General features: G+C 35.9%; 1 pseudogene; it reads left to right on the top strand.

The window, feature by feature from the left end:
* The first annotated feature begins 36,146 nt into the window (after nt 1-36,146).
* On the top strand, nt 36,147-37,033 carry LOC149220849 (protein DAMAGED DNA-BINDING 2 pseudogene; annotated as a pseudogene).
* Nucleotides 37,034-72,089: the final 35,056 nt, after the last annotated feature.

The raw sequence follows: 72,089 nt of genomic DNA, 5'->3' as shown, positions 1-72,089 counted from the left end.
ATCCTTGATATCTCCGCTTCAGCTGTTATAAGTAGGGGTAGCACTGCTAGCCCGAGGGGGGAGACTGTTAATTTTTATGTAACTTTGCTCTGTATTTGAAACTTTTATCATCGACTCTCATTGAGAAGTGATCCATTGTAACTTTGTTTTAATGCTTTAATATAAATTTGGTTGTTGTTCCATCTTTGATCCTGGAATAATTTCAAGCGGTGTGTCCCTAGAGGCTAAAGGCTCGGCCCTGGTGGAACACTTGCTCCTATATCATTATCTTTAGTTCATGTGTGGTTTTCATTATCAATTTTGATTGGTAATCTGGTGTGTTTTTTAATTTTATATCACAACTTTGTTGTATTTATAATATCGTTTTCTGCAACAGGAAAGTCGTATTGTTCATTATGACCTTATAACGTATTGTTGTTCCTTTAGGTCATTAATGTAACATTACTGCTCTTTATAGAATGTTATTGCTATTCAATTGCAAAGTAACCGAGCTGTAATATTCTTAAGTTGGTATTACTGTATTCGTCTATGGTTTATACTTCATACGGTTGTTGTTCCATTATGAATTGCGATCGTTATCCTTTCTAACTGAGATCAATATTTGTGGTATCAGACTCAGATTACTGTTTTTCTTAATATCTCTATGTGTTGTGTGTGTTATTTATTTCGTTACCTATATTCACAATTGGCTCTAAGCGTTGTTCTATATTCCATTGATAATTGGTTGCCGTTCCATTTCTATTTGCTGTTCGATTCATCCTTTAAGTAAAGATTGCCATCTGATTTCTATAGGACAAGATTGCTGCACTTATTCCTATAGATTAAGGTGTTGTTGTTCATCAGACTTAGTTGTTGTTACATTTTCTAGTTGCTATTCCATTTCTTAATTGTTGTTCCATTTCCTGTTATTTGCGTTATTGTTGCTTTGGTGTGCAGAACGATCTGAAACTGTAGAGGGAATTGGCATTTGTTGTCTAGCCCCTAGATTGATGATCTGTTCCTTGATTACCTTTATTTACATCAGTTTCCAAAGGGATGAGTTATTGTTACTGGACCCTTGACTGATAAATTGCTTAGTTTTCCAAGTACATGATTTAGTTTTTAGAGTATTTTTCTCTAAGTAGATCTTGTTTCAAGCATCCGTTTACTCTTGTATTTTCTTGAGCTATACTACTAGCATTACTCTGACAAATGACCGCCTCAAACTGAGTACACTCTTTGAGATAACAAATCATTCCTAGATTGACAAGTTAATGTGAGGTAATTAGAGGTGAAAAAGACCCTTTTTACAGCTCGACAATCCTTCTCATTATTGGATGGTTGCGACCATACCTTGGTTTCATTATGATCCTCTTTGACGGATGGTTATGCCCATGCCTGGATCCATTCACATGAGCATTCTCTATATGGTTGCGTCCATACCATGATTCATGTATCGTTTGGCAGATTTTTCAGTTATGTATATGTATCTGTACTTGCTTGCCGGTTTTTCGATGGTAGACTACGATTCCCCACTCTAATTCAGAAAGTGTTTCATCCCTCACTCTAATTCGGCCTTCACGCTTTAGGGGGCATTTGTTACACAGAATTTTGTCACTGTCCCTATACTCCTTGTTCCTTGATCCTGGAGGACCTCTACAGTGAACCCTACATGCTTTCCCTTCATGAAGAAACCCCTATTGTGTCCATCTTCATGAGCAGATCAATTCCCTTTTGCACCATTTCCCATGAAACTTCTATTTTGCCGAGTTTACAAGACCGACGCTAATGGCCCTTGTCTTCCTCGTGCCGATGTGCAGAGATTAGCACTATCCCTAGCACCGATCGGAGCGACTAAGCTGTGTTCTAGTCGCGTAGGTCCTGTTATGGAATGTTTTTTAAATTACAAGCTGAAGCTTCTAGATCTAGAAGCTTCATAACAAAAGTTTGGTAAATGGTTTGGCCAGATGGGGTCGAGGATGTAAGTTTGGGATCCTTTGCCCTATAATTATGGAACTAACTCAAGGGATAATACCTTCACCCATTAGAGAGGATCCATCTCCCATCCATTCATCCTATATAAACCTCCATTTTTCCCAAGAACAAGCTAGTGTTAATGTTGGTGTGCTAGTGCTATTTTGGTTTGGAGTAAACAACAAGCTATTACTAGTTGTAGCTATCTAGTTATGTGAGGGAGAAGTGTGATTTGGTTTTGATTGAAGCCTAAAGGGAAGAGTCTTAAAACTAGCAGAAGTGTGTGGGAACCTCGTCTTGTCAGAGTAGGACTGTAATGTGAAGACAATGGAAGCGAGAGATAGCTAGAGCAAGCAAGGAAGGACATCATCAAACGGTATAAGCAGATTAAGAGCTAGGCCCTCCTAATTGGTTCTAACCTAAGGAAATATTCCATAGAATGTATCTGTTGTGGCTAGACCCATTATTAGGCTAGAAGAATTTGTTTATGTCCGCACTTATAATTTTACTTTTCACCATAGTTTCCTACAAGTATTCCTGCTGAAGCTCCCTGATCCTACTTTCCTTCCTTTATCCTTTCTTTCCTTCCTTCCCCTTTGTTTGTTTTTCCTTGCTTGATCGAAAGCTAGAGTTCTCGAAAAAAACTCTAAGTGACCAAGAGAGAGTGATAGAGAGAGAGAGAGAGAGAATAATGAGAGAGCTCCAAACTTGAACTAACCAAAATATTAACATTGACTGAGCTTCATCCAAGATCTTACACTGACTAAGAGCTTTCCAATTGATCCTCAGAAGCCTTTTTATCAATGAGGCCTCTATTTTCTTCATTTTTCCATTATTTTCCTTCAATTCCCCACTCACATGCAACCTGTGACCTTTTACCTTCCTTTTCTCCTATTTTCCTTTATTTTTCATAAATAAATGTGCCAAAAAATCATTTTTTCCTTTTAATTCCTTTGCCTTAGCCTTTGCCAATATTCTTTAGCCAAAAACACACATCTAGTAATGCCCACTAGGATATCTTTGTAGAACATTGAGCTTGGAATATGCATCCCTTACCCATGGTCTTATTTTTTCCTTTATTAACTTTTATTACATGAACTTTTCACTAGAGTTGTTACATAAACTATAGATTGTAATATTATAAAAATTTTTACTTGAATCTACTCTACTCGTCAACAGAAACAATAAAAGATCAATGAAATCACGAAGAATAAAAGAGAAAGAATTGAATCACACATAACAAAATAATCTTCTGGGGAGAGACACAACTAAAAACCCCTATTATCTATATATTTCATTAATCAGAAGATATGAGAAGATTATAATTCTTTGCTCAGCCCAAGAAACCTTTGCACTATCTCTATCGATCTCACTTCTTCACAAGCAAGCTCAAGCCAACACTTAGCCAATTATGCTAACTACCATTTCCTTGTGCATTTTCCTTAGGAATTAGCCCATATTTAATTGGGAAATTCCACAAATATGAATTGTGAAATCCTCATAGGCCTTCCTATGATTGCATGCACCACCTGCATAATTCAGATGATTATACAACTAATAGTACATTGTCCATAAGCTCTAATATCAACTAGGTATTTCTCTGATCTGTCATGCATGAGTTAATTATGAGGGCATCTTCAGTTTACTGGTTGATCAGTGTTGGTTACAACCCACTAGTTCATGTTACACCCCACTACTAGATCTCCCACTAATTCCTCCATCAGTTGGAACTAATTTAATTGAATTTAGCTCAGTTAAACTGAATTAAATAATTACACCTCAAAATAAACTAAACTAGGGGTCCTAAAAAGTAGGAGACACTCTACATGACTCTTGTTAGACTCTCAACTCTAATTAAATGAGCCAACTAAGTCAAATTAACTTATTTAACTATTACACTACAAGAAAAAATGTCATTGGTGAGGGTCATGCTTGTGACGGACCTTAAACCAATGTCGCATATGGTGACGGTCTTTAAGAAAGAATTGTTGTAAGCGTATATAGTGATGATACTTTATGATTTGTCACCAAATCCATTTTCAACGACACTTTTGGTGAGGGTCGTTAAAGGCCCATCACTAATTCACTCTTTGGTGACACTTTTGGTGAGGGTCGTTAAAGGCCCATCACTAATTCTCTCTTTGGTGACACTTCTAGTGATGATCCTTTACTGACCGTTAGCAATGATCTTTTTGGTTACTTTTGGTGACGGTCAATAAATGTTCGTCATCATTTATCATTCCAATGAGTTTTTGATGACGCTTCATGCCTATGACGGACCTTTAAGGTCCATCACCAATGTCACATATGGTGACGGTCTTTAAAAATTCGTTATTGTAAGTGTATATGGTGATGGTCCTTTAAATTTTGTCACCAAAGCCATTTTCAATGACACTTTTGGTGAGGGTTGTTAATTTCCCATTACTAGTTCTCTCTTTGGTGACACTTTTGGTGAGGGTTGTTAAAGGCTCATCACTAATTATCTCTTTGGTGACACTTCGAGTGACGATCTTTTATTGACCCTCACCAATGCTCTTTTTGGTTACTTTTGGTGACGGTTAAAAAAGTTCGTCATCATTGATCATTCCAATGCATTTTTGATGACGCTATGTACCTGTTACTATATTTTTTGTCAAAATACAATGATTTAAGACCATTGTTGTGGAGTCTTTTTCATTTTGTGTCCAAGGTCATAGTGGTTATAATAGTCAGTCAATTTGTTAAGAAGTAATTAGTGTGTATCATTTCCCTCAAGTCATAAGAATATAGTCTTCCTATGGGTCAACACATGATTCATCTCTATTAGGTTTATTATCTAGCAAATTTCCTTTAAATAAAGTTCCACTAGTGTGTGTAGGAACTATATTATTTAATACATAATCAAGCTCTGTCAATTCTATTAGTGAGAGAGACCTAGCACTCCTCAACACTCATGGCACAACTTAACATGCTTTGGAACAATACACTAACATTCCTTGGCACCTCGCATGTCTTGGAACATCTTTGTACCTAGAACATCTTGCCATGAGTAGGACACCAAAGCACATGTTGGCATGCCATAAAATAGCATAGCACTCCCCTATCATGTGTTGGCATTCCCTGTAGTCCCTAACATGCCCTAGAACTCCTTGGCATAATATTGTATTGACAAAAATTAGCACTTGGCACACATTGGCACTTGGCATATATTGGAACATATTATTAGTGTACCTAGCATGCCCCTTTTGAAAAAGATAAAGCCCTGACTTATTAACCCTCTTATGTGTTCATTTCCTTTCATTTTAGCTTGGTTATTCCTTTTGTTGCCTTGAAACTCCTTGACGCATATTAGCATACTCTAGCACCCTGCACATTCTAGCATGTCTTAGCAACTGGAATGCCTTGGCACTATTTGGCATATGTTAGCACACCCCGGAACTACCTAGCACACTCTAGCACTTCTTGACATTCTCTGATATTCCCTGGCATGCCTTATCTGTTCTTAGCATACCTTGTCACTCCCTCCTTTGCATGATAGCTAGCATTGATTGAAACTCCCCAACACACCATCATATTCATTCACTTCCATGCATTTTGACCTAGTGCTCCCTTGTGTTGTCATAGTACTCCCTAACACTCCTCAGCATGCATTGGCACTCTCTAGCACACCTTAGCACTCATAAGAATGAAACTTGTAACCAATGTTACTAGACTCGGAATAGACAATAAATCGGTGAGGCAAAAGAGCTAAGAGTTTTAATCAGATTGGGGAAAAAACGGAAAAAAAATTGGGAAAATATCAGGAAAAAATCAGCGAATTCAATAAATAAAAATATACACATATATTGAATTAAAAAATCATTTTTCATTGATATTCAGTAATCCATGTCCAAACAATTCATAACATTAATAGATGTCCAAAATATCATGAATAAATAAGCATCTCATATATGTATGAGTCCAAACATGATCCAAAGTACTGAGTCATGACTTCTAACTAGTGACTACATAGAACTAGAAGCAACCGCTTCTAAAAGTTTACAAACAACTGCATACGAATTAGAAAAAATCAGTAACTAAGAGTGTAAGACTCTTAAGAGTGATAACTAGAAGCGATTCCTCCCACTCCTCCGCTTGCTTGACTCTTAAAGTTCTTCGAGTCATGGAGGCTTACAAGAGAAGCCTCCTCTAATTGGACCCAATCTGTTGCATTTGTAGTTTTCAAATCTATCTCTTCAAGGTCTATTGGTGAATGATCCAAACCTATCATTATAATGAGACATTGAAATGTGAATTTAAGTTTGAATTTGAAATATAAAGTTTAAACTTTAAAATCCAAATCAGATTAAAAAACCTTCAAATTCAAGTTCTCACCTAGTATTTTCTCGTTGTGAAGTTGTAGATTGTAATAAAAAAATACAAGGTCGTTTAAGCGTTTTTGTGTCAATCAGTTGTGCTTCTTAGAATGTATTTTCTCAAACATGCTCCAGTTTCACTCACAACCTAAAGCACTGCATGCTTGGTTTAAGATTCGAATGGTAAATCTCTTCAAATCTAGTGTATCACTAAAAAAGTTTTGCCACCAAAGACCTAGCAAGTGGAAAGGGTTCATGACTAGACGTACTAAATACTAAATAGTAAAAACTTAAAAAGACAACAAAATTTAATAAAACATTTAAGATACAGAATAAAATTTAAACAAATTTAATGAACTGATAAAGCCTTCAAGCCTCAAAGGGTACCTGGCAACACCTTAAACCTTTCTCGTATAACACTGGTATAGGAAAATAATTTAGGTGGTGCTCTACAGTCCTATAGTTGGGAAAAGACACGACTTTGAAATTCTAGATCAGGGAAGCACCTTTCCATGCATGTCATAAGTCCTCTGTGAACCTCCCATCCTCAGTAAATTTTCTCTTATCATAAAAATACTTATGGGTTTAAGAAGTACCTAGCAACATGTAAGTGGGAATGCAATCTCCTATCCCAATATGCATCAATAATGTCCCAAAGAGGCATATACTTTGCCTCCTCATCCCCATATATTCTTTTGATGGCCTCCTTTGCAAGATCCATCACCTCATAAATGTAACCCATATCGATTTTGTCACCAACAACCATCCTGAAAGTTCAAACTTTCAAATTTAAATTAAGATGAAACATTGAAAATAAAAATAAGATTGAAATGAAATTTAAAACATGAAAAAGTTAGAAGACTTGAAGTACCTGAGAACTCTAACAAGGGACTCCATCACAACAATAATCTCTTCGACATATTTCCAGAAACCGTCATTAAACACAAGTGCAACAACTTCAATGCCTTCAAGGGTATTGGAATGTTTAGATGCCATCCACTCAAGTCCCAAGGACATCCTCTTCAGATTTATCTTTTGCTCAGCCACAAATTGCAAAGATATGAAATTTGTTGCAAATCTAGTCACTGCAAGTCAAACAATTTCTTTACCTTCAATGTATTTTCTTATGGTGTTTAGGACAATAATGTGGTTGTATAGATATTTCGTTATGGATTTTTCCTTCTCCACAACCTCATGTATCCAATGAAGATTACCAATGTCCTCAAGCATTAAATCTATACAATGGGCAACACAATAGGTCCAAAAAATAGTGGGGTGCCTAATCTCAAAAGTGTGCCAGCAACCATATAATTAGTTGCATTGTCGGTGACAATTTATATAACATGTTCTTCTCCCACTTCTTTAACGACTTCCTCCATCATTTCACAAATAAGTTGTGCAGTCTTAACCTTGTCTAAGGCATCCACTAATTTGAGAAACATTCTACCTACTGGACAAGTTACAAGGAGATTTATTAAAGTTTTATTCCTTTGATCTATCCATCCATCACTCATTATCGTGCATCCTGTCTCTACCCATGATGAACAAAACTCAGCTAGCACAAGCATGGCATCTTCAACACTTTCTAATAGAAAATTTGTCCTAATTCTCTCTAATGAAGGAGCTCTGAACCTTGGACTTGCAACAAAAATTGTATCAATCATAGCTTGCCAATAAGGACTTATGGCATAGTGGAAAGGTATGTCAGAATAGTACCAAAAGTTAGCAATGAACTTCCTTGCCTGAATATGTATATTTTTTTTCCAACCAGTGGTATCCAAGGTAGGTTGGGAACCAGGTTTTGTGCAGGGAGAAAAAAGGTGTTTATGTTTCCACCTCCAATGTTGAATGCCGGAGGATTCATTTGGCCTTGAGTTTGACTTGGACTTGGAGGCATGTGTGGGAAACTTGGGAACTGCATTGAGGATTCAACAGAGGGAGATGACAATGGGGTAGTGGAAAAGAAATTATCAACTTCAAGAGTTCCTATTTATTTTTTTTTCTTTTCTTTCTTTACATTATGCTAACTCAACATATCAATGGCTAAGGTTGCTTGGTGTTGGACATTTTTGTCAACAGTTTTTCAAAGACCTATATCATGGCTAGGTATTTTTGCAAGGTGGTACTTGAATCTATAAATGCCTCCACTACATTTCACTTTGCAAAATGTACAAAGGAGCTTAGGGTCTCCAAGAATCTTGTCACAATAAGCCCAAGAAAATTCCTTCTCCCTCGGCGTTGTTGTTGTTTTGGACTTGTGTTAAAATTGCGGCTTCTGTTTAGATTTGGAGTTGTGCCTTCTATTTTATTTTTCCTCCTGTAAAATACAATAAAAAATTAAAAGTAAAAACTCCATATATAACTTCACAAAAAAGAGGGTTGGTTTTAAAGGATATGAGGTTTTGTTAAGGATCAAAGAGGAGTCTGTCTAGCAACACAAGCACATTTTTACCTAATATGTCATTATGACCTTGAAACACAATTAGGTATATATGAGGAAATGCTACCTAAAGGAAATATTATCAACACATATTGCATTGTAATATTGAATTTGCAAGTTCGTTTAGCATAAGACAACTGAACCAATACATCAATAACATATTTTGGAAGAACAAAAATACCCAAAGTTGTGAATGCATGGTTAAAGCCTTTGAAGTCGGCAAGAAATCAACCAAGGAAGGAATGCTTGATGACTTGGTTGATGGTTGGTATGAAACCATTTCTTAGTGCATTTTTAAAATCTATTTAAGCCCCATTTATAGGGTTGAAAATTCATAACCAAAGGAATACGTCGAACATTCGATTGTTGAACAGTGAAACTTGGAACTTGCCATTGAAAACGACAATGAAACTTCAATATAGTAATATACCTATTATTTAAGCCAAGTGCCAATGTACCTCGATTGTTGAATAGTGAAGCGACTAAGCATAAAGGTAACACAAGCTGAAGGTGATGCATGACTGCCCGAGGGTCGATATGGAATATGGATAGAGCACACATTGGTGACTGCCTGATATGGAGTCTGGACTTAGGCTCACCTTGGCGGTTCCCCGATATTGAGTATGGACTGTGTAATAGTGAGTAGTGATTGATTATTGAAGGTCTCAACATATGATTTTTGGGCCTAAGAAATGAGAAATAAATTTTGGAACGACTGATGTTTAGTTTTTAGCAATGCGGCATACCTAAACTTGAAAGACTCGTGCTCATTGAGTCAAGGATGAAAATCGAATAAATTGGAATCAATCATAGGAATCTGCTTTAATCAGCAAGTCTCAAGTCAAACTTGCATTTACCATGAGTTAAACTTGGTCAACATGAGTTTGACTCGCAAATATTTAGATCGGATCATTTAGAGAGCAAGCAGATTCCAACTCGTGATTAATCGTGATTGATCGACGAGTCCTGTTTCACTACTTGTAACTAAAATCTAAACTGAAAATAGTAGATCTTACAATTGAAACTAATCGTGAATTTTCTAAACTAAAATTGGCCCATTGACATCGTTTCTATTTGTGGTTGGGCCCATCAACGGAAGAGATTCATTTTAAATTAGGTTCATGGAGAAAATATTTTATCACAGATGTTTCTTTCATGTCGAGGAAGGCATAGTAATATTTTTTATTAAATTTGAATAACAATAGTAACTACTTTTTATCTCCCATATATCATTATTTTTATCTCCTATAACTCATACAGAAAGTGGGGTAATAGTGGACATGTAGCATCAAGCTCCACTCCTTTTAGTCCAAATTTCTGCATGCAAACCTTTGTGTCACTTGTGCCACAAAGCCTTCGTTGTAGAGTGTGGAGTTAACACCTACCTCTGCATGACAAATGCTACACATACCTTTTGACTTGGTTTTTTCACCTTTTGTCCATTCTTTGTTTGGAGTCTGGTACAACAAGCTCCACATACTTTTTTCCATACCTCTATGTGAGTGCAACTTCGCACATTTTCTTTGCTTCAACCAATATCAAAAGCATTTGTGAGCTTCTTTCAAGGCATGAATACATGCTTCAATCATGGAAATTAGCAAAGTTTTTAAAGAAAAAAATAACCATGGAGTTATCCTTTTCCATTTCAAATATGTTGGGATTCTATTGAGAGTTTTTTAGAGATAATTATTAACTGGCCCTCTACTTTTCACTTTTCCTTAATATAAACTACATCTCTTATTACATTTCTAATCAAGAGATTTACATCAAATACTGTATTAAAGGGCCAAGGACTTTCATAAATGCTTCCTTGTCCAGTAGAAGAATAAATGGTCAACATGTCAGCTTGGCTCCAATTTCTTGGGAATTAATAATTGTTTTGAAAAATGACGACCCTTGTTTGAATCTAGAACTATGTTTAAGCTTTGAAAATGGATTTTCCTCGAAATTGATCTTGGAAGGGTCCTTATTAAAGGCATCTCTATATCTCCTCCACTAGAATGAATGGCTTGTATGTTGAAAAGTATAGCAGAGCTCCCTTCTGAAAAGCCTGATCATCCCATTGTCACCAAGAGCTCCTCCTTTTCCCCAAATTGGACCTAAAACAACATTGAGTACTTAATTATGGTCCAACCTGAGAAATTTTGATTGACATTGCAACTCAAGAGCTATTAAATTTAAAGTGCGCTAATATGATTCATCATTCTTTCCTTGAATAAGTATATTGTTTTTGAATTTGCCATTTGTGCTTATAGTATGTGGTACTGACCTTGTTTAACCTAAAAGGGTTTTTAATTCTTGGACTATGACAATGCTAGTAAGATTTAGGCTTTTGGTAGTATTTGTACCCCATGATCATTTTTGCAAGATGTATGTCCTATGTGGAAAGAAATAAGCATTTAGTTATTACCTCCTAAACTAAAGAACTATTTCTTTTATTAGGTGCCATGTAATGTCCTCTACAAATTTAGGACGAATCAGACATAATATCCTATCCATCCCCGTAGACTATATTCCTCCATAAAGGGGAAAAACCCCAAAATACCCATTCTTGGGCAATTTTTGGGGAAAATGGGTTTAAAAAAACCAAATTTGGGGTTTGGAGTAAGGTTTACTCAATCACTTAAGAATATGAAACCCCTCTGGAAAATCTATAAATAAAGAAGGATTGAATCCATTTTGGATCACCAAGTGTGGATTAATTCATTTGTTCTTGAGCATTAGGTCTGATAGTTTTTGACCCTTTCTATCTCTTGTCAATTTCGGTGGTGAAATATTCGACCCTAGTGAAATTCCCTTATTATCTCACTGTTTGAGCACAAGGGTCTCTCGCTGGTCAGCAAATTTTGTTGGATATTGGTCTCTTGTCTTTTTCTAGGCACAAGATTTCTGTTAAAGGTGAATGAATTTGGAGGATAGTGCATGATAGCTTAGTTCTGTTTGGCATACACCTCTCTTGAAGGAAGCAACAAAGTTTTTGAGTCCTTAATATCTTGTTTTGGGCAAAGCACTTACCTTAGGCAGTGGATTCATTTCTAGCAACTGGAGTAGCGAAACTCTTTGCTTTATTTAGTTATTGCATGCACTGTTAAAATGAGAAATTCCCTAGTTATTAATTCTCAGCCTTAGCTAAGTGTTGGGCCTCCAAAATGTCTTTAAAATGACATCCACTTTCACCTTTATCACCACCATTTCACTCACATGTCGCAACTTCATAACCATATAATCTTTCATTAGCCACCATTTTCATAAATATATGGGTTATGATCCTTATTTACCAAAGTTGTTTATTTTATGTGTTTAAAGTGAATTTATGATTAAAAACTAGGAAATTAACATGGTTTCATGTATCTATATATGTGGCTTGAGTTTCATGACATGTGTAGGTCATTTGGAAGCTTCCAAGGCACCCTTATGTGGCCTCCAGAGCTCAAATTCGAATTCCCTTCAAAGGATATTTGGATAAAGGTCAAAGAAGGATATGTGTCCTATTTGGATTGTAACTCTATGAGGTGTCTCATTATTTCTTATTTGGATTAGAACTCTATGAGACACTTAGGGGATATGTGTCTCATTATGAGCTATTTGGTTGTAACTATATGAGATTTTAGTGGATCTTCATTAAATAGGGTAGCTTCTTATGTTTTTGTATAAATAAGAGAGCCTTCTCCTTTGTAAGGCATGTGTAAAGTTGTAGAAATGCTCATGTTTTTAATAGAGAATTTGGAGCTTATACTTGGAGATTTGAAGATTTAGTTTTTCTTGCATATAGAGCTTCTTCACTTGCCATCCTCATACACCATTGGAATGGCCATCTAATGATTGTGAGATTTAATTTCTTTTATAGATTAAAGTTCATTTTCTTTCTTAGTATTAGTTTTAGAATGACTGTGTAATCTTTGCTTTTCTAAAAATATTTCAACATGGAAGATTTATGTATTTTCTAGTTGAATTAAGTTTGAGGCAAGGGCTCATAGTTATTTAGTTTCCTTTCATGTTCTGTTATTTACTTTCTTAGATCAAACCATCAATTCATTGTATAATTGAATAAAGGATTAGGCCAAGAAGGTGACTTCAAATTGGGTGATTGAATGTTCAACCTATGCAATCATTGAGCTTTAATTTTTCATGCTTTTATATTTTCCTTTAAGATCCTCATTTAATTGCATTAACTGATATTCCTAAAGATCATTCTAAGAAATTGATTTAATCATATTTCGAGATTGAATGGTTGAATATTTGATACATGCAATTACTGAGTTATTTTCTGCACACTTTACTTGCTTTTCTAGGACATTAGAATTTAAAGTATAAATAGTTGCTTACACATCATCTCAAGAAGGTAACACTTCATAATTTAATGCTGGAGTAACTATGCATACATTAGTTGCTTTTGATTTCACAGGTTAGTTGAATTTCAATTTCATTATTTGATTTCATAGATTAGATGAATTGGTTTTCGTTATTTTGTAGTTAGGTTGATCTAAACTGAAAGACAAGTTCTAGCACATGCGATGCATGCATGCTTCACAAGTTTACGAAACCCCCGGGTTGACAAATTAAATGATAGGCAATCACTTTGCCCCAACATTTTGGCACAGTTGCTGGGGAAGTGTGCATAGGAACTAACTTCCAGTTTAGAGTGTATTTTATTTGTTTTACTTTTTACTAACAATTATGGACAAAGGATCTAAAATGCAACCCAAAGACTACATTGAGAAATGGTATCAAGAAGCAGTTATGCCACAATATTCATCAATTCTAAAAGAGATCCTTGCGGCAAATCTAAAGGTTAAAACAATTTCTCATGTCCTCGTGCACAATTAGATACATTTTGCAAATTTGGGTATGAACATTTTAGAAAGTTTAATCTATAAATGGCTCCATTGGAAACATTCATATACTTAAAAATAGGAATAAAAATATTTCAAATAGGATAAAATAGGAAAAATAAAATCAAGCTTGATTACATTTTTTTTTTTTAATTTCTTGATTGCACTTTTTTTTTTACGTTTTTAGACTTTAAAATCTTTAGATTTTTACTTATTTTCTTGCATTTTCACTAACCTTACAAAAATATTTTCAATAACAAAAAAAAATCAAGTTAGATTTCAATTAAAAAAAATAACATAAAAAAATTCTTCATAGTGTTCATCTTTTTCTTGACAAGAAAAAGATGAACACTGTGGATTATCCGAATTCAATCTCTCAAATACCACTCCACAGAAACCTGAAATCCAAAATTCTTCATGTTTTTGAATAAGGAAAATGTAGATTTTTAAATAAAAAATATATATATCAATTCTTTTTTCCAAAAAGGATTGACAGATTTTACTTACTCGTTCCTACAGAGTTCATCACTTCGTTTTCAATTTGGAATATCATAGTAGCGTGTGTATGTCTAATTAGTATATCACAGTTTTCGTAAGACATTGACATTAGTTGTACTATGTATATCATTCGATCCATTTCAAGATGCAACCTGTAAAGAATGCCACTGCTGCAGCCAAGGAGAAGATGAGCAACATGGCAGCAAGTACCAAGGAGAAAGTGGACAAAGCCAAGGCATCTGCCGAGGAGAAGGTCCATAAAAGCACTGCCCACACGAAGGGAGAAAAGGAAATAGTACACCAGGGAGGCGAGGATAGGTCCAGGATACTGATCAACACTGTAGAAAAGGAAGTTATTTATTTGAGATAGAGGTCCTGGATGGACTATTCTTGACAGAAACCAACAACAAACCTACAAATAAAAAATTCAACCACAGCAGTTACCTGAGCAGAGGAAATGCGTAACAAACTTAAAATTGTCAATTTTTAAACATGATTTCTGGCCAAATGAAAATGAATTTCGGAAACTGAGACATGTGTTTGTTTTAAAATAGGTCGAATTAAATAACCCAGAAATGGTTTCCTCAATTTTGTAACCGTTTGAGAGAAATCTGAGATTCTTCGGGACACTGTTTCACTGACTGCGTGAGGAAAAACGATTTCTAATTAATACACAGTGAACTATTTGAACACGGCACAGGTGTTCAAAATGTGCACACATTTCCTCCTCTCTCTTGAGCCTTAGAAAATCTTTTTCGTTGGCTTTACATTCACTCTTGCTTGCTTGTCCCAAGGAGGACTTCCTAACGATTTTCTCTTCATTCAAATATGCCGATCAAGAAACTCTTTACCAACTTTATTTGCAGATGATAGCTTCCATACATGGGAATATACAGGATGAATTTGAATCTGTCTGCAAAGAGACTCAGGTGATGACTGCACTGGGCACTATAGAGCAGCTGATTGAAAATCAGAACTTGGATGTTTTGCACGAAGAGAAGGGCACTGAAGCATACAAAACTTCAGTAAATGATTTCAAACAAGTATTGACAAAGATGAATGTTTAAATTGAGTGAATTGTAGTCAGTTTTAATGCTCAAAACTTCCAATCTTGGAACAGATGGGCAAATTTCTCATCGATTATTAAACTGAAGGTTTGTTTCATACTTCTTCATTTTTTCTATTTGCAAAAAAAAAAAAAATTGCTATTTTTTTTGAAAGAGGCATTGCAATTATCACTATATTTTGGCTCCAGTAAACCACAACATTGTTTCTTGCTCTTTGAATTCATTTTTGGTTATTTACTAACTTGGTTTGTTTTTTCAGGATTTTAGCTATAGACACTGTGCACATTCTACAACTGAACAACGATTCTGCAGCTAATTGACAATTCTGCAACTGGAAAACAATTCTACAGCTATGCATTTAACTCGATGATTTATTTTCCAAACAATGCATTCTAACCAGAAATTCATGATCAACATGCCATTTCATCTACTTACATCATCTTTCACTATAGCATCATGTTCCCATGCCACATTTTACATGACAATTTTCAATGTTTCATAAAAATTGCAAAACAGTCTAACTTTCTCATACGACATCAGAATTCAATGATTCAAGCATCACTAGAAAGATCTTGATGAGATCTGAAAAATGAGGAAGCTATTATTATATTTTGAAACAGTAAAGAATAAATAAATTTCTGAAAAGAAACAAGAAGTAACTTGAGGCACTACTTTCAGCACAAGTATAAACTCTTTTGGTTTTCTTTCATGAACTTGTTTGATAGTACCAATTCTTATTTTTTTATGTAAATGTAATTAATAGAGAAATTGATCACCTATCTATTTTGATAACCTTGCAATCCATTAGAGAAGAAGTGCTATTTTTGCCAGGTTCCAGAAGGAAAAATAGATGACCATAAGCAAATAGTGTCTCTCAAAGACCACATTTATTTCACAAGAAAATGATCAGAGCAGCAACAGAGGTGAAACATCAATGCATGAGCACAAGCTAATGCATATCAGATCCAACAATTGCAAGCCTTTCAGATGCCAGTGTTCCCATTGCATCCATACTCCTTCAGTCAATAAAACCTTCATCTTGTTTCCTTTGTAGTCGCATTGCATTTCACTTAGTCAATCAATAAAAATTCTCATCTCATTTTCCTTCGCTGCTCATTTTTATTCATAGAGACTATATTTTCCTACCTTGCTTTCACTAACTCATAACCCATTTTCATAAAGACATTCAGCTCGCTTACATGCTGATTTTTCCTTTTACTTTCCATTCACTTGTCATTTTCCTTTCCATTAAATAAACCTTGATCCACTGCAAAATTTTCCATTCATAGTCCTTCAAAATCATTGTTTCATGCTCGCGTTAAATGATGGAGGATTCCTTAAAGCCTTCTTCTAACAATCCTTGGCCTATCAACATCGACATATTTTCTAGTTCCAAGGCTAGAGTCCTCATTAGTACCTTAAGGCTTGTATGCCTTAATGATAGGCTCTCTCACCAATAATCATGGGAATACATCAATGTCCCTTGATTGTTGGATCTTGCAAGTGGCTTGACATCGGCTCTTTTATTCTCTCTTCACAAGATGTACTTAGGTACCTTGGCGCTCGTTGACATTAATGGTGAGTTTGCCTCGCATTGGTTAACGACATTAATCAATGGTCGGTAATCCAATGACCTCTCTTCATGCTCGACACTGACACATTTATTCGCATGAATATAGTTGTAACATCAGTTTTATAGTGATTGAAGTCTATGTCATTTCAGCATTTTGCAGCAGATACAACAGATTTAGCAGTAGAAATAAAGAATCCACTTCACAACCTCATCCACCATTTATGCAACGAAGAAGCGAATGAATTCTACATTTCATTCCATGATCCAGAAGCAACCACACTCTTCAATTTCCATAACTCATGCACATTAACAGTAAGTGAAGGTATGTGGTTTTCTAAATTTTAGGCATGCAATTCCTTAAAATACTAAAATTGTAACTTTGGGAAATTCCTCACTTCCTCTTTCACATTGTCATATCTTTAGTTGGGGGAAAGGGACATCATTTCATATTCGTATATCATACACCATCACACATTTTCATTTCATCCTAACATACTTGTCCTAATCAACTATGATTGCATTATGGTTCAAAAAGTTATATGATTTGCAAATAATGCCTAAATTATGAGCACACTATATGGCTGATTTTAAAGATGCATTCTTAAATATGTTCAATGAATCTTGCTACAACAAAAAGAAATGAGGTATTGAAACACAAGAACCAATACCAACTACAATTTGGTTGAAACACAAGAACCAACCAAACATGTTGCAATTGAGTGTATGACAAGGAATACTTTGCAAAAATAAAAAATAAAAAAATCTCAAATGCAAAGTTTAAGGACATATGATATAAGCCAAGCTCATTCAAAAGCAAAGATGTTGCGAGCAAATCAAATGAATTAATGCAATATTTGCATGAAGACATGCAATTACTCTATTTGGGGTTATAACAATGTAAACTTTGAAACAGGAATTATAAACTTAAAACCTGAACTCTGGCCAAAAACCCCCAAAAACATCAAAAACAGTGCTAAAAACAAAAAGTGTTGATGCTAGAATAACACCTTTTTTTTTCTTAGTGTTATCGGGAAATCTAGTGTCTATGCAGAGCTGCTAGTCCCACTAAGGCTGGTAGCTACCTTAGAAACAAACAAACTAAAACCACTTTCGTTTTCCTTCATGAGAAGTAGATAAGAGGGGAAAGAAGGAGACAAACCCCTGTCTTGCGCTTGGCTCCTTGCTTGATTGTTTTCCCTTCTGATAGATCTTTGCCACTCGCTTCCTCATCTATCCAGCTTCAAAGAGCACCTATAGAATCAAAGCAGCATAACACTATCCAAGAACATAGATCTACCATCATAAACAATATAAGACCAGATATATATTGACCACACAAATGCATATATCATCAATCATACAAGAATGTGGAGGAAAACTTGAATAGCTTTATTAATAATCAAGAATAGCAAACAGGATTAAAGCCAATTGTTCTAACCCAACGTCATTCTCTCAGCAAGAACGCCCTTCTTCACCTCATGAAAAGCTTAGATCACCCAACACTATGATGTTACACCAAGAAACCAACAACACTTCTTTACAAGATACAAAGTTCCAGCCTCTGGATCTATGGGATGAGGGATCCATATATAGATGTTTGCAAGGGGGGTGAGTCAGCTTTTGAGATTCGATTAGTGTCCTCTCTCTAATATTTCTTGATTCCACTTGGAGATTGATGATCTCTTACTCATCCCTGGGTGGATGCAGAGAGGCAAGTGTCACAGGAGAAGTTTCTGGAAGATTCCATGATCTTCCACCTCATAGATTGACCCTGCCATTTGTCCACTCTCGCCCATCGCACCCCATAGAAGGGCTTTTCAGTATGCATTGCACCTCCCTTGTGCATTTAGGTGGGATGCAGTGCACTTTGACCATGGAGTAGGTGAGATGGTCCAGTTTTGACCAGTTCTGAGTAGTTTTTCATGGAGAACTTCTGGGAGATGATGTAATCAATTGCCCTTGTTCTTTGAGGGGTTTGAACAACACTTTTAGAGACTTAAGAGCCCTTGGTTTATAGACATTTATGATTGGGGTTGCAGTGCCCAAAAATGTCTATAACAGTTGCCCCCTAAAGCATGAGGTCGTTAATCTTTTGATGTCGGGTGAAATGCTTTATCATGAGGATCCGAAGCTTTTTCAAGCTGGAAGCCGACCTGTAATAAGATACAATACAATACATTATCTTCATAATATTTTCATGATCTAGCTGAGGCGGGAATTTCCATGCTCAGCTTTATAAATTCATTTTCATGTACATAAGACAGACAATCGTCTGAGTGCAGACTGATGATTCTGGTAGAGCCATCATCCCTTGGATTGGATGATTATCTGTGCAATAATGATGTACATTTGATGTCTTTATTTTCCTGAATATATATCGCAGCCCAGATGGATGAAAATAGATCCGGGGTCTTCAATCTCGTTCGATCTTCACTCAAAGTACAAGTCGATCCATGTGAGAGATGTTCTGGAGTCGAACATGGAAAGACATCGCCTGATTACCAGCCAATGATGTAAGCTGTTAACAGGAGCGAGAGGAATCACCGATAATGATGATGACCCTCAAGGTACTACAGTACAATTCACGTGGTGTGAATAAGGGACTTGGCGTCGAACACCACGCAAAATCTTTCGGTCGAAGGCCATTGATGTAAACGTATCGCCGGAAGTGAGAAACTTTCCATTGAGGCATGCAAGCTTCAAAGTACTGAAAGGGTTGTTCCTAGATTGACTTCCTGGATAATGAGCTGATGTCGACAAGAAGCGATCCGTCATAGGATGGCCTTAGTGAATCCCACATCAATGACACGGAACGGAGCAAATGATTTTAATGGAGGTGAAAATGATCTGTCGACATAAGGTTCAGGGTGGCGGTCATGAAAGGATGGAGCGTAAATGTATTGCAGTGGATGAGACATAGGTGAATTCTCTGAGCGACTTCTCTTGAACATATCGGCGACACTGACATGATGATTGGTAGCGTTAACCCCAAATATGGATGGCGTGATGGACCCATGGTGATATGACCAGTGAACAGAACAACCCAACCCAACTCGGATGCGGAGTGAAAGTGTCATGTTCAAGAGCGACTTGCTACCAATAAAGTTTCTTCAAGTTTTCTTCCCAATTTTTCCCCAATCATTGCTGACCAGTACCTCTTTATTTTTGTCAAGCTTTAGGAGGATAACATATGCGTGTTCTATAATTTGCCCTTCGGGCAAACCCATCGCTATTTTTTAACGAGCCTAGCGATAGTGAAACTCGTTCTTGTCTGTATGGACAAGTTTGTCGCTATTCGGTTTTAACGAGTTTAACGACAAAGATAACTCGGTCCTTTTCAATTTTAGAGAGTCTGAAAAGGGATGTAAAGAAAACTCCAATAATCCTTTTTCATCATATAATCCCTTGAGTCCGAAAAAGTATAAAACAATACGAAAGGGATGAATTTTCGGTACTTTTAACGAGCCGAACAAAACAAGCGCTCGATCTTTTTGTGTAATAATCCCTCAAGTCCAAAAAGATTAAAATCTAAAGGAGGGATAGCACTTCCGGTCACTTTAACAAGCGGGAGAGGCCAATTACTCGGCAATCTTTTCATATTTTACGAGTCAATTGAAAAGAGCTTAAAGGAGACTCGTTTTTTTTAGGAACGAGTGATAAATTTGGGTAGCAGCTAATTCTAGGTAAGGTTTGGAATTTTCCAATCATGGCAGTGTCACAAGGATGGCTAACAGGATCACTCTTCATAGTGGTTCCTCAAAAAGGATAAACAATCAAATGGAGGTGAATGATCGGCCAATACAGAGTGGAGGTGATGATGAGAACACGACCAAGGCTTAAAAGGCTGATGATAATGCATTCATGATGGTTATTTACCGGAAATTGGTTCATTTTTTAATGAGCTTAAACTCTGGGGGAACATTTGCTCATTGCTTATGTTTATTTTTTAACGAGCTTGAATTCCACGTTAAAACTGCTCGATATAATGGTCATTGATTATCTTGATTTTACCATTGACAACTTTTGTTCCTTCAAAGGTTGTACTACCTCTTTAATTGCTTCATCAAACTAGTTAAAAATGAATAATATATGCTTGAAAAATGAGTCAAAACACTAATATTTTACTTGAATTACGTGAAAAGTAATTTAAAAGTGGTTTTTTACCTCTCATTTTACCATTTCATTTGAACTTTGGTTTGTTGGAGCTTTGGAGGTGTTTTCCCCCTTGATTTTCACTAGCTGATTCCGGGAGATTCTGTGGACGATTCTCGGCACCGTCTGGACCAGGTAGGAGCCAAACCTGAGCTCTTCAGTTTCATCCTTTCCTTTTTGAATTCTGAGAATGTTTTCTGTTTTTTCTGAGCCTCTAGGGTTTGAAAAACTCACCCTGGCTCCATCGCACCTCTTCTATATCGAAAGGTGCGATGCATGCTGGCTTGACTTCAGGCTCCGTCTGTAAGTTTATAAAGCAAACAAATATAGACAAACAAACAATCTATTCACTCCCCAGCAGAGTCGCCATTTTGTTATCGGGAAATCTAGTGTCTATGTAGAGCTGCTATTCCCACTAAGGCTGGTAGCTACCTTAGAAACAAACAAACTAAAACCAATTTTGTTTTCCTTTATGAGAAGTAGATAAGAGGGGAAAGAAGGAGACCAACCTCTGTCTTGCGCTTGGATCCTTGCTTGATTCCTCTCCCTTCTGATAGATCTTTGCCACTCACTTCCTCGTCTATCCAGCTTCAAAGAGCACATGTAGAATCAAAGTAGCATAACACTGTCCAAGAACATAGATCTACCATCATAAACAATATAGGACCAGATATATATTGACCACACAAATGCATATATCATCAATCATACAAGAATGTGGAAGAAAACTGGAATAGCTTTATTAATAATCAAGAATAGCAAAGAGGATTACAACCAATTTTTCTGACCCAGCGTCATCCTCTCCGCAAGAAAGCCCTTCTTCACCTCATGAAAAGCTTAGATCACCCAACACTATGATGTTACACCAAGAAACCAGCAACACTTCTTTACAAGATACAAAATTCCAGCCTCTGGATCTCTGGGATGAGAGATCCATATATAGATGTTTGCAAGGGGGGTGAGTCAGCTTTTGAGATTTGATTAGTGTCCTCTCTCTGATAGTTCTTGATTCAACTTGGAGATTGATGATCTCTTACTCATCCCTGGGCGAATGCAGAGAGGCAAGTGTCACAGGAGAAGTTTCTGGAAGATTCCATGATCCTCCACCTCACAGATTGACCCTGCCATTTGTCCACTCTCGCCTATCGCACCCCATAGAAGGGATTTTCAGTATGCATTGCACCTCCCTTGTGCATTTAGGTGGGATGCAGTGCACTTTGACCATGGAGCAGGTGAGATGGTCCAGTTTTCACCAATTCTGAGTAGTTTTTTATGCAGAACTTCTGGGAGATGATGTAATCAGCTGCCCTTGTTCTTTTATGGGTTGGAACAACACTTTTATGGACTTAAGAGCCCTTGGTTTATGGACATTTATGATTGGGGTTGCAGTGCCCAAAAATGTCTATAACACTTAGGTAAATTTTCAACATGTTTTAAAAATGGCGGTGAAAACCAATTTTTTGCGCAAAAATTATCCAAAAAACACCCTAAAAACGAAAAGTGTTAACGCTGGGAGAACACTTTTTTTTTCAAAAGTAAAATTTCAACATTTTGAAATAATGGCGTAAAATATTTTATCATGACCTCGAAAAACATTAAATTTAAAAAAAAATAATGAAAACATAAAATAAAATAAAAAAATTTAAAACAATGAAAAAACACTAAACAAAAAAAAAAATTAAAAAAAATAACAAAACATAAATTAAAATATATACTAACAAAAAAAAAATCAATCATAAAAATGTAAAAAAAAAACAAAATTATTGATAAGAATTAAAAAACTTTAAACAAAAGAAAAATTACAAACAAATAAATAGTAAAATATATATATATATATATATATATATATATATATCTTGTAAACCATAAAAAAAAAAAAAATTGGCAAAAGAAAAAAAAACCAAAAATATGGAAAAGAAAAAAAAAACATTTAAAATAAACTAGAAATTAAGTAGGTAAAAATAGAAAAATTAAAAAAAAATTAACAAAAAACAAAAAAAAATAAAATTAAAATTAAAAACAAACTAGATTTAAAAAAAAAAAAAAGAGATAAAAAACTACTAAAATTAAGATTAAAATGTTGATTACTTAAAAAACAAATATAAAAATATATATAAAAGACAAATAAAAAATAGAAAATGTTAAAAAAAAATTTATCTCATAAACCATAAAAAAATTTGGAAAGAAAAACAAAATTATATATATATATATATATATATATATATATATATATATATATATATATAAGTAAAAATAGAGAAATTAAAAAAAAAATAGCAAAAACTGGGGAAAAAAATTAAAAACAAACTAGTTAAAAAAATAAATAAATAAATAACGAAAAAAATTAAAAAACTAGTAAAATTGAAAAAAAAAAATGTGTATTTTTTATTTAAAAAGATGTAATTAATTTTTATTAAACCTACACTTTTTATTTAAAAATACAAATCCTTAAAAAAATAATTTTTTTTTTACAGATTTAATTTTTTTAATTTGAAATTTAAAAAGTTATTTAAAAAAAATTTAAAAATTTATATTAATTTTTTTAACGTTTTTTCTTTTTTACTATTAAAAATAAATAAATAAATTTCGCGTGGCCCTCCTCTCCCCGGCCACCCGTGGTGGCTCGGCCGTGGGCGAGGGGGTCTACACGCAAGCCCTCTGCCCATGGCTACACCACCATGGGCGGTCGGGGAGTGGAGGGCCACACAATTATTTTTTTTTTTTTAATTAAAAAAAAAAACGTTAAAAAACCAATATAAATATTTAAATTTATTTTTTTAATCTTCTTCCTTTTTTTTAAACTAGTTTGTTTTAATTTTTTTTTCCTAGTTTTTGCTAATGTTTTTTTTTTTTTTTGAATTTCTCTATTTTTACTTACTTAATTATATATATATATATAATTTTGTTTTTTTCCAAATTCTTTTATGTTTATGAGATAATTATTTTTTTAAGATTTTTTTATTTTTTATTTTTGTCTTTTTTATATTTATTTTTATATATATATTTTTAGAGACAATTATTTCATGTGGATTGAAAATTTAATTAACGATGTATAAATATGTAGAATATCGAAAATGCAAAATATCGACCTTCTTTAAATATGCAAAACAATAAAAACCTTACTACAAAAAAAATAAAAATAAAAATAAAAACAAGAAAATATGAGAAAAAAGACCACTTCCAAAATTATTAAATTTACAAAATAATTATTTACATTTCATACATTAGAAAATTTAAAGTCAAAAAATAGGTCTTTTAAAAAAAGGGTCTGATGCAGAATTACCACTTTTTTAAATCAGCATGAAAATCACTACCATTCTAAAACGCAATGTACATAAAAAAATTAAAGTGCCAAAAATTATGCTCGAAAAAAGATGTGTGTTCTACATCATCTATTTTCAAAATCAGATCACTTTTTTGCTATCTCTACAGAATGGGTAATAATATCAGTTCTCGTTTCGAAGTTTACATTGTTGTATGTTGGGCCTTCAAAATGTCTTTAAAATGACATCCACTTTCACCTTTATCACCACCATTGCACTCACATGTCGCAACTCCATAACCATATAATCTTTCATTAGCCACCATTTTCATAAATATATGGGTTAGGATCCTTATTTACCAAAGTTATTTATTTTATGTGCTTAAAGTGAATTTATCATTAAAAACTAGGAGATTAACATGGTTTCATGTATCTATATATGTGGCTTGATTTTCATGACATTTCTATGTCATTTGGAAGCTTCCAAGGCACTCTTATGTGGCCTCCAATGCTCAAATTCGAATTCCCTTCAAAGGAGATTTAGATAAAGGTCAAAGAAGGATATGTGTCATATTTGGATTGTAACTCTATGAGGTGGCTCATCATTTCTTATTTGGATTAGAACTCTATGATACACTTAGGGGATATGTGTCTCATTATGATATATTTGGTTATAACTATATGAGATTTTAGTGGATCTTCATTAAATAGGGTAGCTTCTTATGTTTTTGTATAAATATGAGAGCCATTTCCTTTGAAAGGCATGTGTAAAGTTGGAAAAATGCTCATTCTTTTAATAGAGAATTTGGAGCTTATAATTGGATATTTGAAGATTTAGTTTTGATTGCATATGGAGCTTCTTCACTTGCCATCCTCACACACCATTGGAATGGCCATCTAATGATTGTGAGATTTAATTACTTTTATAGATTAAAGTTCATTTTCTTTCTTAGTATTAGTTTTAGAATGACCGTGTAATAGTTGCTTTTTCCAAAACATTTCAACAGGGAAGATTTATGTATTTTCTAATTGGATTAAGTTTGAGGCAATGGCTCATAGTTATTTAGTTTCCTTTTATGTTCTATTATTTACTTTCTTAGATCAAACCATCAATTCATTGTATAATTGAATAAAGGATTAAGCCAAGAAGGTGACTTCAAATTAGGTGATTAAATGTTCAACCTATGCAATCATTGAGCTTTATTTTTTCATGCTTTTATATTTGCTTTTAAGATCCTCATTTAATTGCATTAATTGATATTCCTAAAGATCATTCTAATAAATTAATTTAATCATATTTCAAGATTGAATGGTTGAATATTTGATACATGCAATTACTGAGTTATTTTCTGCACACTTTACTTGCTTTTCTAGGACATTAGAAGTTAAAGTATAAATAGTTTCTTACACATCATCTCCAGAAGGTAACACTTCTTAATTGAATGCTGGAGTAACTAAGAATACATTAGTTGTTTTTGATTTCACAGGTTAGTTGAATTTCATTTTCATTATTTGATTTCATAAATTAGATGAATTGGTTTTCGTTATTTTGTAGTTAGATTGATCTAAACTGAACGACATTTTCTAGCACATATAGTGCATGCATGCTTCACAAGTTTACGAAACCCTTGAGTTGACAAATTAAATGACAGACAAACACTTTGCCCCAACACTAAGGAATCATGTTTACATATCTCATATCAGATTCACTAGCGGAAGACTTTAATTGTCTTGTCTATCAATGCAAGGAAGGTGCATTAGGATTAGGAGTTAAGAAAGTTGAGACATTCTTGTACATGTTTCTAGATTCATTATACCTTCCAGACTAAAGGAAAAGTGAATAGTAGTGTTTGAAATTTTTAGTTATTTCTTGTTTCAAAGAGTAATAAATAGTGATGTGATTTGAGTTTCAAATCTATGTACTTACTGTTACTTTCTTCAGTGGCATGTGCTTCCCTATTCAGAACAAGGGGTTTTTCTACAGTATCTAGCCTCCAAAGTTTATTCGATGCAAACTAAATATCAAATCATGCCCTCGTACTCCAAATAATCTAAGGCATCACCCTAGAGAAGTTCCAAAGTAGTCCAACGAGATTTTATAGGCCAACTCAAACCCCATGTCACTATACAAGTGTTGACATCACTGCTACAAAAATTATTCTGAAGTGTTGCATCCTACACGAATTCCTAAGATGGATGCCCAAAGGGGTTCTAGAACGAGGCTCAACCTTCATTACCACATTTAAGACTTTTCAAAGGGATCGGTCCCTTTAAACCATACCAATTTTTACACTTTCACAATTTGGCCATGTTCTTATCAATTTATATTTTGTATTGAAAAGTCAGTGCTATTTTACATGTTTATTAAATTTAGAAACAATTATAGGTCAGCTCCAGCACAATGTTAACAAATTTGGGTGTTAGGTTGGCATTTCTCCAAATACTATCACACATGTATATATAATCACACATTTTCCTTTTTAGATCTTTATTGGTTGAACAAAAATGTTCGCTTCTTGTGTAATTTTGTCCCATACCTCCACATCAGCTCTCATAGATAACAATATTCTTAATTATTCAACTGTGTCCATAGCAAGGTCCCTTTTGGTTGCTATTTTTGATGGAGAAACCTCTAACAATACACCTTTTACCACAGAGATGTTGTTGTTGGATATAAATCTCCATAAGAGTCTTACGCTAGACATATAAATGGCTATTGTATATCACAATAATAAAAATTAACATATGAAGATGTGCATACCCTAAACTATGTGCATTCAATCCATTACTTTTTATTTCATGGAAGATTTCATTCTACATAGTAGATGTGTTGTGGCACTTGAGTGTGTTCACATAAAAAATTCTAAGGCCAAACCCGGATTCTCATGTGTCATGGAAATTCAACATATGCCTTGTTCACCTAAGAACTACTTGTAACTCATCTTAGGGTACTCATGTACAATCTCACTCATCCCACTTAACGTGTTACCAAGACAAGGCTCATCACATCCAACCTCGATCTAAAACAATTAAGCAACACAATTTACATCTTGACATGCCATAGCACTTGACATGTCTTAGAATGACTTGGCACTATGTGGCATGTGTTAACATCCCGTACATTCCTTAGCATCATGGAAACTTTTAGGGGCGAATTTTCACCCTTAGGCTAAATTAAGGGGTTTTATATTTTTATTGTGCAAATATTTTGTATCATAGTACATTGTTACAATCGCCACAAATTTATTTTATAAAAAAATTAGGTATGGAGGTTAGCCCACCTTATTTTAAGGGAGAGGGTAAAAATAAATAAATTTAGCCCTTGAAATTAGGAGCTACAATCTTCCATTCACCCTCATTTTCAAGAAAATGTCTTTATGATAGTTATAAATAAAAACATAAATACAGTGGAGGTATGGTAAATAAATAAGAGCTCTTTTTATACTTACTCCAAAGGTATGGTAAATAAATAAAAATACAAATAAACTAGAGGTATGGTAAATAAATAAAACCTCTTTTTATATTTAGCCCATAACCCTCTTTCTATTTAAGAAGGCTCAAAAACGAGGTTTCATTTAAGTGAATCCTATGCGCTAAATACCATATTTAAAAAAGAGGTATGGTAAATTAATAAAAATATAAGTAAGCAAGAGGTATGGTAAATAAATAAAACATTTTTTTATATTTACTTCATATGTCACCTTATATTTATGAACACGCAAGGGTGTAAATAAATAAAAATATAAATAAAGTGGAGGTATGGCAAATAAATAAAACCTCTTTTTATTCTTCGAAGGTATGGTAAATAAATAAAATTATAAATAAACTATAGGTAAGGTAAATAAATAAAACCTCTTTCTATATTTAGTCCATAACCCTCTTTCTATTTAAGAAGGCTCAAAAAAGAGGTTTTATTTAATTGAATCCTATGGGCCAAATACCATATTTATAAAAAAAGGTATGATAAATTAATAAAAATATAAATAAACGAGAGGTATGGTAAATAAATAAAACAATTTTTGTATTTACTCCATAAGCCACCTTATATTTACGAACACTCAAAAAATGTGTTATATTTAGGTGAAGCCTATGGGCCAAATACCATGGGCCAAATTATTATTAATACCATGCCAAAAAACATTATTAACCCTAATATTAGTATTGATAAAAATAAAGATGGCGCGTGGTATTGACCCATGGTATTCACATGGAATGCAACCTATTTAAATGGGAGAATTAAACTAGCATAGATCCATCTTTACTCTGGATCAAATATCGTCATATGCAAACTGACATAGAGTGAAAAAATATTTGATCCCTCTGGAGGCTTGGTAGATTAAGAGTAAAAATGAATCTTGTAATTTAATGTCACTTAAACATTTTAACTTGGTTAAAATAAAAAATAAAAAAAAATCAATTATTAATTTTTATAAATTACTAACAGTGGTTTTTAAACTCCAAGTTTATGATAACCCATGGTAATACCATGGTATTCATGTGAGAATAGACTATTTAAAGGGGAAATTCTATCAGCTTAGATCGATCTTAATTCCAGGTCTAACAAGTGCTGGGAGGGATAAATAGATTTCATCCCTCTAAGAGTGGTAGATGTGGAGTTAAGATGGATATAGGTTGGATTTTATGATAATGAAGATATTAAATAGACTTAGAAAATTATATTGTAAAAAAAATCTTAAGGTGAATGGTTAAAGCTACATTTAGTCACTTCACAAAATTTAGTAAAAAGTACCGATATCTCCATTACTATTGGTTTTTCTAATTTAACAAAAAAATAATTCAAAACAATGAAATATTAACTCTTTCCACATCACCCTCGCAGAAGAGAGATAGTTGCTGCCCAGATTTCCCACCATTTTTCAAACATTCTCAATATGCTATCTTCATGGAAATGTTAAGGTATTGATCTTGGATTAGTTGTTTGAAAAATATGTTGGTTTGTACAACCTTTCATCTTCTCTGATATTCTTAGTTTGTCATAATGATCTATAGGGGTTGGGTCACTGCACCATATTGTCCTAAAAGGCGGAGATTGTGCACCAAAAAGGAAATTAATCCACATGTTACAACGCTGTTAAAAATGGTATGAAGGTAGTGAATTATGCTCATAAGAGTTTTCCATAATGATCTGTAGGGGTTGGGTCACTGCACCATATTGTCCTAAAAGCCGGAGATTGTGCACCAAAAAGGAAATTAATCCACATGTTACAATGCTGTTAAAAATGGTGTGAAGGTAGTGAATTATGCTAATAAGAAATTTAGATTGGGAGAGATGTAATTAAATTTTATTATTTAATTGAAGATTTCCAATTAAAATAATAATAATTCTACATTTATATATTTATATATTAGTTGGAAGGCTTCTGATAACGGTCACTTCTTTCCATTAGATCCCCTTCAGGCCTTTGGAATACCTACTACTTCATTAAATTATATAGTTGGGGTTTGCTACTTGTTGGCATGTTGGGGTAAACAAAGTTGATGTATTTTTTTTATCTCGCAGTTGGAGTCTATGGAATAAGAAAGAAATTTGATAGCTTGGCAAAAGTGGTAGCTTGACAAAAGTGGTAGAGAAAACATTAATCTCTGCTACCATGACAAACATGGCCACTGAAACTTGCAACATTGTTTGTAGGAAGTGAAAATTATGTTTCTTTTTTCCAAACATGTATGTTAGTATATTACAGTTTAATGAATATGTTTTATCATTATCATATATGGTTTAATACTTTAACAAAACATTCACCAAGACTTCACAATGTTTTATTATTCAGTGAAAGAATTTCCAAGATCTTACAAGATTTTATAATTCAGTCAAAGATTTGCCATGACTTTACAAGATAATATAATCTGGTGAGAGATTCGCCAAATATATATATATATATATATATATATATATATATATATATATATATATATATATATATATATATATATATATATATATATATTATATTAGTGATAAAATCGCCTCCCATTTTTCCTATGTATCATGGGGATTCACCCATTTATTATACATACAAATTTAGGGTGGTTGTTAAAATTTTCCATGCTTAGCATGCTTTGACACTCCCTAACACACAGTGGCACTTCTTGACATGCCTGGGTAGTTTAGCATACCTTGGCATTGCCTATCATATAACCTTGTCACTCCCTCCTTAACACACCTAGAACTCATTGAAACTCCCTCCCACACACTCTTATTCCTTAATTTCCATGCATTTTGAACTAGTGCTTCCTTATGTTTCCTTGACACCTCGTAACACTCCCTAGCTCACCCTAGTGCCTGACACATCTTGGCCTACCGCCTTAACACTCTAGCATTCCTTGGCACTACATAGTTTACCTTGTCACTCTCTCCTTAGCACACCTAGACATCGCTGACACTCTTGGTCACAAACTCTTATTCATTTATTTCCATGCATTTTTACCTAGTTCTCCCTTGTGTTTCCATAGCACTCCTTATCACTCCTTGACACGTGTTGTTACACCCTAGCACCTATGACATCTTGGCATGTCACCCTAGCCTCTACCATGCCTTAACACTCCCTAGCATACCTTGTCAATTTGTCCTTAGCACACCTAGAACTCACTGAAACTTCTAATCACAAACTCTTATTTGTTCATTTCCATTCATTTTCACATAGTTCTCCCTTGTCTTTCCCTGGCACTCCCAGCTAACACTTCCTTAAATGCGTTGGCACATCTTGGCCACATGTCGCCCTAGAAATCTAACATTCCTTAGCATTGCCAAGCATGCCTTGTAACTCCTCCTTAAGACACTTGGAACTCACTAACACTCCATGCCACACACTCTTATTCCTTCATTTCCATGCATTATGACCTAGTGCTCCCTTATGTTTCCCTAACACTCCCTAACACTCCTTGGCACACATTGGCACACCATGGCACTTGTCACATCTTAGTAAGATTTCCTAGCACTCTATTATCTATTGGCACTGATTATCATACGTTGTCACTCCCTCCTTAGCACACCTATAACTTGTTAACACTCCCTATCACACACACACATTCATTCATTTACATGTAATTGAAAGGAGTCCTCCCTTGTGTTTCCTTGGCAATCCCTAGCATGTGTTGGCACCACATTCTAGAACCTAGCACACATTGGCATGCCTTAGTACTTGGAATGTCTTGACATGCCTAACATTCCTTGGAACTTTATAACATGTGTTAGCACTTCCTGAAATTCCCTCCACACCTTGGCACTCCCTAGTTTTCATGCCCTCATAGATAATCTTACTTTTTTTGTGACTTGGAACCCAATCAAGTCATTGAAAAAGTAGTGTTGTGCCTAGACCAAAGTCTCCCTTTGTCTCAAACTGCTTTTTCCATCCTCTTATCACAATCGTAAGCTTTCCTCCTACAAGTCCTAATATGAAATTCTCCTAACACATTCCATCCATGGGAAACCTAGAATTCACTTACACTCCTTGGCATAATCTCTTATTCATTCATTTCCATGCACTTTGACCTAGTTCTCCCTTATGATTCCCTGACACTCCCAAACACTCCTTGACATGCATTGACACTATCTGGCATATGTCAACATGCCTTTTCATTCCTTGGCATGCCATGACACTCCTTAATTATCATTCCCTCATAACTACCCTTATTTTCTTTTAGACTTAGGAACCCAACCAAGTCCTGCCTCGACTACAACAACTTTACCAAGTTACATTTACTACAACTAGACTATGCCTTGTTCCCCTAATGGACTATAAATCATCGCAGGCTTCTCATGTCCAATATTAACTCATCCCACTTAAAAGGTTACCAAGTCAAGGCTCACATCCAACAATGCCCATAAAGCAACTAAGAAACATAGTTTACATCTTCACATGCCATAACATCTGGCACGTATAACAAGCCATTGGCACTACATGACACACATTATCACCCCCTACATTCCTTGGCATGATTTTCGACTCCCTAACAGGCCCTGCCACTCCCTAACATGCCCTGACACTCTAGCATGCCTTGGCACTGCCTAGCATATACCCTTGTCACTCCCTCCTTAACATAATTGGAACTCGCTGACACTCCCTATCACACACTCTTATCTATTCATTTCCATGCAATTTGAACTAGTTCTCCCTTGTGTTCTCATGTCACTCCCTGACAGACATTGGCACACCCTAGGACTTGGCACATCTTTGCATGTCGCCCTGGCACTCTAGCATTCCTTGGAACTACCTAGCATACCTTGTCACTCCCTCCTTAGCACACCTAGAATTCACTGACAATCCCTATCATGCACTCTTATTCATTCATTTCCATGCATTTGAGACTAGTGCTCCCTTGTTTTTCCCTGGCACTCCATAACTCTCCCTGGAGTGCATTTGCACACCTTAACACCTAGCACATATTTTCATGTTTCACTGGCCTCTAGAATTCCTTAGCACTGCCTAGCATACCTTGTCACTCCCTCCTTAGCACACCCTGAAATCACTGACACTTCCTGTCACAAACTCTTAATCATTCATTTGCATGCATTATTTTCACCTAGTGCTCCCTTTTGTTTCCCTAATGCTCCCTAACACTTCCTAGCACTATTTGGCACACCTTGGCACCTAGCACATATTGGCTGCATGTCGCTTTGGCATGCTAGAATGACTTAGTGCTGCTTAGCATACCATGTCACTCCCCTCTTACCACACCTAGAACTCATTGACATTCCCTGTCACACACTCTTATTCATTCATTTCCATGCATTTTGACCTAGTGGTCCCTTGTACTTCCCTAGCACTCACTAACACTCACCACACATTGGCACACCTAACTGCAATGAGTTTCACTAACAGTCAATCCAAAAACCCTTCCAGAGTCTGGCTAATTACTTGTTCTTCACTAAGATATTAGGGTTAAGTTTATTGTATGGTGTTCAGTGTGAAAATATTACTAGGTGTTTTTATCACATAGAGTAATTATGATCTTCCCCATGTACACAAGGATAACTGAGAAGTGTTTCCCATAATCATGCAAGTGGAACTTCAACATGTACATCAGGGTAACCACAAAATATTTATCATATTTACACAATGCAAGGTGATCAGAAAATATTTACAGTATATACGTGAATGTACTAAGATCAAGACCATTAGCATCATATCTACATATTTACCACAAGACGAGGGTCATTACAACCCCTTAAAAATAGCCATAAGGCCTTCCTCTTTTGTAGCTCCTTGACCACAAGGGTTTAATTGAAAAACACATAGTTCCTTTAAAGATTTGTAGGTTGAGGCAGCCACTTCAAGCCCTTGAACTTAAAGATAATCAAATATTTGCAATTTGTTACAATAATAAGTCCATTATGCACACTCCTCATCTTAGAGTTGGGTAGAGAGGGAGAATACTTGATTGATGCCAACCTTGTAAATGAAAAACTTTTCCTACTCATTGGTTGGACACTCCACCACTAGTTGACACCACTAATGCACACCAAAAGTCCAAGATACCCATAATATGTGCCCTACACCCAAGGGCTTAGACTACACCTCCATAAAATGTACCTTCAACTTTAGATGTCCCAAAACAGTAATATCCTAACCCTAGCCTATTTGTTATATTTTTGTAACTTTCTCCTTAACTAACATTTGTTTTTAACTATTTAATCCACTTACCATATACTCTCTCTTGTTTTCACCCACCTAGTATACAAGAACACTTATGCTTTTAATACAACCAAGTTAAGAGGGCATGTTTCTTTCTTACACTTAAATGTTTTCAATACAACCAAGTTAAGAGCACATGTTTCCTTTTCAAATTCCAAAAGTATAACATGTCTATCTATATAAACTAACAACAAAATAATTGCATAAAAAAGGTAAGCTTAAAATTAAATTAAAATTAGATTATTATTATTATGATAAATACACCAAATATGGAAAAATTGTTTTCAAACACAACCATAAAAAAAGTGTTAGTTTATCAAATACAACTACAAACTTATTAAGTTGACCTAGATCCATGTTAACCCGCATCTATCAAGCACCGAGAGGGATCCAATCTCTTGATGTGCAAACCTCTTTTTTGGCGCTTTAAAGATCCAAGTTAAGATGGATCTAGGCCGGTTATATAATATCTATATTTGTATCTATGTGTCTCTTTCGTATTCCCTCTCTCTATCTCACCCCCAAACATACACACTCTCTCTCCATATCTCTCTCTCTCCCTCCCTCTTCCTCTCTGTCTCTCTCTCTTCCCTCTATCTCTCCTCTCTCCATCACTCCCTTGTCACTCCCTCTCTCTCTCTACCTTTCTCCCTCTATGTCTTTCTTCTTCCTTCCCTCTCTCTCCCCCTCTAACTTCATATCTCTTTCCTCCTCTTAGTCCTCTCTCTCCCTTTCTCTTTCACCTCCATCTGTCCCCCGCCATCACTCTCTCTCTCTCCCCCCTCCATCTTTGTGCCTCCCTCTCTCTCTCTTTCCCTTCTCTCCCTATCTTTATCCCCACCTATTCTCTCTCTCCCCTCCTCTCTTCTCTCCCTCTCTCTCTATCCATCTATCCCTTCCCACTCCCTCTCTCTCTCCACCTCTATCTCCCTATGCCTTAGTTATTTCCTCCCTCTTTCTCCCCCTCTAACTCCATATCTCTCTCTCCCCATCCAACTCCATATCTCTCTTCCCCACTCTCTTCTTCTCTCTCTCCCCTCTCTCTCTTCCTACCTCCTTCTCTCTGTCTCCCCCCTGTTAGACTCTGCCTTGTCAAGTCAAATGTGAGATTGATTCTTCTTCAAAACCCTGTTTTGAAGAAGAAATCATTAAATGTGTTTTTTAGAATATGTATCAAATTCTCCAGCTCTTCAAATGGCAGCAGTTTCATCAGCTCCTATCCCTGCAAGCAGACAAAGAAAAAAGCCCTCATTCAAAATCAGCAAATTAAAAAAAAAAGGAATTAGAAAACAGAGTTTGTAATAATGTGTTGGAGCATAATTGGCAAAGAATATTGCAAAGAGGATTTCATCAGATGGTGGCGGTGCACTCATCATTGATTATGGACAAAATGGAATAATTTTAGACAGCTTACAGGCCATAAGGAAACACAAATTTGTTCATATTTTAGTTGACCCACGAAATGTAGACCTTAGTGCTTATGTTTATTTTGCTTATGTAAAACAAATCATGGAAGAAATGGCAGGTTCATGTCTTCGATCAACATGGAGTGATTGCAGAGTTTAGAGGGCGAAAATCGGTTTTCAGTACCGTGGAGCAGAATTGGAGGTGCGCGCTACGCACCCAGGGCGTGCTACGCATCAGCACACTTTTCTCAGTGTAAATTTACTCGTGCGCTACGCCAGCAATTCCCAGAAATTCGCCAGCAAATCTGTGCTAGCAGCTATATTCATATATACATATAGAGTAATGCCTATGGTTAGCGGTACTTATATGGTTGGCACAAGTACTCTCCCGACATCCCTATAGTCTCAGCGTCACTATTATATCGACCTGTTTCAGCACTAGATGAGTCTCGGCTCTGTCATATAAACTATATGTATGGCATAATCAATTGCAGAGCATCACAGATGTATGATAGCAGTATTGTATATATGGTTTAGTTAGATATGTGTCTCAGATCAGTTCTATGAATAGCAGCATTGGCATTCTATTTGTTGACATCACCATTACAGTATATGTATGGCGCTATTGGCATCATAATTCAAGAATATTATTGTGAAAATCAATAATGACCAAATAATTCATGTCAACCTCACTCAAGAGAATCCAAAGCCGCTTATTGCTGGGATTCAGTCCATTGGGTCGAGACCAACATAACCTTTGCCGGGTGTTCTGATATCTACTTAGAATATCCTTTCTTTGAACATCAGATCCGTTGGTTCTCCATCTTCAATTCATTTATGATGGTTATTTTACTCACGGGTTTAGTCTCAATGATCCTGATGCAGACTCTGAGAAATGACTATGCAAAGTATGCTCGCGAAGAAGATGATTTGGGTAGCAATAGCTGGCTCATGAATATGGCCCAAGAGGTGTGTAAACAGAAAGACCATGAGGCAGGGTTCAAAGGAGCTACCTATATTGATTGCCTTCAAAAGCCATGTTTCTTATGTAAACAGCCTGGGCACACCACGATGACATGCCCACATCGCATAGCGACAAAATATGGGGTTGTCCCTGGCCCCCGCAAATATGTCCAGAGTGGCTTTGACTTTGTATTTGAACGGCAAATCAGAAATCATATCAATATGATCAAGCCAACTTATGTTATTCCCAACCAGGTTGACTCTGCTATCATCAAGTTACACAGTAGACGGATAACTTGCTTAGAATTTCACCCTACTAAGAACAATATTATCATGTCAGGAGATAAGAAAGGTCAAATTGGTATTTGGGACTATGAGAAAGTGACAGAGAGGACAGTTTATGATACAGTACATTCCTTCGTTCTGAATAGTGTGAAATTTCATCCCGTGAAGGATGATTATATATACACATCAGGATCTGATGGAACACTTAACTGCACTGATATTGAGACGGGAGTTCCAATCCTCCTGATGGACTGCAATCCTGATGGATGGAATGGACTGGCAACATGGAGAATGCTATATGGCATGGATATCAATTTAGAGAAAGATCTTTTACTGGTTGCGGATAACTTTGGGATTCTTTACCAGATAGACATTCGCTCAAATAAGAAAACAGAGGAACCCATTCTAATCCACAAAAAGGGTTCTAAAGTTGTGGGACTTCATTTCAATCCATTAAATTCAGATCTTCTGATCAGCTGTGGCAATGATCATTTTGCTCGTCTTTGGGATATTCGCCAATTAAAAGCTGGGGCCTTCCTGGGAGAGTTGAAACACCCACGTGTTGTGAACTCTGCTTAGTTTTCACCAAAACCTGGCAGTAAAATCATGACTACCTGCCAAGATAATCGGATATGTGTATGGGATTCTATCTTTGGTGATTTGAGCTATCCAAGCCATGAGATCGTCCATAGTCATGATTTTAATCGTCACTTGACCTGCTTTCGTGCCGAATGGGATCCAAAGGATCCGTCCGAGTGCCTTGCAGTTATTGGTCGTTACATAAGTGATAATTTCAATGGCATAGCTTTGCATCCAATTGATTTCATCGATACAAGCAATGAACAGCTTGTCGTTGAAGTAATGGATCCAAACATAGCAACCGATCTCCTACTAATGACTTCAGTCCTGATTCGATGGGATCTGCGCTCCAGTTTGTTAGCCCTCAGAGGATTTTAAGGGGAACGATCTTCTGTTTTAGGAAAAAGAAATGACTCTATCTCTATTTTTGTAACTGCAGGTGAAACAGTGTCCCTATTTTGGGGCCGATTTGTTTTTCCCCTAGCAGAGTTTTATTTAATGTATTAAAAAATCATTTGTAAAGGTTAGAGAGGATGGGAGAGAATTCTGAGCGCTGGTGGAGAAAAACAGAGCTTCTATTGTACAGTTTTGACAGAGATTTTAATAGAAAATGCAGCTCTGGCCCCTGAGATTCCTGTGGTATGAAATTTAACATTTGTGTCATCCTTTGTTTCATATGTAGCCTGTTATGTGTTCATTTCATTTCATGGTCGTTTCCAATTGAACAAATGAAGTGTTAAGGTAGAATTCATAATTTGTATGCTCTGCCTTTAAGTTTGTTCATATTTAATGTTTTCTTCTGTTTGACAAGGATTCATCTTCTATGCCCTTGTCAACTCCTCAGCAGTCTTGTTGTTCCATTTAATCTCAATTTGATGTTAAAATTTCTTGCCTACCTTGCCTCAGGAGATAATCTGTGTTTTTGATTATATTTCTCTGTTCAAGCTGTTTCTTTGCCCCATGCAACCCAGAAAACCCCATCATCCATTAAAACTCCTTTTCCTATCAATTTACTAGCCTAAAATCAGTATTCCTTATTGGTCATCTCAGCCTCTTTGAAGACCTTTCTGCCGAGATAGACCCGGAGAGAGCCCTCTCCTGTCCTCGTAGGGCTAGCTACGAGGCTGAGCTTGGTTTGATGTTGCCTCAAGTTTTGCCTTCTTCAGCCTGAGGCAGATTTGAGCGCTAACACCCCCATCACTCTCTCTCTCTCTCTCTCTCTCTCTCTCTCTCTCTCTCTCTCTCTCCATCTTTGTCACTATCTCCCTCCCCCTTTCTTCCCTTCACTTTTCTTGTTATCATCACTTGGATCCTTAGTTAAGATAGATCTATGTTGATTCTTACTAATATTTGTATTATATAAATTTCAAATCTTTAAATACAAAAGTATTCTCATTTTTAATTTGATTAAAACCTTAATTTAATTTATATGGGAATAATTTTAGTATTCGTGAGGATAGAGGGTTTATTTATATCTCAAAAATAATTACAACCCTTTTCCTATTAGCTTCAAACAAAAATGTTATAAAATAAAATAAAATAAAATTATTTTTATTGTGAAATAAGTTATGGTTTTTGGGCATGTCGTATTGATAAGGCATGACACTGGCCCATGGTATTGTAACAAAGCCTATTTACAAGCTAATAACATCCATGGTAAAGTGGAGGTGAATATCGATGGATAAGAATCTTGTCATATTTTTATAAAATATTTAGATTGTGAAATAAGATATGATCTTTTGGCATGTGGTATTGATAATCCATGGTATTAGCCCATGCTATTGTAACAAAGCCTATTCACAAGTTCATAATATCAATGACAAAGTGGGGGTGAATATCCATGATTAAGAATCCTGTCATATTCTTATAAAATATTTTCATTTTGAAATAAGTTATGTTTTTTGGGCATGTGATATTGATAAGACACGGTATTGGCCCATGGTATTGTAACAAAGTCTATTTCTAAGTTAATAATATCCATGGTAAAGTGAGAATGAATATCCATGGTTAAGAATATTTTCATATTGTTATAAAATATTTTGATTGTGAAATAAGTTATGTTTTTAGAGCATGTGGTATTGATAATCCATAGTATTGGCCCATGGTATTATAACAAAACCAATTTTTTACAAGTTAATAATACCCACTATAAAGTGGGGGGTTAATATCCATGGTTAAGAATCTTGTCATATTGTTATAAAATGTTTTGGTTGTGAAATAAGTTATGGTTTTTCGGCTTGAGGTATTGATAAGCCATGGTATTGTAACAAAATCTATTCACAAGTTAATAACACAATCAAAATATAACAAATTGAATTTTATTATTTTTATTATTAATTGAGCCAACATTTAGATTTTTTCAATCATCCCCATACTTTTGACTTTTATTATTATTATTACTATTATTCTTTAACTACGCCCATATTTAGAATTGTTTACATACTTACGTTACACCTACACATCTACTCTATACTCTATAAATATTGTATTTATTGTTTTTTAGGGAGGGAAATTTTAACATTTTTGAAAAAAATCAGCCTTAATTTTGATGTAACAAAGCCCTCCTAATTCCAATCTTCATTTACTTTCTAAAACAAGTAGTATATTTTCACTTTTCATAGGGCAGAGGGAAAACTAGTAGATATTTTCACTTTTCACAGGGCGGGAGGGAAAACGAGATTGAAGAGAGTTGTGAATTAAATTTTCACTTTTCATAAGGTAGAGGGAGGGAAAACTAGTAGCATATTTTCACTTTTCACAGGGTAGGAGGGAAAATGAGATTGAAGAGAGTTGTGAATTAAGGTTTTACCAATAGCAGATTGATATCGAACCCCACCATTATATCTTCATTCCATTAATGGCACCTAGGTATGTTTCATTTCTAACCTCGTTGCATTTACACCCCACTTTTAGTCTTCTTCCACACAAGACTGGTTCAAAATTCACTATTTTTTCATCCTTTCTTTTAAGTTTAAGAGTAGCATATTTTTACTTTTCACAGGGCGGGAGGGAAGAAGAGTGTTGTGAATTAAGGTTTTACCAATAGCATACTGATATTGAACCCCACCATTGGATCTTCAATCCATTAATGGTGCCCAGGTATGTTTCATTTCTAGCCTCACTCTTAACATTGGTTCAAAATTCACTATTTTTTTCATCCTTGCTTTTAAGTTTACGAGTAGCATATTTTCACTTTTCACAGGGCGGGAGGGAAAACGAGATTGAAGAGAGTTGTGAATTAAGTTTTTACGAGTAGCAGACTAATATTGAACCCCACCATTAGATCTTTAATCCATTAATGGCACCCAGGTATGTTTCATCTCTAACCTCGCTACATTTCCACCCCACTTTTAGTCTTCTTCCACCCAAGGAGGACTGGTTCAAAATTCACTATTTTTCATCATTTCTTTTAAGTTTAAGAGTAGCATATTTTCACTTTTCACAGGGTGGGAGGGAAGAAGAGTGTTGTGTATTAAGGTTTTACCAGTAGTAGACTAATATCGAACCCCACCATTAGATCTTCAATCCATTAATGGCACCCAGGTATATTTCATTTCTAACCTCGCTGCATTTCCACCCCACTTTTAGTCTTCTTCCACATAGGGAGGAGTACACACACCTCAGATACCCCACCATTAGATATTCAGTCCATTAATAGTGCCCATGTATGTTTCATTTCTAACCTCGTTGCATTTACACCCCACTTTTAGTCTTCTTCCACATAGGGAGGAGTACACACACCTCAGATCTCTAGTTCAAGATTCACTATTTTTTTCATCCTTGGTTTTAAGTTTACTAGTAGCATATTTTCACTTTTCACAGGGCGAGAGGGAAAACTAGATTGAAGAGAGTTGTGAGTTAAGGTTTTACATATTCAATCCATTAATGGTGCCCAGGTATGTTTCATTTCTAACCTTTCTACATTTCCACCGCACTTTCAGTCTTCTTCCACACAAGGAGGACTCGTTCAAAATTCACAATTTTTTTCATCTTTTCTTTTAAGTTTAAGAGTAGCATATTTTCACTTTTCATAGGGAAAGAGGGAAAATGAGGGAACATAGGTAAAATCATATGTAATTTTACTTCTTTTATGGTTTGTCTCTATAGAGTTGATTTTATTTGGTGTACATTGTATGCATCTCAAAATTTCTCTTTAGGAAATCCTATTTTTATTCTTTCCAAGAAAAAATCTCTGGGGAATCCTAATGGATGTTTCCCCACATTCATGGATGGCATCCTTGGTAAACCCATTGGCATTGACTGGTGCACCTCACCCAAGGGATTTCAAGTAAGGCACCTTCCATCAAGGAACTAGCCAAATACCCAGTGACATTAATGACATTCTGTTGGGCTAACCCCTTGGGCTCAATCAATCATAATCAACTCTACTATTTTCCATATTAACATATTGATCCTATTTAAAATTTTGTTAGAGTAAACATAACAATCCAAGCCTATTCCTATTTTTATTTTGGTTTCTAATTCCTTCTTTGGTGTGGTGACAACTTTATATGACTGTATAGATGTTTATTTTTGTCAGAGTATATGTTGAAAAGTACATGCTCTCTTACATTCTACCTTGTTTGTTATGTATTAATGGAGTTCAATTTCATTAGTTGTGACCAAAGAACTGTGTCAGGTATGTATACACGGATTCTTGTATCACTATTTATAAACTGATCATTGTCCTTAAATAAGCAAAGTAGATCCTTAACGCTACATGTTTGTATCTCACGGAACTTCCAATCCTAATAAATGAGGTGAAATTTAAGTGTTTCAAGAATACAAATCTCAAGTTTTGTGAATTCACTCATATATGGTCCTGGAAAAGCAAAGTGAAATTTAATTATTTCCAAATCTTATGTTCTGTGAATTCACACATATTTGGTGTTGGAATATTTTTAGCAAACGGGAAGAATTTCTTTTAGTTGCATTCAAATTTTCCAAAAATAATACTAAATTTCTCCCTGAAATGGCTCTGGGATTAAAAAATTTGTAAATATTTTTAGGGAAACAACCCAAAATACTTTTTCCATATTAGAGTTTTATAACACTAGGTACTAAATCAGTCTTCTATTTTCTGTTGCAAATGTTTGATAGAGTCTTCCCAGAAACTGATCAAAAAATTAGGTAGATGCGCTGGACGGACTAAATAATTTTTAATGAATAATCACTTAACATAAATGATATATTAGATTGTATAAATATATAACTTAGAAGCATGAAATGAAGAAGAAATATCAACGAGATTGACATATTCTTAATTGAGTTGAATGAGGCTAGGAATAACTTTGACTAGAGGGTGTTGAAAATGGCATAATTTTGCTCTGGTTGGATAGATTTAGAACTAAAAATCAGCAGTTTTCTTGCTTGCATAACTTGGGAAAGTTTTTCTTATGTCAAGTATCAACCTTATTGAATAGTATGGTTTATGCCTTGCAATGTTGAGATATGTTGTGATACCACTTGCTAGTAACCTAAAAACTTTGGATGAAAATTTAGTTGTGCATTTTACTTGCAAAAGATATAAGTGAAAATATAGGTTAATTGTCCCTTGTGTAGAATTTCCTTGAAATTCTGCTACTACTTGAATGAATAAATCTGAAACTAATTGTTGCATGAAGATAACAAAAATCTCTACCAATTTGAAGTGGAATAGAAAATAAATAAAGCACAACCACACTATAGCAAAAAAAAACAAAAATTTCTAGGGAACACAACTGGGAAAACCCTCTGCTAGCTATAGAAATTTTAAATACTATCCATATTAGACTTTGAGACACCTTCTTCAAGACTACGTTCATCGATTCTTATTTCTTTCCATATTAATTTTCATAAGCATTAGGGTTGTTGTCCGTCAAATCAGAGTAGCAAGAAAGTCTCTTTGATTTCAAAAAGTAGATTAGGATCAACTTCATCCATGAATCCCCTAGAAGGCTCATCAGTAGCAAGAATAAAGGTCTTTTTTTATTTTATTTCATCACATGCATCCATCATAATCACTGATTTGTCTTCATTTATTTCACAGTCATTTTCAATGTTAGATGAAAAAGGTAATTTAGTACGATATAATCCTTAGGTAATCAACTTCAGACATATTGTTGGTTAATTTATGTTGTTTGAAGTTTATTGAGTTTGAGTTTTATCATGAAACTACTAGAAGCGTACTAGAATGGGTGAGTTGATTATCTTGATAACAATGTTATGGTTTGATCTAGTCCTTGAAAGGAACTTATAGTTGATGGTCAAAATTTCACATTCCTTTCATTTTCTTATCTTCACATATAACAAATATCTTCATGTTATAGCCTCTAGCTAGATATATACAATAACTTCCACTCAGAAGTTGGATGCCATCATTTTCGAGCTTGAGCTTACTCAAATTACCTTTGTTTGAGTTGAAAATGTCATTAGATCTCATTATATCATCTATTGTAGAGCATCAATCCAATTTACCTTTGTTTCAGTTAAAAATGTAAATATATCTTGCTATATCATCTTTTGTAGAGAATGAATCCAATTTCTCATGGTCCATTTGCTTGAGGTGTAACAAAGCTGCTTTAATTCATTAAACTTAATTTTCATATTCTATTTGATGATTGTGATTCTATAGGCCACATCTGCATTGGAAAAGGGGCATATTTAATGAAGTGTGGAAGGAGAGGGAAGCTTCAGTTATGTCCTTTCAAACTTTTTAAGGTACATACTAAAATTTTATAAAATTCTCCATAGAATGTTGTGCTTTAACTTTTTCTTTTGATAATGGATTATTTATGTGATCTCCCCTCTCTTACACACAACCAGAGTCCAGACATACATGGTTTTTTGGGATATGTGGATAATGGACAGATTTACATTAACCATTTATCTAGAAATTTACATTGTAGAAGATCAAGCATTTATAGTTGAATATTTCCTTGCAACTAAATTAGAGTTGAAGAGTCGGACTCCTATTTTTCAGGCATATACCTCACTTTTAAATCAATTTATTGTTGATTCTGTATAGACATTCCATGGGAGGGCAAAGAGTGATCACTACCATTGCTTAATCTTTCTGCAGACTAAGTAAAGATTCCAAATGTGTATAAATTAGTGGCTCCTTGGAGAATCCCAAGAGTGGCGCTATTGTAGAAACAAGAAATTCGTTTATTTTGAGTTCTTCATTAGTGCATTGATAGTATATTGTTTATTCCATACAATAACTTAACAGTGTATGATCAAATTACAATTAAGCCTGTCATAATATTTTGACTTACCCTCCTTTAGAGGGAAACTAGAGTGTGTGTCAAGCTTGCCCATCACAATTGTATCATGAAAAGTTTACCCGAGACAAGCTTTGTGGATCTAGGTAGCAAGATACCTGTTGGAATTCAAGAGGGAACAATACTACAAAGTGGGAAAGAGGTTTCACAGTTAACCTGGATTTCACATTATGGTTGGAGTCGGTTTGTTGGCAAGATGCTAGATACCCTAAATTCCTTTTTATCACTAAGTGCAAGATTGAATCCTTTGACATATTCCTCACTCAATTGTCATTAAGTGATGGGTTTTCTCAGAAGTGTTGCACACCTATAAAATTTACAAGAGTTGTTCTTGAGTCTTTGGAGGTGGTTAGCTTTTCAAAGCACACATGTACAAGAAGAGGAGAAATAATATGCATGGCTAATTTGAAGTTATCTACTTGTGAATAGGGTGTTCCCATTCATAAAACTTACGAATTGCTCTATTTATTTCTAGTGAAAAACTTTGGGACTTGCCATGAATCGTGAGACAATTCAAACCCCATAACTATAAATTTCTTATTTAAATTTATACCCAATAGATTAGAATCTGCACAAGGAGAACTCCATTCTTGTTTCAAAAGAACTTGCAATTGACTTGTACCATGCTATTTAATATTTTCTGTATTTATTCGCATCCTTGGTATGTGACATAAAGATGCAATAGGCTACCTTGCATTTTCTATACTAACACTCCTAAAAAATAATAAAGTATGCCCAAATCTATCATTTCAAATGATCTATGTAGCTCACCTTTTGGTTTTTCAATTATCAAATTTGTTACCTATATTGATGAGAACTTCTACAACCGATACCACAGTGACAATATATGTTATAGTTTTATCCGTGTTTCTCTGAAGGTGTTTCTCCTTCAGTAGAGAAACAATACACTGTAGTTTCCATTTAGGGGAGAAGTGTACCCAGTAGCAACCTTGGCCTATGTGCAGATGGGTTGAATGCACATTAGACTCTATTTGTTGTTTTGAAGGTGTTTCTCCTTCAACAATACTTCATCTTAGTAGATACTTTCGGTCTGCACCTTTAGTAGATGCATGCAGCCTTGGGATACATGTTGTAGATTATAGTTTTCCTATGAGGTTGTAGCAGCGATGAAAGAAGTGCATTGATTTTAGGAATATTTAGTATGCTTTTATAGTTTGACTTAGATGCTCACTTTTCTTAATTTAGGTGTTTTTCTTAGTTCTGTTTTATGCACATATTTATCTTTAAGAAAAGTGCACAGTAGAGAAGGGTTCTATATTTTGAGCAGGGGACACACTTCTAGGTAGGAGGTACTCTATTCTAGGAAGCTTTTGTCATGTAGGTTAGGTGCTTTATCCGAGAATCCCAAGAGGCATTATTGTAGCAATAAGAAATTCATTTATTTTGAGTTCTTCATTAGTGCATTGATAGTATATTGTTTATTCCATGCAATACCTCAATATTGTATACAACCATATTTAGTATGCTTTTATAGTTTGACTTAGATGCTCACTTTTCTTAATTTAGGTGTTTTTCTTAGTTTTGTTTTATGCACAGCTTTGTCTTTAAGAAAAGTTCACAGTAGAGAAGGGTTCTATATTTTGAGCAGGGGACACACTTCTAGGTAGGAGGTACTCTATTCTAGGAAGCTTTTGCCATGCAGGTTAGGTGCTTTATCCGAGAATCCCAAGAGGTGCTATTGTAGCAATAAGAAATTCATTTATTTTGAGTTCTTCATTAGTGCATTGATAATATATTGTTTATTCCATGCAATACCTTAATATTGTATGATCAAATTATAGTTAAGATTGTCATAATATTTTGACTTACCCTCTTTTAGAGGGAAACTAGAGTGTGTTTCAAGCTTGCACGTCACAATTGTATCATGCAGAGTTTACCTGGCATGAGTTTTGTGGATCTAAGCATCTAGATACCTGTTGGAATTCAAGAGGGAACAATACTACAAAGTGGGAAAGAGGTTTTGTAGTTAACCTGCCTTTCACATTATGGTTGGAGTCGGTTTGTTGGCAAGATGTTGGATACCCCAATTTCCTTTTTATGACTAAGTGCAAGATTGAATCCTTCGACATATTCCTCGTTCAATTGTCATTAAGCGATGGGTTTTCTCATAAGTGCTTCACATCTATAAACTTTACAAGATTTGTTATTGAGTCCTTGGATGTGGTTGTCTTTTCAAAGCACACACGTACAAGAAGACGAGAAATAATATGCCTGACTAATTTCAAGTTATCTTCCTGTAAATAGGGTGCTCCCTTCCATAAACCTGACAACTTGCTCTACTTCTTTCTAGTGAACAAATTTGGGACTTTTCATGAATTGTGAGATAATTTCAACCCCATAACTATCAGTTTCTTATTTAAAGTTATACCCACTAGATTAGAACCCGCACAAGGATAATTCCATTCCCATTTCAAAATAACCTGCAATCAACTTATACCATGCTATTTAATATTTTATGTATTTCTTCGCATCCTTGGCTTGTGACATAAAGATGCAACAAGTTACCTTGCATTTTCTATACTAACACTCCTAAACAATAATAAAGTATGCCCAAATCTGTCATTTCAAATGATCTATGTATCTCACCTTTTGGTTTTTCAATTATCGAAGTTGTTACCTATATTGATGAGATCATCGACAACCGAGGCCATAGTGACAATATCTGTTAGAGTTTTATCCGTGTTGCACTAAAGGTGTTTTTCCTTCAGCAACACTACAATACATTATAGTTTCCATTCAGCAGAGAAGTGTACCCAGTGGCAACCTTGGTCTGCGTGAAAATGGGTTGAATTCACAATAGACTTTATCTATTGTTTTGAAGATGTTTCTCCTTCAATAGTACTTCATCTCAGCAAATCCTTTCAATCTACACCTTCAGTAAATGCATACAGCCTTGGGGTACATGCTATAGATTCCAGTTTTGCTATGAGGGTATAGCAACAATGAAAGAATCACATTGATTTTAGGCATATTATTGTTGTTGTATGAAAGTATGCTTGTCTAGTGTTTCCCAAACTTATATAGAGCCATATTTATTATACTTTTATAGTTTGACTTAGATGCTCACTTTTCTTAATTTAGGTGTTTTTCCTAGTACTATTTTATGCACATATTTATCTATAAGAAAAGTGCACAATAGAGAAGGGTTCTATATTTTGAGCAGGGGACACTCTTTTAGGTAGGAGGCACTCTATTCTAGGGAGCTTATTAGTGGGCTCCAGTATTGTAGCAATAATGCTACAACTCCTGGAGTTTCCTATCTCTAATTTTATCAACCCGGTAGTTCGTACAAACTTGGAAGCGACGGTGCTGTATGCACAAGTACTAGCTCTTGTCGCAGCTGTCACTTGGTCAGCTGGCACAAGTCCGCTAGGGCTTAAGCCAACTTCTATATGTTCTCAGAAGAAGCTTTATGAGTGATGGATGAAAGCTAACTCAAAGGAGGCTAATCTATTTGCAGAAAGAAACTGAAAGCCAACAAAGCATGAAAACCCTCTTAAACCCTAATTTGACTAGCTAGGCCCTTACAATGCAAAACTGTGAATGAAACTTCTACCAATGATGCCATTACTTGCAGTGAGCTGAAATACATGCATCTAAGCTACTTGCATCTGAAAAGACATGTTTTTGTATTTTTTCATTAAGTGGTTGGATTTATTGTGATGACGCTTTTTATTAGGGTTTGACTGTGCAGGAGCGGTTCGAATGGAAGGAAAGCATGGGCAAGGTCAGGGGGGGGGCTAGGAGAGGTCCTAGAGGATCTCTAGCATTAGTCCACAGAAGTCTACCACATTCGGATGCTCAGCAACCGAGTTTGCAGGCTTCTACAGGAAGTCTGCAGGGGATCCTACAGGAAACTCAGGGGTTCTACAGGAAGTCTGTGAAATTCTACAGGATGTTTGACCATGGGAGTTTTGGGAGATGGCGAAGTGGTGGAGTGGTGTGGGAGGATAGGTGAGATGGAGATGGAACTGGTGATGGCTCAGGAGCAGAGAAGTCAGATGGAGAAAGAGTGCATGCAGTGGGTTGATGGCTGGAAGGATGGGATCAACGAAAGGTTAAGTAAATGGAGCTACGTGAGTAATGGAAGAGCTGGAAGGTAAATGAGCTGAACAGTGGTCGGTTGAGTGGCTTCAGGTGTGGTTGACAAGAAGAGGAAGGTAATGGAATGGTGTGGAGCAGTGTAGATGAAACAAATTGTCTATGAATGTCACCAAAAACGAGAACTTTTTAACCTATGTTAACTGTGCTATTTTGAACCAATGAACAGCAGTGCAATTTGTGAAAGAAACTCGTGCATGGAAGTGGAATGAAGAAGTAATGATCAAGACCAAAGTGCATGGATGGATCTACGACTAAAGTAACTGTTGCAGCTTGCATGGACATGAAAAGAACTGCGTTTCTTTTTGGTGGTTGATATGGACTGCACTCCAATCCCTAAGCAGAGATGGCAGTGATCTAAAACAACCTTTTTCTGGAGCTCCAATGAATTATAACTATCCTCTTCTAACCTAAGCAACTGGAAGCAAATTCACCATAAACTAATCCTATTCAATCTCATAAAAACTAAATCAGCAGACTGTAAATTCGAATTGCATGTCAAAGTAAAGAAACGAAGTGCTGGAACGAAAGGCAAATAACATTACAACACAGAGGAGGTCTATTGCTCTCAGGTTGGGCCCTAACCTGAGAGCTATAGCTCCCTTAGAAACTCAGAATGAGATCAAAATCTGCCTGCCTTTATTCATAACCAAAAATTTGATGTCATGCCAAAACTGGCTTACAAAAAGAACCAACACCGAGTTGTAGCTCGTACTTCGAAATTATAAGAGTAATGCAAAAGTTCAAAAAGCTCCTATCAAAGGCTATGGCATCAGTATTTATGCAAAATGATAATCCAACAGGTTTCCTTGATTTGTGGAGCTCGGCTGTCCAACTGAAGGTTAAACTGCTGATCTTGTAGAACAGTTGTAACTGTTGTTCCTGTAGAACGGTTGGCTGCCTCTAAGCTCGGTGGGGAGATTGGTTGGAGCTCGGAGCTATGGTGGGAATCACGAGGAAGGTCCCCAAGACTGTGGACATCCTCTCCTAAAAACCAGCAGTGCCACCTTACTGTCTCCTTGTCTCCTTTCTCGTGGTCTTTGCTCCCTTTTGATGCCAAAAACCTGAAATCATCATGTATTAGTCACGTAGATAGAATGCCTACCCTTCTTCCTACAAACAACACGAATAAACCAAGAAATGAATGCATAAGCAATAAAAGATGAATGGTTTGAGCAAAGAAATTAGGCCAAATGAGCCCAAATTGTACCAAAAATTGGGGCTCATCACTTATGTCATGCATGTCAGGTGCGTTTGGACAGAGTTCTAAGTCCTTGCCTCCTTGACAAAGTTCCTTCCAGACAATACACTGGTGGATAGAGTTCCAAGTCCCTAAATTTTCCAAAAACCCACCTGACCCTAGCTATCTAGCCTAAAATCCTTTATTTTCCAGTCATCTCTTGGTTGTGATTTCATAGAGAGAGCCCTCTCTGGTTTGGTAGGGATAGCTACCAAACTAAAAGCTTGGTATGTGGTTACCTCTGTTGATCTCTTCATTAGCCTGGGACATTATGGAGGATAACAGAGGGCATGATAATTAGGGAGTGCCAAGGTGTTCTAGTGAATGTGAGGTTCCAAAGTCATGGAAAAATGCAATGCTAGTTGTGAGGTCATGGCTGCCAAGGTGTGTTAGGGAATGCTAGGGCATGCTAAGATCTGCCAGATAGTACGAAGACATGTCAAACAAGCTAAGATGTGCCAAGTGCTAAGGCATGACAACATGTACAAGGGTTCTAAGTCCTTGCCTCCTCTTCTTCCATATGATATCCACTTATGACATTTCCTTTGCAATATTTGGTGCATTTGATAGTTATAGGTCATTTATAGGTTATAAATGTCTTCAGAGTTTCACTTCTAATTGAGTATTCAACTAAACATATTGATTCTCTTATACATAACTATTTTTCCCTCCACCCAATTTTCATAACTTCAATAACCATTAGGTAGGGACCTACATCTTTGATGTTGCTTTGCTTGTTTAGTAAAATATTGCTAAGACTTTAATTTATTGAAAGTTGTAGAATTTACAATTTATGAAGTTTCAAGGTCTAATTTTAAAAAATATAATTCTTTAAAGGGTGCTAGCTCAATGGAAGAGCACCTGCTTTACAGGTAGGAGGTTTGTGGTTCGATTCCATCATGCCCTAACATCCATATGCAATAGCGATGATCATTTTTTGGTGACAGAAGCTTTTTTGACCGTCACCAATGAGCTTTGGTGACATTTTTCGACCCTCACCAAAAATATGAAATGGTGACAATCAATGAACGCCACCATATATACGCATCAATAGTGATGACCCTCAAAGGTCCATAACCATAAATTGTTGTTGTTGATATGAAATGGTGATGGTCGTTGTCCGTATTTATAGTCATTATTCATGGTGGACATTGAATCTCACCACAACACCTATACTTCTAGCATTGGTGACGGTCAATGAATGTCACCATATATATGCACCAATCATGACGATTATTAAAGATCCATCACAATAAATCATTATTGTTCATATGTGACGATCACTATCTGTCATTATAATAAATATTCGTGATGGAACTTGAATGTAACCATAACACCTATACTTTTGGCTATGCCACCTTTGGTGACGTTCAGTTTTTGGTGACCGAGGCTATGGTCCGTCACCATTGCTCATATGCAATGGTGACGGTCGCTATCCATCATTATAAATCATTATTGGTGACGAACTTTGAATGTCACTACAACACCTATACTTTTGGTGACACCACTTTTGGTGACATTCAGTTTTTGGTGATAGAAGCTATGGTCCATCACCATTGCTCATATGAAATGGTGACGGTCATTATCCATCATTATAAATCATTATTGGTGACGGACTTTGTATGTCACTATAACACCTATAATTTTGGCGATGCCACCTTTGGTGACGTTCAATTTTTGGTGACGAATGCTCTTTTGATCGTCACCAATGAGCTTATGGTGACATTTTTCACCCCTCACCAATGTTCTTTTTTCTTGTAGTGTTACAAGTTGTCATGAGATGTGGAATTACAATTTAATTCAAGGACAAAATTAAATTAGGATTTTCTTGTTGCATTTTCAATAGTTTTCCCTTTGAGGGGTTTTTTCGTGGTTGAGTGCCTACATATTGTGTATCTTATTCTTATGGTCTCCATATAAATTTAATTTGGTAATTTATTTATGAAAGATAAACTAACAAAGAAGTAAAATAAGACAACATAAATTACAAGTAATTATCAAGAAAGAGGAATCAAACCCTAATTCTTATAATCATTGATTCCTCAAAAATAAAAACCAAAGTTGAAGTTTGGTGTTGTAAAATTTAGTGTTTTTGGTTTGGCTGGATGATTCATTTAGAGGGTTGTTGTGAGTTGTTGTAACCTTTGTAACATATTTCATATTTATATATTATTTCAGAGTTTTTCCATGGAACACTCCTCCCATATTGTGTACACATTTAGATGGTGGTTTATATGTGCTAAATGTTGATCATGGTATTTATATATTGTAATGAGGTGATCCAGGTAGCTCCAAAAACAAAAGTGGCCTTGGAAAAGCTAAAAAATCAAATTCATCAAATTGACGTAAAACCAAGACTAGATCATAGTGTTCATTGTCCTGATTCCATCAGTGTGAACAACACTCAAATCCGATTTCGTATGCTCAAGATATTTGTGGTCAAAGTTCTAGTCAAACTAAGCCCAATGGCAGTCACTAATGATGCAACAATTTGGAAAAGGGTCAGCGCACGAAATCCGAAGGCCAGAACATGTGAATTTTTTGCCTCTTTAATTTTTCTAGTGACCCTTAAAATTTGGTGGCGGGCTACCAGCCCCACCAATGGTCATATTATATATGGTATTGGGGGGTCGGGGCCCATGGATTTGACCCAAGATCCCACCCATTGGTTAACGATCAATGTTAAAAAAAGGGTTGGCGGGTATCGAACCGATGTCGGCCGTCAGGCATCCCGTCCATCGGCGGCCCTACCAACCAAACGATACACAAATTTTGAAAACTGCCAAAACATTGCAACAAATGTTACCTTGTTAAACAATGGCGTTACCATATTTGGGGTGTGGCGAGTTTTGAACCCCGTCCAACACCAACGAAAAACTTAACTTTTCTTTCACCAACCAACAGGTTGTTCACCCATTTGTTAGAAGCTCCTTTGGTTCATTGCTATATAAACCTTGATCAATTTCTTGATGGGAGAGGAGTGGTAGAACCGAGGAGTGGGGGTTGAATTTGTAGGTGGAACTAGGAGCATGCCTATACAAGAACTGCCTCTAGTTGGGCACGGATTTCGAAAATTATTCCTAGGGAATCTTAGGAGAATATTTCTACAGGGAATCTCGGGGGAATCTAAAGATTCCTTAGAGCTCTAGAGGTCATTTTCTCAAAACAGGGTCAAGTTTATAGTCGTTTGATACAATTTCGTCCCACAAATCCAATGGTGATGTTAGTTTCTATACATGCCAGGAAATGGAGTTATATGGGTCATTTATGTAAATTTGATTGCAATTCATTTTTTCTTCCATTTAATGAAATCAGGACAATGAGCACTACGGGGTGAACTCTGTAATAAAATAATTTTGTGCGTTTTATCTCATGGTTGCTTTTTATTTCTGCTTCTTTTCATGTGTTTAAGTTACTTGGTTACATGCTCTTATATATGAAATTTTGTATGCATCCTTGAAGTAAAAGATTTGGATCAACTTTGGTATCAGAGTAGGTCTTCTTGATGTGAGTTGCATGAGTGAATGTTAACCAGGAACAAGATCCAAAGAGGAGAAGGAAAACTCAAATCCTTTGATCCCAAAGTTGGGTGTGCACCACAAAGATAGAACATGGCATACAAGGAAGTTCAAATGGAGGAAGACCGAAATTATAACAAGATCTTCTTCACCATGGCAAAGAAAATTGACAAGTTGTTTCAAGAATATGAGAAAGAAATCAAGCCTGAAAAGAAAGAACCATATGATCATGCCTTGGTAAATCATGAAGGTGGATGAGGAGAGCGTCCTAAACCACCCTCTCCATCCTCTACTAATATTTCTTCTTCTTCCTCTTCTCATCACTATAACAAACATCATAGGAGTACATGTAAGAAGCCATTTTTTAAGCTATACATAAAGTTTTATTTGCCAATGTATAATGGAGAATGTAATGCAGAGAAACTAAACAATTAGATTATAAATATCAAGGTTTATTTCTCGATTCAATAGATCAAGGAAGATGATTCCAAGATCCATTTAGCATCTCTTAGGCTAAGTGGCATCGTTCTCATTTGGTGGGAGAGCAGTTTTATAAAGGCAACAAAAACTTGGGTAATATCCTTTCATCTTGGTCCAATTTTGTTTCTGCATTAAAAGACCAATTTTATCCTTTTGGTTATCAACAAAAGGCCTTAATGGAATGGAAATATTTGAGACAAGGAAAGGGTCAAAATGTACAAAGCTTCACAAAAGTGTTTAGGAAAGAAGATTTAAATTTGGGCATTTCACTTAATTCACCCAAAACTGTAACAAAGGATATTATTGCTTTCCATAGTTACATCAGGCATTCTTTGTTGTTATTTGAGCCTACTAATATTGATGCGTCCAGTGTGAAGGTCATTCACCTTGAAGGTAGGGGAAAGAATGATAAAGAAGAGCAACCAAAGAAATAATCTTCCAAACCTAATAATGGAAAGTTCAATGGAAAAGGAAATGGAAAGGACAAGAAGGAAGCTACAACCCAGAAGGATGAAGGAGAAAAGCCATCTTGCACACATTTCATGAAGGAAGGCCATGGTGATGAACATTGTTGGAAGTTGCATCCACAGTTGAGACCAAAGAGATTTGGTGGGAAGAACAAGCAAAAGACGGTGGAAACCCTACAGTAGGACCTTGGATCTGATTCCGGTGATGAGATAAAAATCACAACTATGGGAATACAAGGTACTCTTTCTCTTCATGCTAATGAAAAATACGAATTGCATGCAAGTACAATTTCTTCAAATGAGGATCTTATTAATCAATGAAAGAGGACTGAATTGTTCCACATCAAAGTTGTAATGAAACATACTAAAGTGGAAACCTTGTTTGATCCGGGCTCACAAGAAAATTTTAATTTAAAATCCTTAGTTAAAAAGTTAGGATTAGAAACCAAACCTCATCCGAAACCCTACCCTCTTGGTTGATTGTGTGATAAAGCCAAATTACATGTAACCAAGCAGTGTAGAGCTAGATTTGTGATTGCATCCAAACTAGTACATGATGTTGATCTTGATTTTGTACCCTTGGATATCTGTGGTATTGTATTGGGGAGTCCATATTTGTATGACAGGGAAGCAATTTTATCTGACCATGAAAACAAGTATCATCTCACGAAAGATCATCGTTCCAAAATAACCGCGAGTCTTGTAAGTGTAGTTCAGATGAAGAGATTGATCAATTCCAGCAAAGGGTGCATGCTTATGGCTGTGAGAGAAAAAGATGTAGATACATATGAAGCTTTCCAAGGTTGTGATCCCAATCATAAAAAGGAATTATATGAAATTGTTTCTAACTAAAATGGGTTTTTTCAGGAACCAAGTGGGTTGCCTCTGAAATGGGAGATCCAACATGAGATTCACTTGCAGCAAGATGCTCCTTTAACCAATATTGGTATGTACAGGTTGACAACCATTGAAATGGAGGAGATAAAGAAGTAGGTGCAGGAAATGCTAAACGAAGAGGCCATAAGTCCAATTTCTTCTCCATGCGGTTCACCTATTGCATTGGTGCAAAAGATGGATGACACATGGAGGATGTGAGTGGACTACAAACAACTCAACAAAATAATGGTGAAGAATATGTACCCTCTCCCTCACATTGATGATTTATTAGATCAATTGAAAAATGTTGTCTATTTCACAAAACTGGACTTGTGTAGTGGCTATCATCAAGTCAGAATTGCATAACAAGATGTATGGAAGACTACATTCAAGACAAAATAGGGGTTGTTTGAATGGATGGTGATGCCATTCAGACTATGAAATGCTTTGGCCACATTCATGAGGGTGATGAATGATATTTTCAGACCTTTTCTTGATGATTTTGTACTTGTGTATCTTGATGACATTCTTGTTTTCAGTAGACATGGGAAGATCATGTGAGTCATGTTAAAAAGGTGCTTGATGTTTTGCAAAAAGAAAAATTGTATGTCAAAATGTCTAAGTGTGAATTTGGTAAGACCTCTTTAGTTTACTTGGGTCACATTGTTGGAGGTGGACAGTTAAAAATAGATCCTTCTAAAATTGATGTGATTGTAAAGTGGCCTAAACCCACCAATGTTACAGAGGTTCATAGCTTTTTGGGTGCAGTACAATACTAGAGAAGGTTCATTGCAAACTTCTCTGTCATTGCATCCCCCTTACATGCATTGACAAGTGTGAAGCAAACCTTTCAGTGGGGAGGAAAGCAACAAAAATCCTTTGATACACTAAAAAAGAAGATCAATACTGCACCCGTTTTGGCCTTACCTTACCTTCAACAACCTTTTAAGATTAAGACAAATGCCAGTGACCCCTTACATGCATTGACAAGTGTGAAGCAAACCTTTTAGTGGGGAGGAAAGCAACAAAAATCCTTTGATACACTGAAAGAGAAGATCAATACTGCACTAGTTTTGGCCTTACCTTACCTCCAACAACCTTTTAAGATTGAGACAAACTCTAGTGGATACACCATGGGAGCAGTGTTGATGCAGCAAAGAAAACCTATATGTTACCATTAAAAGACATTCTCCCAAGCTGTTGTCAAATAGCCCACATATGACAAAGCATTATTTGTAGGGTAAAAACTGTTGTATCATCTTGGAAAAATTTGTATCGCCACCAATGAGAGAATACATGTAATCAGAGAGGTACATACCTCTCTTGTGTCAGGTCATTTTAGTGTATCAAAAACTTTGTGTCATTTGAAGAGGTTATGTTATTGGCCTCACATGAAAAATATTGTGGCTCGATATGTAAAGCAATGTGTGTTGTGTTCATTTAGCAAGCCCACTAATATAAAATTGGGGCTCTACACAGTAAGCCATATTTCGAGTCGTCCATGGGAAAGTGTGTCAATAGATTTTGTTAGCAGTTTTACTTTTTCTAGGAGGGGTCATAAACATTTGTATGTTTTTGTGGACCGATTTAGAAAAATGTGTCTTAATTCCCTGTAAAAAGTAGGTCACTCTAGAGTAGATTGCTCATCTCTTCTTCCAATTTGTATGGGTTCACTTTGGCCTTCCCACATCTATTGTGTTTGATTGAGACACTTGCTTTCTTGGAGATTTTTTGGACATGTTTGTGGAGAATGATGGACACCAAGTTGAAGAGGAGCACGAAATTCCATCCGCAAACCAACAGAAAAACAGAGGTTGTCAACCACACAATGATACATTTACTCCAAGGTTATTGTGGCAAGCATCCCAAGTTGTGCGATGAGCATCTTCCCTATGTATAACATGCATACAAATGGGAAGTGCATTCATCCACTCTGAGATCACCATTTGATACATGCTTTGGATATTTGCCAAAGGATCCCTTAGACATGGTCTTTGGGAGAGATCAAGATTCCAATGGGCAAGATGATAGGGACAACGTACAGAATTTCATTCAGTGACTTCCTATGATTCACCAGGAAGTGCAGGAGTAGTTGGAGAAAATTCAAGATCAATATAAAGCTCGACATGACAAGCACCAAGTCAATCACTAATTCCAGGTTGGAGACAAAGTACGTCTCCACATTAGCAAAGACAAAATGAAAAAGGAAGGAAAGAAGTTGAGACCAATCTGATATGGCCCATTCACCATATTAGAGAAGATCGGAGACAATGGTTTTCACCTTGATTTCCCAGAAATTTTGTATCCCCACCAATGAGAGAATACATGTAATCAGATAAGCACATACCTCTCTTGTGTCAGGTCATTTTAGTGTAGCAAAAACATTGTGTCATTTGCAGAGGTTATGTTATTGGCCTCACATGAAAAATATTGTGGCTCAATATGTAAAGCGATGTGTGTTGTGTTCATTTAGCAAGCCCACTGATATAAAATTGGGGCTCTACACACCAAACCATATTTTGAGTCCTCCATGGGAAAGTGTGTCAATAGATTTTGTTAGTTTTCTAGGAGAGGCCATAAACATTTATATGCTATTGTGGACCGATTTAGAAAAATGTGTCTTAATTCCTTGTAAAAAGCAGGTCACTCTAGAGTAGATTGCTCATCTCTTATTCCAATTTGTATGGGTTCACTTTGGCCTTCCCACATCTATTGTGTTTGATCAAGACTCTTGCTTTCTTGGAGATTTTTGGACACGTTTGTGGAGAATGATGGACACCAAGTTGATGAGGAGCACGAAATTTCATCCACAAACCGACGGAAAAATAGAGGTTGTCAACCACACAATGATACATTTACTCCGAGGCTATTGTGGCAAGAATCCCAAGTCGTGCGATGAGCATCTTCCCTATGTATAACATGCATACAAACGGGAAGTGCATTCATCCACTCTGAGATCGCCATTTGATACATGCTTTAGATATTTGCCAAAGGATCCCTTAGACATGGTCTTTGGGAGAGATCAAGATTCCAATGGGCAATATGATAGGGACAACGTATGGAAGTTCATTCAATGAATTCAGATGATTCACCAGGAAGTGCAGTAGCAGTTGGATAAAATTCAAGCTCATTATAAAGCTCGACATGACAAGCACCGAGTCGATCACTAATTCCAGGTTGGAGACAAAGTGCGGCTCCACATTAGCAAAGACAAAATAAAAGGGGAAGGAAAGCAGTTGAGACCATTCTGATAAGGCCCATTCACCATATTAGAGAAGATTGGAGACAATGGTTTTCACCTCGATTTCTCAGCATACATGCAGGTGTACTCAGTGGTGAACATTGAAAACTTGAAGCTTTATGAGCCTCCTTTGATCATGGACAACGAAGAGGTTGGACAAGTTCCTATAGTGGATGAATTTTCACCTGAATACTTGGACAAGCTACCTGAGGATATTAGTATTGATAGGAAGACTAGGACTTCACCAGAGGGAGACGTGCAAGGAAAATTTTAAGGATGGAAATTTTTCTTGAAGTTTAAAGGCATTGGTGAATCTCACTAATCCCTAATATGCAAACTATAAAATGTTTATTGATATATTTCTAAAATTATTTAAATTTATAATGATTTTATATATAGTCTCTATATAATGTTGGCGATTTTTAAGGTAAAATAATTTTATATTCTAAAATTTGGGCGAATCATATTTTATAAAAATTGGAAATTGGCTAATCTTTTTTGTGGAAAAATCACGGAAAATTAGCCCACTGGGTGAACATTAGCTCGTAAAATTTTCCATGGAGACATGGAGTACCTTCATATTGGTTTGAAGGGAATGCATCCAAGTAAGGCCCGATGGATTGAAAAGGAAAAAGTGAGGGAGAAATTCCCTCACTTGCCAACTAACTGATAAAGCTTTTGATGGCCCAAAATCTCATTAGTGGGAGGAATGATCCAGGTAGCTCCATAAATAGAAGTGGCCTTGGAAAAGCACGAAAACCAAAATTATCATATTGAAGTGAAACTAGTACCAGATCATAGTGCTCCTCGTCCTAATTCCAACGACGTGAATGACACTCAAATTCGAGTTCGTATTCTCAAGATATTCACAGTCAAAGTTCTGGTCAAACTAGGCCCGATGGTAGTCACTAAAGAGGAAAACATTTGGCAAAGGGTCAGCACATAGAATCTGGCAGTTGGAATGGATGAATTTGTCACCTCTTTAATTTTGCTGGTAACCCTCAAAATTTGGTGGAAATTTTTTGTCCATCTTAGTTTAAAAAAACAAAAAATATATATTAAAAAGGGTAGCAGGATGCCACCCCCGCCAACGGTCGTATTATATAAGGTATTGGGGGTGGGGCCCACGGATTTGACCTAGGACCCTATCCACTGGTTAATGGTCAATGTTAAAAAATGGGTCGGCATGTGTCAAACCTGAGCCAGCCACGGGCCTGCCCGCCCATCGTTAGCCCTACAAACCAAACAATATGAAAATTTCAAAAACCTCCAAAACATTGCAACAAATGTCGCCTACTTAAATAATGACATTATCATATTTGGGGCACGATGGGTTTTGAACCCGGTTCGCCCCCAAACTTAAAATTAACTTTTCTTCCACCAACCAATAGGTCATTCGACCATTTCTTGGAAGCTCTGTCGCTGCAGTTCCATATAAACCTTGATCAATTTCTTGATGGGGGGGAGTGGCGGAACCGAGTAGCAGGGAATGAATTTGTAGGTGGAACCAAGAGCGTGCCCAGGCCAGAACTATTCCTAGGCAGGCATGGATTTCGAGAAAGATTCGTAGATAATATTGGGAGAATCTTTTTGTAGGAAATCTTGAGGGAATCTAAAGATTCCTTAGAGCTCTAGAGGTCACTTTCTCAAAAAAAAGGTCAAATTTATAGTTGTTTGACACAATTTTATGCCACGAATCAAATTGTGATGTCTGTTTCTGCACTTGAGCATTGCATTTTCTTTCCATGCTGGAAAATGGAGGTACATGGGTCATTTATGTAAATTTGATTGTAATTCATTTTTGTTGCCATTTAATGAAAGAGGCCTCCCCACATTGAGCAGGGCCTGGAGACGTAGCCCACACTAGGTGAACTCCGTAATCAAATCGTTTTGTGCCTTTGATCTCATGGTTGCTTTTGATTTCCACTTCTTTTCATGTGTTTAAGTTACTTGGTTACATGCTCTTTTATATGCAATTTTGTATGCATCTTTGAAGTAAAAGATCTAGATCATGAGGTTAATGTTGTAAATGACACATGAATATGAATTTTAATGTGAATGAAAACGAAACACTTAAGTTTGATATTGAGTTTCAGATTCTGCTATATAACTAGTCTAAGACATTTTATAATAAGTGTTGATTTGTAAGGTGTAGTCTGAGTGAAGTATTGTCGAGATGGTTGGGCCACCAGTGAGAAACACACTAGTGTTGCACGACTAGAGGTCATGCATCACATAAATTCATGTGAAGTCTCTAGGGTGATGACAATCACACTACACCATTGGGATTTGTTTGTGAAATTGTGATTTTGGGTCATGTTCATTCATTGTGACTTTAGATAATAGTTGTGACATTGAGATAATTGGTTTTCTATATCACATTGCAATGTTGAGTTGTGTTCAACACATATTAAGGTTTATCTAAGGTTTATCACATTGTGATGTCAAGCTATGTTGAATTGCATCATAGTGTAATGTTGGTGAAGTGTTATGTTTAAATACAATGTGGCAATATGTTCGTGAAATTGTGATCTTGGGAAATGTTTGTCACATCATGATGTTTGGTTTTTATTACATTGTAACATTTGGTTACGTTTTATCACTTTTGACAAAGGGTAATGTTTGTTACATTTTGAAATATGATTTTCTTTGTCAAACTACAATGTTTAGTTATGTTCATCACCAAGGTCAGTTTACATTCTATACATGGTGAAAAGAAAGTTTTATCCATCCTTTCAAAAATAAAATTGTAATGAAGTTTTATTTTTGAATCAAACCTTTAAATGGATGCAATGTATCACAAGAAATGAAACTTCGCTGCAATATGGTGTAAATTAAAACTTTATGATAATTTATTTAATCAAAAATAAAATTAAAACTTTATCATAATTTAATTGGATTATAAGTAAATTGAAAATTTATCATATTTTAAGAAATTTACATGGAATATTTGAATGAAATATTTCATATAATTCATTAAGTTTAAATACAAATCCATCTTTTTCATGTACTCACATTTGCTAAAACATGAATTCATATATTTCACTAAAAAAGGACCATATATATGTATTGTGCCTTTAAAAATTTACGTTTAATATTTTCTCAACTTCTATAATTATTATTTCATTAATATCAATTGAAACAGTTTTTTAAGTTATGTGTTCTTTCAACTGAATTATAGTGTACCAATGATCAATATTTATAATTAATATTTGAGTATGTTTAATTTTAATTCTATGTAACTAATAAATAACCATTTTTATTATATTTAATATTAAATTTAAAAGGTATGCATTTTTATTTTTTTATTTTTTTATGTTGTGGTTCACAGACACCCTGGTCAACGGGTGGCGCTACGTCCACAGAAAACTTTGGGCTGATCGACCCCGAAGGGAATCTAGCCCCGCAACCCACTAGCAAGGCCTAACCCCAAGGGCTTCGGGGAGAATGGACCCTGTGACCTCCCGATGGCAAGGCACTGATTTTGACCAATTGAGCTAACCCTTATTAAAGATAAATATTGATCATTGGTATAATTTAATAACGAGGTACACTTATTTAAATAAAATATGTTTTTTCATTTAAATTACAATATACCAATATGTTACCTTGTTTAATAAAATTTTAATGTGTCTTTGTTTTGTTTGTTAAGTAATTTGAGTCACACCTAAACCATGGCTTGAGTAGTTGTGACTTAAGAGCAGCTAAGCCATCAAAATCACTTGGGGATCATACCTAGCCTGGGCCACACCAAGCCTTAGCATGGCTGTATTTTTTCCCACGAAATTCCGAATCGGGGCATTAGAGTCTTGAGAGGTTTTAAAGAGTCTGAGTGAAGTCTCCCTGCTCTGCATCTGCGAGAAGTATTCTTGATCTGCTTTCACCACGGAGTTTAACTCTATAGTCTGTTTGAGTTCTTTGAGTTATAGACGAGACAAGATCTCCCTGCTCTGCATCTGCGAGAAGTTTTCTCGATCTGCTTGCATCACAGAGCGCTAGTCTCATATCTGGATTCTGTAATTATCTGAGAAGCGAATATATCTTTTACATCTTTGAGTCTCATATATGGATTCTGTAATTATCTGAGAAGCGAATATATCTTTTACATCTTTGGTATCAGAGCCATCTGGTTCTTTGTCCAAGAGCTGTTTTATATTGTCTGGTTCTTCCATTAAGTAGTATTTGTCTGAGCTACTGTCCACGAGTCTAAGTTTGCGATAAGGCGCTGGTAGAGAGCTGTGAAGGCGAAGGACTGCCATGTTTGCTTTCCTGGTGAACAAAAGCTTTGTTTCTCCTCTGTTCAGGTGCTTACTTATACTTTCTTTCAATGGCTGGTTATATGAATGAGTTTTCTCTTCAGAAGCCCGAAGACAGAAAGATAGCTCATAAGAATCGATGGTCTTTTATGAATAAGTTTTTAAATAAAACCAGAAATGAAGATGTTCTCTATGATGAAAAAGTATTAGTACAAGAGTTTTAACCACAGCCTAACTGGACATTGCCAGAGATTGATATTGATAAGCTTTATAAAATGCCTTTTTCCAGTTTCGAGTTGCTCAGTTATTTAGATTTACATCTGTGAATATTCCTATTTCCACTGGCCAGTCTGTATATCAAATCCCACTAATACAGCTAGAAAATATCAAATGGGGTTTAGAAAATGGTTATAGATATATCCATATCGGTATCATACAATTTGGAATTAATCCTCTAGTCCATCCTAGTCTAAATACTTCATGCTTGACATGTGTCCTTGATACAAGAATGAATAACTTCGACAATGCTTTATTGGGAGGATTCCAAAGTCCCCTCAATAATGGCCCTGTTTGGTCATCAGTTATCCCCAGGTACCAAGTTTCATTGACAGACCCTTATATCAATGAATTCTTGAATGCTTATATTCAATTTTATGGTTTTGACGTTGCCCCACAGTCACAGATTGCTCAGCTCCATGCTTCTATATGCTTGAGATTTGTCTCCACCTCCATGCCTCCTCTGAATCCAAAGTTAGCTGGTAGAGCTTTAAAAGAAGGTGTTATTGTTGGCCCTGGTAACACTGCTCCCCTACAGATTGGTTTTGCAGAATGTACTCTTCCAGATGAATGGAATAGTACTTATATTCCACTTTCACAAAAATATCCTCAACTGCAAACTTCTAAAGTTCCTCCGAAATTGTCTCTCGTCCATCATCCTGACGGATCCTCTGGTCTTAAATTTACCACTCCTTCACTTACTAGATCTATATCATCCTTCCCTAGATCTACAATTTTGGGTGGTAGGAATCCACATATACCCTCTGTTCCCAGAAGTTTATCATCAAGACATTTTGCTCCAAGAGAGGATCATAGAAAATCCACCTCTCATAAACTTGATGATTGTCAGTTTTGTGTTCCATCTTCATCTTCTACATTCCAGACTGATGAATCCCCTAGCTCTGAAGTCTTTATACCTGATATCAAAAGTTTCTCACTTCCTAGAGCTCAGTCAGAAGTTACTGCAAAAATACCAGAAAGATACTTAGAATCTGGAAATTCTAGAAGGACATTTAGCAATGGAACGAAGAAAGCAGATTTCCAATGGTTATCTATGAGAGCAACTTCTGATCCAGATCAGAATGAAAATGAAAAGCTGCATAATTATACAAACTACCAAATAGTTTGTATGCTTCAGAATATTGATGATATAGCCCGAGATGTTTTAGAAAGTAAAGAGCACATCAAAAAGATGCATACTGGTTATATTGAGACATTGGGAATCCAAGATACACACACACAAAAGTTAAATGATATTCAATCAAACATGGGTATCATCTCCAAGTCTTTGGAACATCTTACAAATGCACTCCCCACTCCTGCTTCTCCACCTCATTATAGAGAAGTAGATGTCTCAAGATCAAAGCTGAAATTCTCCTCCAATTTTGATCAATCAAAGCAAATCTTTTTTAAAGGGGTAGAGAATATAGATAAAGCCAGACTTGAGAAGATCCAGAAAGGAATCAATCTAGCTAGAGAAAAGACAGAGTTGATGAAGAATAGACTAGCTAATCTTCCTTCTGTTGAAAGTCTAAGACTGCCAAAGAACTATGTCAGCCTTAGTTCTTTGATGAAACAAAATGGCCAACCATCTGCTCCTACAATAATGGCCATGTCAGGAGTAACTGGTCAGCAAACACAAGGTGAATCAAGTTCTAAAAGAGATAGAAGTGATTCTTTTTTCCATTCCAACAAAGGAAAAAGAGGTGCTGGTGATACCAATGCACATGAAGCATCATCATCTAGCCCGTTCAGCAGATATACTGAAAATCTGCAATCTATACCTATAAGGCTAGACAATCCTGCTTCCAGAGGATATGGAAATTCATTGTTAGTAAATATTGATTGCCTTGATTATAATGAAGTAATTGTTGTTTTGCATAATGTCCATGCTCGGGCATTACAGAGGAAAGCTGAAGCCAAAGTATCATGGTCTGATGTAGTTACTCAAATTGTATGGTCTTTTACTGGCATACTAAAACAATGGTGGGAAAGGCTTGCAGAGGAAGAGAAAGATCAAATAGTTGAACATAGTATTGATCCATTAAGAGCACTGTTTGAAGCTTTAAAACATGAATTTGTTGGATTAGTCCCTGAAGATTCAGCCCATCATTCACAGCTATTTCTCCCCCAGAAGTTATGCGACATTGATTATTTGCAAGAGTATTTTTGTGTTATGCAAAAACTTCTGTATCAGGCTAGTGATCCACATAATGTTGCCTATCTAAGATATTACATCCATTCTATGCCTGGTAAAATCCCTGATCTAATTAACCAGTACATAGCAGATCATAAAGTGAATTTGGAAGGACAATCATTTGCAGCTATTCACCAATTGATTGTCACAATATTGCAGAAAGAATGTGCAGAGAGCAAAGCCAAGAACAATTTTTCAAAACAGATGCATTTTAGCACAAAGCTTTGCAATAATTTCAAAGAAACCTATAATTTTGGTTGTCACAAGAAAAGTGAAAGAAAGGTTTCTAAAAAGGCAAAGTTTGATAACTCTTGCTCTTGCAAGACTGATAAATACTTTCCAAAAAAGAAAAAATACTTTCCTTCCAAAAGATCATTTAAAGGACGAATGGTAGTATTTAGGAAAAGATCAAAACCTTCTAAAAAAGGTGTGTGTTTTATTTGTGGTAAAGAAGGTCATTATGCTAACACTTGCAGAGAAAGAAAAGATAAAAAGCAGATGAAGATAATGAATATCTTTTCTACAATACATGACCCACAAGATTGGGATCTCATATCCCACTCTGATGGAGAATATTTTGAAGTTTCAAGTCCTTCTCCAGAATCTTCAGATAGTGAAATTCCTGAAATCAAGAAATTAACAATTGGTTCAGAATCATCTGATTCTGATGAAACATTCATTCCTGATATTAAAATGTTCAGTTTGAATTCCTCAGGAGAGATACAAGCAAAGATTACAGCAGTCAAAGCTGATCTAGCACAGTTAGATCCAGTTCAGTTTACAGCAAGAAGAAGATTGACTGAAAAACTTGAGAATCTTGAAAAACAACTGCCATCCAAAAGGAAAGAAAGATTTTCAGAAGAAGAAAGAGATGATGATGATTTCATCGAGAAAGAGTTCGATTCAATGTTCAGACCTTTGCAGATTTCCGTATCTCTAGGTATGAATCAAATCGATGCTCTTAAAAAGAAGATCACAGATTTGGAATCTTAAATTCATCATACAAGGTCAGAAATGATACAGTTGTCATCCAAACTTCAAATACTTATTTCTGATTATGATGATTGTAATTCTAAATTAACAAGCCTACTGATGAAAAATGTGCCAGTTACTGAAGAGATATCCCCAAAGAAAAATGTTGAGCTTTTTAATGTTATGGGCATCGGAGATAGAGTGGTTATTCCAATAAGAATCAAAGTCCCTAGAATTAAACCTTATACTTTGTATGCTCAAATAGATTCTGGTGCTATGAGTAGCTGCTGCAAATATAAAGCCATTCCTCATTATTATTGGCAGCCTACTAAACTCCAATTCAGGGCTATCACTGGTGATTTAATGGAAATAAGTCATATAGCTCCTGAATTTCCTATTTTCTTGAATGATGTCTAGGTTTTTGTCACTTTGTATAGTTTTGATACTGGTGCTGATGTCCTGTTAGGACAAGATTTTCTGAAGAAATATTTGCCAGTCACTTTTGGACAAGATTATGTTATATTCTCCACCACTGCTAGTCCTATCACAGTCCCTGCTTCCAGTGATTACAAGATTAATGTGCAGCCTGAAGATCAGGATCCTCTCCAGTATAGTCTGCAAGATCTGACCAAGATTAATAAGATTGTAAAAAATGCAGAGTTACATGGTCCCAAAACTTTGCAACAAATTTCTGATAAACTTCGTGCAGATTGTACTTCCAGTAGGCCAAATGCCTTTTGGGTAAGAGAAAAGTATTTTGTTGCACTACCTTATCGAGAAGGATATATTCCTAGGCCACAAAAAGCAAGTGCAAATCATATGAGTCCAAAAGAGCAAGAATTATGCAAAGCAGAAATTGAACAATTGTTAGAACAAAAGCTTATTGAACCCTTGGGCCTGCCCGGCTTTTTATGTCAATAAGCATAGTGAGCAGAAAAGAGGCAAGAAGAGGCTTGTAATTAATTATAAGGCCTTGAATGATGCTCTTCTTCCTATTCGATATCCTCTGCCTAACAAAGAATTGTTTCTTGCTAAAATTGCTAATGCTAATGTGTTTAGCAAGTTTGATCTTAAAAGTGGATTTTGGCAGATAGGTATTATTCCTCCTGACAGGTATAAAACAACCTTCATTGTTCGTCATGGCCAATATCAATGGACTGTGATGCCCTTTGGTCTGAAAAATGCTCCATCTGAATTCCAAAAAAGGATGGAAGACATTTTTGGTGGGATAGAGTACATTATTGTATATATTGATGATTTGCTTGTATTTAGTAGAGATGTAAATATGCACAAGATCCATTTAGAACAATTCTACCAACTTGTATATAAGCATGGATTAGTACTTTCAGATTCAGAGGAGAAGTTTCAGATTGGGAAAGTCAAGATTGATTACTTGGGTTTACACATAGAAAAAGGACATGTAGAACTTCAGCCACATGTACTAACCCATCTATTGAAGTTTCCTGATATAATTGCTGATGTAAAGACCCTGCAGAGATTTCTTGGATGTCTGAATTATATAAGAAATTTTTATGCCAAACAATCAGAGGATACAAAGATACTGCTGAACAGACTAAAGAAGAAAGTTGTCAGTTGGACAGATGAAATGACAGCAGCAGTAATTAGTATTAAGAGTAAGCTTAATGATTTGCCAAAACTCAAGCTTCCTGATACTAATCTTCCTTTTATACTTGAAACAGATGCTTCTGATCACACTTGGGCTGCCGTTTTGTTACAAAAGCATGGAAGAAAAGAATTGGTTTGTGCCTATTCCTCAGGATCTTTTGATGATACAGAGAAAAAGTATCCTTCTTCTCATAAAGAAATACTTGCAGTAAAGAGAGGAATAAAGAGATTTCACTTGTTCTTGAAAAGTGTTAAATTTATTGTCAGAACAGATCTAAAGCATATGAAACAGATGTTGGCAAACAAAAGATTGTTAGAACAAGGTAGTACCAGAGTACTAAGATGGGCACTATGGCTTGAAGGTTTTGATTTTGATATTATTTACAAATCTGGTGCTGAAAATTATCTCGCTGACATGCTTACCAGAGAAGGTGCTCAAGAAATCAAGGAAATCAAGATGTTCAGACCACTCAATCAGCACGAAGCCTCTACAAGTCAGTCCAGTCATGTCGAGTCTAAAAGAGTTAAGTATGTCACAGTCTGTAGTAACTGTCATTATGAGTTTTGTCTAGAGTGTCTATCAAAACAGGTCCGAGTCTTGCCATTATGCTTAAGACAAATCATTTTGCAAAAATGGTTTGATTCTGAAGAGTCTAGGTGGTCATATACAAAAGAGTTACCATATAGGATTAGGCCATGGCGTGTTTATTATGCTTTGTCTAGGGAACCAGATCCTGTTTATTTTGGGTGTATACAAAATACTGACTGGACATGGTCAGACTATTTTTCCATTCACCAGCGAGCTAGGATACATGGTTCTGTCAAGGTCATATTTTATGCTGCAGCTATAGATCCCTCTAACAATTGGTGGAGTCCATGGTTTAAGCTATTCATGTTTAGGTATTTGCCTAGAGCTAAAAGTATTTTTGATAGGACTTTTGCTGAGTTTGTCAGAATTTTCCATTGGGAAATGCATGTAGCTGTCCAGAATGATTATGTCTTAGAGTTTGAATTCATCCACAAACACACAATTGTCATTCCTAATGAAGAAGATGAGTCCTTTAAGCTTTCTGTCAAATTCAGAGGATTGATATCAGTGGACCCACAAGACAGGCCAACATTCATGTTCACATTCCCGTTCTTTTGTTGTACCAGAGATACAGCACCATATTGGCTAGATGAATCTATCCCATACGAAGTGCTTGCTCCAAATAATGAAGAACTAATTGAGGAATTGGTAGAACAAGACCAAATCAGACTTAGCCATAATAATCTAGCTGCTCCAGATACTCATGCACATGATTATGATGACAGAGCTAACAATGATTGATTGAAAGGATCAATCAAATGAAATCCTTTCATAACCTGCTTTATTTGTACATATACTGCTCTTTGGTTTCCGTGGGATTTCTGAATAAAATCTCCACTGTGTAATTACTTTGTCCTGCTTTATCTGTATATATATACTGTTCTTCGGTTTCCGTGGGATTTAGTCCGAATAAAATCTCCACTGTGTAATTACTTTTGTATAAGAGCCGATGTCCTAGATTCCGGCCATCTTTTCATTTCAGAGACGTCATGATTCGGTCCCCATATGGCTTAGCCTCCAAGGGACGAGATAACAAGTGGTAGTCCCCACTTGCCCAAATCTTTAGAACTGTTCATTACTTTTTGTACAAAGTTCTTTCGTGATAGACATCTTGCATGATGTTCTAGCGAAAGTTTGATTCTTCTGGTTTCAAGTTCCCGGTAAAAGTTTTCACCGGATGACCTGCTAGGAGATTATAAATACTAGCATTGTAAGCTCATTGAGGGGCATTACAGTCTTGAGAGTTTTTAGAGAGTCTGAGTGAAGTCTCCCTGCTCTGCATCTGCGAGAAGTATTCTCGATCTGCTTGCACCACGGATTTTAACTCTATAGTCTATTTGAGTTCTTTGAGTTATAGACGAGACAAGATCTACCTGCTCTGCATCTGCAAGAAGTTTTCTCGATCTGCTTGCATCACGGAGCGCTAGTCTCATATCTGGATTCTGTAATTATCTGAGAAGCGAATATATCTTTTACATCTTTGAGTCTCATATCTGGATTCTGTAATTATCTGAGATGGACCCACAAGACAGGCCAACATTCATGTTCACATTCCAGTTCTTTTGTTGTACCAGAGATACAACACCATATTTGATAGATGAATCTATCCCATACGAAGTGCTTTCTCCAAATAATGAAGAACTAATTGAGGAATTGGTAGAACAAGACCAAATCAGACTTAGCCATAATAATCTAGCTGCTCCAGATACTCATGCACATGATTATGATGACAGAGCTAACAACGATTGATTGAAAGGATCAATCAAATGAAATCCTTTCATAACCTGCTTTATTTATACATATACTGCTCTTTGGTTTCCGTGGGCTTTCCAAATAAAATCTCCACTGTGTAATTACTTTGTCCTGCTTTATCTGTATATATATACTGTTCTTCGGTTTCCGTGGGATTTAGTTCGAATAAAATCTCCACTGTGTAATTACTTTTGTATAAGAGCCGATGTCCTAGATTCCGGCCATCTTTTCATTTCAGAGACGTCATGATTCGGTCCCCATATGGCTTAGCCTCCAAGGGACGATATAACAAGTGGTAGTCCCCACTTGCCCGAATCTTTAGAACTGTTCATTACTTTTTGTACAAAGTTCTTTCATGATAGACATCTTGCATGATGTTCTAGCGAAAGTTTGATTCTTCTGGTTTCAAGTTCCCGGTAAAAGTTTTCACCGGATGACCTGCTAGGAGATTATAAATACTAGCATTGTAAGCTCATTGAGGGGCATTAGAGTCTTGAGAGTTTTTAGAGAGTCTGAGTGAAGTCTCCCTGCTCTGCATCTGCGAGAAGTATTCTCGATCTGCTTGCACCACGGAGTTTAACTATATAGTCTGTTTGAGTTCTTTGAGTTATAGACGATACAAGATCTCCCTGCTCTGCATCTGCGAGAAGTTTTCTCGATCTGCTTGCATCACGGAGCGCTAGTCTCATATCTGGATTCTGTAATTATCTGAGAAGCGAATATATCTTTTACATATATATATATATATATAGCGAGAGAGAGAGAGAGAGAGAGAGAGAGAGAGAGAGAGAGAGAGGGCGGGGGGTGACGATTAACTTTCTATTAATCAATCTGAAATCTTGCTAGTGCCATTACATTCAAAAGCATCATAATTTCCACATCCCTCCATAATTGTTTTGACCATTCTCTTTTGATATTCAAAGATATATTTTCCAAATTGACTACAACATTATTCTTATAATTTCTCCAGAGAGCCCCATTAATCCTAATATATTTTCATAACATATTATAACTATAGCTATGAAGCTAACTACCAGGAACCCTCCTCATTGTTCTTGTCGTATTCTTCCATGCTCGCCTTGTCTGCTTCCTCTTGTTGAGGTGAATCCCTTGACTCTCGGTGACCATGCACCTGTTGCGGCTCTTGCTCGTCGAGGAACAAAGAAGGGAGAGCCTCACCATCGCCAGACTCCATGTCCTACTCAGCATTATCACTAAGGCCAAATTCCTCTGAAACATTAATGATTGCTGATTCCACCTTAACCTTGAATTGTCCACTTTGAAATCCAAATTTTCTATCTTGGTTGCAATTACTGTAGGTTTTAATGTTGTAAAAAAATTACCTGCAAACAAATTCTTCAAATAGAAAAATGAGAAATGCCCAAAACAGAAAACAAATATACACAGATATTTTCCCCTGGATCCCAAAATCGGTACTACCAGAGTGATTTTTCATTATATTCCTTTTAATGTTACAATACATATATTCCTTTTAATCTTACACTACATATATATATACATGTTGAAGCATTCATAAACCCCAATCCATAACCCTGGATTACCTGCAAACAAATTCTTCAAACAAAAAAATAAAAAACAGCCAAAATAGAAAATAAATATACAGAGATATTTTCCCCTGGATCCCAAAATTAGGACTACCAGATTGATTTTTCATTATATCCTTTTAATGTTACAATACATATATATACATGTCGAAGCATTCATAAACCCCAATCCATAACCCTAGATTAGAACATAACCATAATTCCCTTGACAATATCTACAAAATACCATGGGAAGAAAACCATCATACCCAAAACCATGTGCAAAACCATGGGTATTTTTCCCACCATCTTCAAGTCTTCCCCCCATCCCTGGGTTTGCGAAACTATTATTGGGTCTGCATAAAAAACAATACCTAAGGCGCTTCCCCGGACCACGTGCCACGTACAATGCATGGGATAGTCATGGAAAGAATATAACACACACCCAACAGTTACCTCCGCTGCTACCTGAACATTTTCAACATCCTTTTTTAAGCTTTCAAGCTAGCTCGAGACCAGAGAAAAATGAGAATGAGCCTCGGTGATAATCTACCCACCAATCTTGAAAATAATATCCTCGAATTCTTACTTTAATGCTTGTTAAGTCTCAGCTTTAGGGCCACTAGTGCCATTTCCTGATGAGGAAGCCATTCCTTCAATATGGAGGAGTC

The sequence above is a fragment of the Pinus tabuliformis genome, chromosome Q, assembly GCF_031772625.1.
Source record: "Pinus tabuliformis cultivar Carrire ecotype Pingquan chromosome Q, CPIR1, whole genome shotgun sequence".
NCBI classification, from domain to species: Eukaryota; Viridiplantae; Streptophyta; class Pinopsida; order Pinales; family Pinaceae; genus Pinus; species Pinus tabuliformis.
The sequence above is the reverse complement of the archived record's forward strand: the minus strand, read 5'-3'. Positions and strand labels throughout refer to the sequence as shown.